At 47.3% G+C, this 72,089-nt stretch overlaps 1 pseudogene; it reads right to left on the bottom strand.

Annotated features, from left to right (window-relative positions):
- Positions 1-35,320: 35,320 nt before the first annotated feature.
- LOC141074997 (uncharacterized) lies at positions 35,321-56,999 on the bottom strand (annotated as a pseudogene).
- Between the last annotated feature and the right edge of the window lie 15,090 nt (positions 57,000-72,089).

The following is a 72,089-nucleotide window of genomic DNA, read 5'->3' as shown; positions in this document are numbered from 1 at the left end:
CATGACACTTCCCACTTCAAGGCTCTAGTATGGAATTGGGCCCAAAGGACTGCCGGAATACAAGACATTAGTGAACTTAGAAGGGACATTGCACTTCTATGGGACCTGGTGGAAAACTTCAAGGCTCTCGAACCTGGAGTTGGATGTCCTCTATTTTAATGTCCGGTAGTCGACACTCCTGTACCTCAGAATCCAGCAAAAGCCCCAGGAATTTCTGTATCCTTAGGGACTCTAAACCTAACTTCCTAAGGTTTAACAGCCACCTCAATTGCTCCAAAGTGGATATTATTCCTTCTAGCTGTGTCGTGCATTGATGGACCAAATTGCCTTCTACTAGAAAATCATCCAGATAGGGGACAATTAAGACTACTTTTTCCCATAGATGGGCCATGACCTCCGCAACCACCTTGGTAAAGACCTGAGGGGTGATAGCGAGGCCAAATGGGAGGGCCCTAAACTGGAAGTGTCTAATTGTACCCCCCAGGACCACTGCAATTCTGAGGAACTGCTGATTTATCTGCATGTATAAGTACATATTAGTAAGAATCCTTCAGATCCAATACCGCCATGAACTTTATTGCTGATCTTATAGACGCCATCTTAATAGGGCATACTACTAGGAACTTGTTCACACCTTTTAAATTGTTTATGGTCCTAAAGGAAGTGTCCGGTTTTAATCAGAATGAGAGGGGAATAAAATCCCCTGCACTTTTCTGATAAGGGAGCCTCCACCATGACAGCCTTCTGCAACAGCTCCAGGACTTCTGTTTCCACCGTGGAGGATCAAGAGGAAATTACCATAAACCTGTTCCGTGGGATTGAAAGAAACTCTATCCTTAGCCCATATTTTATTAGGCCATGAATCCAAGTCACTTCTCAATATCGTTCCAAGTAGTGAATGATATGGCGCGCTCACCAGGAGGCGGGGCTTCGGTCCCGACGTCACTCCCTCCGGTACGGCGCTCCCTCGGGGGCTCCCGTCGGGTGCGCATGCCCAGCTTTCGTCCCCGGAGCTCCTCCTCCATGTCATGTTTGCGCTTGCACGCTCCTGTCAGTCCTATCTCCGGGTCGGTCCTCTATGGTAGTGGAGGACCTGACCCGGAAGCTGTAGTGGTCATGTGCTTTCTGGCTAGGATCTGACCCGGAACCTGTCATGGTCATGTGCTATATCAGGCTACCTTCCCCTATGGGAGGTGCCTGATTATTGTGGTGCTTCCTGGCTGGGACGTCTGTGTCTCTGCCAGGCTGTTCGCTGTACTCAGGTCCTCTGTTCCGCCTTGTGTTCTTGGTGCTCCAGGGCACCCTTTCTGAACTTCCATTCCGCTTTGTCTTTGCTCAGTCGTGCCCTCGCATCCACTCGGATCTTGTGCTCTGTCTCTTGCTCCGCTGTGCCTCTGGGCACTCTCTCTGTCCCTATACTCTAATACTCCTCCTGGCACGACTGCTGCTCCATTCTGTACTCTGTCGTGCTCCTTGCACACGTCTTGCTTGGTTTACCTCCGGACGTATTACTCGCCACACACCACACATGCTCACGTGTACCTGTTTCACACTATCCTGTAGTTAGCGCACTTCCATGTACACACCAGGTGTTCCTAGTATCCAGTACCGTACCTCAGTCATACCCACCCGTGTCTCCTGTGAGCTGTCCCTCTCGGTGCCGGCTACCGTGGTACTCGAACCCCTGGGCCTGCTCCTAACGGTCCCTGTATAGGGGTCGGTTCCACGTGGCAGCTCGCCCAGGGCCCCTCAGTGCCACGGTCCAGAGGGTCCACTCCTGGAGTTTCCGGCTCCAGACCATCCACTCTAACAGTGATGAAGGCCAAAAGCCCCCTCTTCCCACCCACCTGAACCAGAAGTCATTGGGATGTTTCTTTGTGGTCTTGAGAGGAGTTTTCAAACATGAAAGCCCTACCTTTCCTCCTCCTGTCATCCCACTTAATCCGGTCTATGTATGACTTTCCATGGACAAATCTTAATTTACCTAAGGAACGTCTGTAGGATGAGACCGAAAGGCTAGGGAACCTTTTCTTGTCATCACTCGCCTTCTCTGGAAGTTCCTCCAAGGCTGGGCTGAACAGGTATTCCCCCACACATGGGATGGCACACAGTTTTGATCTGGCCTGGATGTCCCCAAGCCAGCTGTTCAACCATAATGCCCTTTGGGCAGCATTAGAGAGAGCTGCGACCTTTGCTGCTAATCATACAGAGTCCACTGTGGCGTCCACAAGAAAGCTGGGGCTCCTTGCATCATCAATATAGTGGCTAGTATACTGTCTCTAGAGACCTTATCCTTTAGCTGATCTCGCCAGACCATTAAGAACCTGACAGTACAGGTAGCTGCTACCGCTGGCCTTAGAGATTCTGCTGACATCTCCCAAGTGCTTGTAATAAAGCCACCTGCCTTTTTATCAAGCATGTCTTTTAAATTTTCCTTTTCGTCAAAAAGCAAAAACCTCCTTGAAGCTTTAGCCACTGCTGCATCCAATTTTGGGGCTTTATTCCAAGTTGATGAGGAAGGTTCATCAAAGGGACATCTCCTTTCAAACTCCTGGAAAGGGAGCCTATCCTCTCAGGTCTTTTCCGACCACTCCCTATGTATCAGGGCACGGATCCTTTCAGTCAAGGAAAGTGATCTTCGTCTCCTCGGGTCCAGTCCCCCAAACATAATGTCCTAAATTGACCTCTCTATCTTGGACTCTACTATCCCCATGGTATTCCTAACTGCTTTAATAAGCTTGTCCACCCAGCCTACTGGAAAGTAGGAACGACTTGACCCGTCATCTGAAGAGGAGGAAGCCGATACAGAGGACACTGACAAATCACCATCACTGTCTGAACCACTATATACGTTTGACTCAGGGGACGTAGCTTTTCTCTTCTTCCCCATATGGGCCAATTCCTGGGAAATGGATCTCATGGACTCCTTAACCTCTGCCCTGATAATATTTCTTAAATTAGTAGCAAAGATAAGGGTTTCCTCTGCTACAGTCTGCTGAATACATGCTCAATACATACAGGCACAGTCTCTTCTGGCAAGAGTCAGGCTATAGGGTGCTGCAAAGCACACATTTATTATGCTTAGACTTTGCTGTACACTTCTTTCCCTGGCAGAAAATTGGGAGAAAAAAAGACTACATCACCGACTGAACTTTCATGATGTACACTTATCATTGTGGAGCAATCAAATGGTATCATATTATTAGGGTATGTGCACACGTTGCTGATTTTACCGCGGATCCGCAGCGGTTTTAGCCCTGCGGGTCCGCAGCAGAATCTGCTGCGTTGTACAGTACCATTATAGTCGATGTAAAAAAAAAAAACGTTGCACATGCTGCAGATTTTTCTGCACGTTTTCGCTGCGGATTCATATCCGCAGCATGTCACTTCTTTTGGCATTTCTGCAACGTTTCTGTACCCATTGATTTGCACAGAGTCAGTGAAATCCGCAGCTAAATCGCAGATGGAAATAACATCTGCAGTTTTGCTGCGGATTGGGGTGTCAAAAACGTTGCAGAAGGAAGTGATGTCAGGCGGGAGGAAGAGGAAGAGGAAGAAGTATGTGTGTGGGCGGAGTGTAGTGTCCAGTCGTCATATTGCCTGCAGCATCATGAAGGGCTACCGTTGCATGGGGATCCGATGTCGGGTGTCTGATCGATTTGGTATGTATGTCAGTATGTATGTGTTTGTGTCTGTGTGTTTCAGTCTGTGCGCATCAGTCCCAATGCGACAATAGTGCATCAATTGTGCTCATTCGCCGGGCCTGCTACTCCCATCCGGCTATAGGATGGGAGAGTAGTCCCTGTGTCCAGCAAATGAGCACAATTGTAAAGTGTAAAACACGTAACACAAAACACATACACTAAACATACAATACATGTAACATACATGACAGACATTACATACAACATTCAATACATGTAACATACATGATTGACATGACATACAACATACAGCATATAGTATATACTCACCACATGCACCACAGCTTGTTCCCTGAAGCCATCGGTCCCCTAGGAAAAAAATTAAAAATAAACCAAATTTATACACCCTGTCCGCAGAAATCCCAAATCGATTGTCCCACGGCGATCTCTTCTGTCCTCCGGCGATACAGTACCAAGAGCGATGCTCCTGGCACTGTATTGCAGAGTTTCCCGATCTTCTGCAGCTCCGTGCTCTCGCTTGAGAGCTGCGTGGGAGTCAGTGAACTCCAGTAAACACTCTTGCGCATGCGCAGTATCACACTGCAGGAGCTTAGCTCCTTTCAGTGTGTTTCTGCGGCCGGGGAGAGCAGTCACATTTCCTGAATTGGCGCATCAGTTTTGAATTGGCGCATCTTAGAGATGCGCCTTTTCTGGGGTGGCTGGGGGCTTGTATTTGTAGCCGGGGGGGCCAATATCCATGACGCCTTTCTAGGCTATGAATATCAGCCCGCAGCTGTCTGTGTAGCCTTTCTGGCTATAAAATATAGGGGGACCCCATGCCATTTTTTTGGGGGGGTCCCCCTATTTTAATAGCCAGTAAAGGCTACGCAGACAGCTGCGGGCTGATATTCATAGCCTGGGAAGATCCATGGCTATTAACCCCTTCCCAGGCTACAAATATTAGCCCCCGGCCATCGGCTTTCCCACTCTGGCAATGAAATTTGTGCGGGGGCCCACGCAAATTTTTTCGCAAACTACTTTTGTTAAACAACCAAAAAAAGGGTTAATCAAAAAACAAAAAAAAATTACCACTGATATCAAATTTTATTATAAAAAATCACTTCTGTCACCACATTAGGTATAAATTGTAAAGGAAATTTTTTAACTATTTTGACAAAGTTTAAAACTGGGATTAGGGTTAGGGATTAGGATTAGGGTTGTGATTAGGGTTGGGATTAGGGTTGTGACTAGGGATAGGATTAGGGTTAGGGTTGGGATTAAGGTTGTGATTGGGATTTGGGTTGGGATTAAGGTTGTGATTAGTGTTAGGGTTGGGATTAGGGTTAGGGTTGTGATTGGGATTAGTGTTGGGATTAGGGTTGTGATTAGGGTTGTGATTGGGATTAGGGTTAAGGTTGGGATTAGGGTTAGGGTTGTGATTTGGATTAGGGTTGGGATTAGGGTTGTGATTAGGGTTAGGGTTGGGATTAGGGTTAGGGTTGAGATTAGGGTTAGGGTTGGGATTAGGGTTAGGGTTGGGTTAGGGATTGGGATTAGGGTTGGGATTAGGGTAGGGATTAGGGTTGGGATTAGGATTAGTGTTGGGATTGGGATTAGGGTTGGTATTAGGGTTGTGATTAGGGTTTGGATTAGCGTTAGGGTTATGATTAGGCCTGTGGTTAAGGTAGTGGTTCTATTTTAAAAATAAAAATAAATTTTTTGTGAATTTGGTGTTGGATATAGTATCTAATGTAATTACTGATTATACATTGTAGGTACGTGATTATCCAGCCATCTGGGACCCTGCTGACGAGACATATAAAGACCATTACTACAGGGACAACTGCTGGACCAAAATTTTTCGGCAGATGTAACTGGAATGGGATACATGCCCAAATGCCATCCAGGTTCAAATAGGTAATTATACTGTTATTAAAATTTTTAATATTATAGCTTATTAAAGATTTGATCAATAATATATTTTTTAATCTTCCTTTTTAGAGAAAGATGTGAAGCAGCGTTGGAAGTCAGTAAGGGACCGATTTCAAAAATTCATAAGAAGCTGTTCAAAAACCAGGCAAAACTTCCCAGTTTACGAGGAACTCAAGTTTCTGGTAACAAGCTGGACATTGCGGAGGTAATTTTTTACAGCCCCCCCAAAAAAATTGTAATTTCGTCTATCCGTGTCGGAATACAATTGGCTGCATATTGAAAATTGCGTCCTGTGGCAGCTGTCAATTGGCAGGGACCAGATGTTCCAGCATAGTGGAGGGGATTTGATAAAATCCCATCTACACTATGCGTAAAAAGATGGAGGTGGCAGACCTACATCACCAGACGTGGCACGTCTTTGGACACCCCAGCATGTCTATTTATGTTGCATTGGCGCTATGGCTCCACAAGATAACTATCACAGTATATTGATAGCATGTGGTGATTCCTCATGTTTTTAATTAAAACATGCGTTATCATCATGGGAAAATAAAAAGGGGGCAGTGCTTTTGGCTGAGTGGTCTTTTTGCTGAGTCCAAAGCGTTGCTTTGATGCAGCATGGACCCATACCATAATAATTTATTGATTTTTTTTTTTACAGCACTCAAGGGAACATCATGCCTCCTGACCCTACCGGTGAAGAAGAGTCTCAAGATGGAGCAAGTTCCTCTGGAGCTGGTGGCATCTGTTCACCATGTCTTGAACCAGCTTCTGCTGGTGCCACATGTTCAGCAGCTGCTAGACCATCTTCAGCAGCTGCTGCAACATCTGGTTCAGAACCTGAGGTTCGAAAACGAGCTGCCTATCCGGTCTCAGTAGAGCCAGCCACAAAAAAAAAGAAGAAACATGACGATAAAACCTTCAAGATGGCAACCAATACTCTGGAGTTGATCCAAAAATCAACTTCAGAGGATCAGTTTGATTTCTTTGCGCTGCAAATTGCCAGCAAGACTCGCTTACTGGCACCGGATAGGCAGTCACTGTTCATGAGTATGGTGCAGATGACACTAACTGCTCTGGAGGACCCTGCTCCAATTTATACTTACAAGCAAATTTGGATGGGGCTTTTTGGACTCTTCAGGCCCAGACAACAAGCACGAGCCCCTGAATACCAAAGTCGCCCACCCATAAGCTATTTCCAGCAGTTGCATTCCGCAACAACTGAAAAGGTGGGACCGTCAGTCTCTGATTCCAATCCAGGCTATCCTTATTACCCTGAGTACCAGAACTTACATTGAAGTACCAGTTTAGTTCATCACCTTGTTGGTTTTACAGAACATGGACTTGTGTCCAGAATGTTATTTTTTCACATTGAAACAAAAAATGACAATGTTTATCATTAAAAGTTTATTGTTTAACAAAATAAAGTTCTATTTTAAATTTTTTTTTCGTTGTCTTTAATATGCATTATAATAAGGTGGATATACAAGGGATATATATTGAGTACATGAGTGCATGACTATGGGATAAAGGATATGTATGATGGGTATATGGACATGGTACTATGGGATAGAGGATATGTATGATGGTATTATGGGCACGGGACTATGGGATAGAGCAGTGATGACAAACCTTTCTGAGACCAAGTGCCCAAACTGCAACTTAAAACCCAATTATTTATGACGAAGTGCCAACACGTGCCAAATGCCCCATCATGATCCCCATCATGTAGAAATATGCCCCATCATGATCCCCTTCATGCAGAAATATGCCCCATCATGATCCCCTTCATGCAGAAATATGCCCCATCATGATCCCCTTCATGTAGAAATATGCACCATCATGATCCCCATCATGTAGAAATATGCCCCATCATGATGCCCTTCATGCAGAAATAGGCACCATCATGATCCCCTTCATGTAAAAATATGCCCCATCATGATCCCATTCATGCAGAAATATGCCCCATCATGATCCCATTCATGCAGAAATATGCCCCATCATGATCCCCTTCATGTAGAAATATGCCCCATCATGATCCCATTCATGCAGAAATATGCCCCATCATGATCCCATTCATGCAGAAATATGCCCCATCATGATCCCCTTCATGTAGAAATCCCATCATAATCCCTTCATGCAAAAATATGCCCCATCATGATCCCCTTCATGTAGAAAATTGCCCCATCATGATCCCATTCAATCAGAAATATGCCCCATCATGATCCCATTCATGCAGAAATATGCCCCATCATGATCCCCTTCATGCAGAAATATGCCCCATCATGATCACCTTCATGTAGACATATGCCCCATCATGATCCCCTTCATGTAGAAATGTAGAAATTGCCCATTCCACCACCTCAATCATTTCCTCCTCCCCATCACCCCATCATTGGCCCTCTCCCCATCACTCCAATCATTGCCTTCTCCATCACCCCCATCATTCCCCTCTCTCCATCACTACCATCATTGCCTTCTCCATCACCCCATCACTCCCATCATTCCCCTCTCCCCATCACTCAAATCATTCCCCTCCCCCCATCACTGGCCCCCTCCCCATCACTCCCATCATTATCCCTCTCCCCATCACTCCCATAGTTCCCCTCTCCCCATCACTCCCATCATTCCTCTCTCTCCATCACTCCCATTATTGGCCCTCTCCCCATCATTAGCCCTCTCCGCCATCACTCCCATCATTCCCCTCTCCCCATCACTCCCATCATTGGCCCTCTCCCCCATCCCTCCCATCATTCCCCTCTCCCCATCATTGACCACACACACACACCAGCGGCCACACTCAACACACACACACCAGCGGCCACACACACACACACCAGCAGCCACACACACACTCCAGCGGCCACACACACCACAGAGGCCACACTCACCTCTCCGCATGATGGCAGCTTCCTTCCTCTCACTTCCTCTCACACATTGAGTGGCGTGGCCGCGGCTGGATGACATCATCATTCAACTCCGCGGCCGCGCCACTCAATAAGTGAGAGGAAGTGAGAGAAAGGAGGATGCTGCAGCTCTGGAGCAGTGAGGTGAGGCCGTGTGCCAGCTGAGAGGACTCTGCGTGCCCGCTCTGGCACGCGTGCCATAGGTGCGCCATCACTGGGATAGAGGATATGTTTGATAGTTATATGGCCACGGGATTGTTGTAAGGAGAGCACTCATGATTATTTATTTGTACAAACCCAACGTAGTTAATCCAAAACATAACACACATGAAAATAACCAAAAAAAGGTTTTATTACATACAAAAACAGAATACAAACTTTAAAAAAACATTATTTGAAAAAAATTGATTGAGCTGGCCTTCTTTTGGGTTGTTCCATCTTCTTACATCCTTCACTGCTGTTCATGCTGCCCAACACCAGCACAGGAGTTTTGCCAGTGCACGGCACCTTCTGGACTCATAAAATAGTCAGTAAAGGTTCTCTCTCACGCACACCCAAGTTGGATGGCCTTCCCAGACCCACGTTGCGCAATGGATTGAAATGTGGCTGCTGTTACTCCACATCTACCTCGGAGCTGTACACACGAGCATAGTTATGGAGTACACAGCATGCCTTAATCACAGCGTCAACAGTGTCTGTATCCAACTGGTTCGCTGTGTGAAAGATCCTCCACTGACTAGTCATGATCCCGAAGTTGCAATACACATATCTGCATGCACGACTTAGCCGGTAATTAAAAATCCTCCGACGGGCATTCAGTCCTCTTCGTGGGTATGGGCGCAGCAGAGTGGTAATTAAGGGAAACGCCTCATCCGATACCATCACAACGGGCAGTGGATGTGTGGAACCCGGCAAAGTTCTTGGGGCTGGGAGCATTCCGCAATCTCGAGGAATTTGCTGACCAATCTGTGATGTTCGCAACACCTGAGAATTCCCAGTACTGCTGTGGTGCCCCTGAGGGTCCGGTCGCCACAGAGGTACTGCACCTCATCCAGAGGTGTGGTATCCCACCCTCAGGTAAGGAGGGATCACCACCCAGGACTCCTAACACAGCACTCAACACACACTAGCTAGTCAGGGCACGTGGGCGTACCCTTCGGGAGGATGGCCTCATCCCAGACTGGCTAGGAAAGGGTGTGGGGGGTTAGTGTAGAAGGTAGGTAGAGTGGGAGGAGCTTAGGTAGTGGAGTGATAGTTAGGCATCCAATCAGAGTGAGAAAGTTGACAGTTGGTGGGAGGAGCTAGTTCTGAGGTAAAGACATCCTTCCAGAAACTAGTCAGTCTGTGACAGGATAGCGGAGGAGCAGGACTGACGCAGTGAGAGTCTCAGTCAGTGAGAGAATCATCCAGAGGAAAGCTCCTAAGAGAAGAGAAGGGGTCCTTGGGGCACGGATCGTGCGTTTAGCCAACCGTGGGATCCGCATCCTGAAAGGGAGGACCAGGCCGCAGTGAGGAAGCCGGCCCCTGAGACTAGTGGAGTACTATAAGGCTCAGCTAGAAAGCTGGAGGCCGAGGTAACTTTAAGTGCCTCGGCCACAACCGTACACATTCCTGGCAAAGGTGGCTGTAGCGGATCCCGGGGCCTGACCCTCGTCGCTCGGTGAGATCCGTGGCTGCCGACTTGGGGACACTGTGTGCGAAGGCGCAGGGCAGGAGAGAGAGAGGAGTGAACAGCGCAGAGAGACGGCCTATAAAGGTTAACACAAAGAGGAGTCCTGAAAAGGTGAACCCAATCTACCTGGGAGTTGGCTGGTCCCCTCACCCGGAGGAGACAGTACCAAGCGGGTCTTCAAGTAGCAAGAAACTTGTGAGTAAAGACCTTGAAACTGCACCCAACTGTGTCCTTTGTCTTTTTACATCTCGCCTGCCATACACCGCACTCAACATCACCATCACCGGCTCAACTGCCCTGGGACACAGCTCTACCTGTGGAGAGCTTTAGCATCCCCGCTGCCCTAACACTGTCCCAGAGGATCTGCAGAGCAGCGTCGGCTTAACACCCGCATTGCCGAATACCACAGGTGGCGTCACGAATCCCCTTTTCCTAATTCATTTTCCTACCATCTTCCCCTTACATCTGAACTTCCATCATTTACATTGGACCCCCAGGGCAACGGACCAGGTCATCATCACCACCGTGACACACTTCCCCTGTGAAAGAGCCTGAAAGGCCCGGTACCGAGTTCCCCTGGCCCTGCGGGGCGTACCATTTTGCGTCACGACGAACAGGATCATAGAGCTTAGCAAAGCTGGGTACTTGGAGCTCGGCAAAGATGGGTGCCTAGAGCCTAGCAAAGCTGAGTACTGTGTGCCAGAGACTGCAACATAGTGAGTGCCAGAAGCCTTAATGCATAGTGTGCCGGAAATTTACTATACTGTGTAAAAGAGATTTTGTAGTGTAACACCCCTTTAGGGCTACCACTGTACCCTGGGTGTTATGGAGGGTCTCACCTCTTTCATACGCAGTGCCTCCACCCGAATCTTGATTGGAGCTCTGTCTGTCATGATCCAGGACGGGGTTTTGCTTTGGCCCGTCCTGGTCAGACAGGGGGTCCCTATTGTTCTGAAAAATGTCTTGTTACTGTGTCTGTGTCGTCCGTAGGTCTGAACGGTATTCCGGAGTGCCCAAAAGACTATACAGACGTTTTCTCCGAAAAGGAGGCCGAGGTTTTACCACCACACCGCCCATTTGATTGTGCCATTGACCTGGTTCCAGGTGCTAAATTACCCAAAGCCCGTTTGTATAACCTTTCAGGTCCAGAACGGGCTGCAATGAAGGAATATATTTCCGAGAGTCTCCGTAAGGGACACATTCGTCCTTCTGTTTCTCCCGTGGCGGCGGGGTTCTTTTTTGTAAAAAAAAAGATGATGGTTTACACCCATGCCTCGATTTTCATGAGTTAAATAAGATAACTGTGAGGAATACGTATCCCCTTCCACTTATTCCTGATTTATACAACCAGTTGTCCGGAGCTAAGTGGTTTTCGAAACTAGATCTACGGGGAGCGTATAACCTTATCAGTGTCCGGGACAGAGATGAGTGGAAAACTGCTTTTCTCACTACTGAGGGGTTGTTTGAAAATTTGGTCATGCCTTTCGGCCTGACCAATGCTCCAGCAGTTTTTCAAAATTTCATAAATCACGTGTTCTCTGATTTTATTGGACGTTTTATGGTGGTATATTTGGATGACATACTGATCTACTCTCCTGATAAACAGGCTCACATTGGTCATGTTCGGGCAGTTCTCCAAAGGCTCCTGGAGAACTGTCTCTGCTAAACTTGAAAAATGTTTCTTTTTTGTTCAAGAACTGTCTTTTCTAGGGGTTCATTGTGTCTGCTGAAGGGTGTCGCATGGATCCTAATAAGGTGCAGGCCATTGTCGAGTGGGTTCAACCTTGTGATTTGAAGGCTCTACAGTGTTTCCTAGGGTTCGCCAATTATTATCGTAAATTTATAAGGGGTGTGATAAAACACTCCGGGATCGCCTTTGCTGGGGTCAAAGGTCACGTGCGTTCAGCATGAAACTCAGACGCACAGCCGAGGTCCGGGTACAACTGACACTGGGTCAGGTTTATTAAAGATGAAAGCAATGCATAAAGGAAAAAAAACATAAAACAAATCCTTGCCTGTCTGGCACTAACTAAACAAGGTACAACCTAACTACCAACTGGGGGGCTTCTCCCGTCCAGCCAAACCACAGTTACAGTGGGCACTGCTTTCATTCACATGTGTCTCTCACACAGACAGGCTCTCTGTGTCCCCAGGCTGAGACACACAACCACCTGGCATCCTTTTATATCTGCCTCCCATTATTCATTAGTAACCAGGTGATATACTGACCAGACTAGGCCATATAGGAAAAGTATCTGGGCGAGATATACCTGCCCTCATCCACTATTCCCACATGATTCTCACATATCCCCCCCTCTGCTCAGACCACTCCGGTCGAGCAATGACACCTGCCAAACAGTGTACTCGGGGCAGGGCATCTGCATTCCCCATCTGTACCCCTGGGCGGTGCTCCACCGTAAAAGTGTAGGCCTGCAGGGCAAGGAACCACCGGGTCACCCGGCTATTCCGTTCCTTGTGCAAGTGTATCCACTTGAGAGGGGCATGGTCAGTGATCAGCCTGAACTTTCGGCCCCCCAGGTAATATTTGAGGGCCTCTAGAGCCCACTTAATGGCTAGGCACTCTTTTTCTACGACTGCATACTTTTGCTCATGTTTATTCAGCTTCCTGCTGAGATAGAGGACTGGGTGTTCCACTCCGTCCCTCACTTGTGACAGTACGGCCCCGATACCGGTATCCGAGGCATCCGTTTGTACCACAAACTCGCTGCAGAAGTCCGGAGTCACCAGTACGGGTTGAGAGCAAAGTGCCCGTTTTAGGCTATGGAAGGCTTCTTCAGCCGCTAAATTCCATTTAATCATGACGGAGTCTTTCCCTTTGGTAAGATCCGTCAGGGGGGTAGCGATGGCTGCAAAATTGGGTATGAACCGGCGATAATAGCCGGCGATCCCCAGAAAGGCTTGCACCTGCTTCTTCTTGACAGGTTGCGGCCAGTCCTGAACCGCTTGAATCTTATCGACCTGGGGTTTAACAACACCCCTCCCAATTACGTACCCTAAATACCGGGCTTCTTCTAGCCCGATGTGACATTTCTTGGGGTTCGCGGTTAGACCTGCTTCCCACAGGTTGTCAATCACAGCTTGTACTTTCTGGAGATGAGTCTCCCAGTCCAAGCTGTGAATGACAATGTCATCCAAATCGGCCAAAGCGTATTGCCTATGTGGCCTCAGGAGTTGATCCATCAGTCTCTGGAAGGTCGCCGGTGCTCTGTGCAGTCCAAACGGCATATACACATACTGAAATAAACCTTCCGGCGTAGCAAATGCCGTCTTTTCTCTGGCAGCCTCCGCCAGAGGGATCTGCCAATACCCCTTTGTTAGGTCTAGGGTCGTAATATACTGGGCTTTTCCTAACCGATCTATTAACTCGTCAACCCGGGGCATAGGGAAGGCATCAAATTTTGAGACCGCATTCAGTTTCCTGAAGTCATTGCAGAACCGGATGGTGCCGTCCGGTTTAGGAATTAACACAATCGGGCTGGACCACGCACTGTGCGATTCCTCAATGACACCTAACTCTAAAATTGCCTTCACTTCTTGGGAAACGGCTTCACTGCGCGCTTCTGGAATTCTGTAGGGTTTCACGTGAACTGTGACACCAGGTTCCGTTACGATGTCATATTTCATTAGCGTAGTCTGCCCGGGTTTTTCTGAGAAAAACTTTTGGTTGTGAAGTAGAAACTGCCTGACCTCAGTCTTTTGCCGCTCCGAGAGAGTCTCTGCAACCCGTACCTCCGGTACGGTATGCGAGCAGACGGGACGGGCCAGCTCCGCTGACAAGGCAAACCGATCTTTCCAGGGTTTTATCAGATTTACATGATAAACCTGTTCAGGTTTCCGTTTACCTGCCTGGTATACTTTATAGATTACTTCACCAACTCTCCTTAATCTCAAAGGGGCCCTGCCACTTTGCTAGGAACTTACTGTCCACCGTGGGGACCAGGATCAACACCCTATCTCCGGGTGCAAACGTACGGATCTTGGCGCCCCTATCATAGATTCTTTTTTGGGCTCCTTGAGCCTGCATCATGTGTTCTTTGACGATAGGCATAACAGCCGCAATACGGTCCTGCATTTGGGATACGTGATCTATCACCGTTTTAAACGGAGTGACCTGACCCTCCCAGGATTCTTTGGCGACGTCTAACAGTCCGCGAGGACGTCGGGCGTACAATAACTCGAAAGGCGAGAACCCCGTGGAAGACTGGGGCACTTCCCTGATGGCAAAAAGCAAATACGGAAGTAAATAGTCCCAGTTCTTCCCTTCCTTGTCTATCGCCTTTCTCAGCATCTGCTTTAGAGTTTTATTGAACCGTTCGACCAACCCGTCTGTATGAGGGTGATACACGGATGTGCGTAACGGTTCGATTTGTAACAATCGGCAGAGCTCCTTCATTACCCTGGACATAAAGGGAGTCCCCTGGTCGGTGAGTATCTGTTTTGGTATACCGACCCGACTAAACACATGCACCAGTTCCTTGGCAATCGTCTTGGTGGCCGTGTTACGCAAAGGGATGGCCTCCGGGTAACGAGTGGCATAATCCAAGAGGACCAGGATATGTTGGTGTCCACGTGCAGACCGTGGAAGGGGCCCAACTAAATCCATCCCAATCCTCTCAAACGGGACCTCAATAATAGGTAGGGGTACCAAAGGGCTACAGAACCGGGGCTTAGGCGCAGAGGCTTGGCAGTCAGGACAAGACTCACAATATACACGAATATCGTGATGCATGCCTGGCCAAACAAAACAGTGTAATATCCTTTCGGTGGTTTTCTGGACTCCCAGGTGACCTCCCATCACATGTCCGTGGGCCAGGTCCAGCACCTGCTGCTGGTAGAGTTTTGGCACGACTAATAGTTGCACCATGTCTTCCCCCTTTTTCTCTATCTGATATAGTAAATCATTCTCCAGGACCATGTAAGGATATGCCAGCCTATAGCCAGGTTCTATGGGTACCCCATTTATCACTTTTACATTTGTCCTAGCCTGAGAAAGGGTAGGATCCTTTATTTGCTCGCTTTGGAAGTCATCTGTCACGTCGCCATCAGACACAGGGACTGCTGTTTCTGCTTCGGCCACTGGGAGGCACCAGACTGTCATGTCGCCGTCAGATACAGGGACTGCTGTTCCGGTCTCAACCACTGGGAGGCGCCGGGCGGTCACGTCACCGTCAGACTCAGGGATGGCTGTTCCTGCCTCGGCCACTAGGAGGCGCCGTGGTTTCCCCGTGGGTGGTGGTGACAGAGAAGGAGCTCCTGCGCAGGCATCTGGTGGGTGCAGGCTCCACTCCTCTGTCAGTCATGAAAGGGCTGAGGCATCACCATCTGGCCTGGTCCTGGGGGCGGTCCGAATGGCATCATCAGACTGTGAGCCTGTGAGGGATAGCCTGATCCTTCAAATACCTTGGGGCCTATCTTGCAGGCCGCCAGATATAGTCTTGGTTTCCCCTGTGTGCTAGTTGTTATTTGCGATCTTTGTTTCTGACCTTTGCCTGGATTTCTGACTCTGCTACTGCCTAACGATTCTGTACCTCTGCCGTCCTCCTGGTTTATGACTCTGACCTTGGCCTGAATTTGACTCTGCTATTGCCTGCCGTTTTTGTACCTTTGCTGCCCGCCTGGTTAAGACTCGGATTCCTGACTTCGCTTTTGGTCCCGTTTTTTACCCCTCTCTGGCGACCGTCCTGCTCTGGCCCGCTGCTCATATTCAGACAGCGCCTCCTGGGCTCTGCTGTAAATCCAGATCCCTGTATAGGGGTAAAGGGTATCGGGGTTGCTCGGGGTGCTGTCTTACTGCAGCCCAGACTTGCAGGCGGACGTCACATTATATCTGGCCCAAAAAATTGTTTTTATATATATCGCATATATATAAAAGCATTATCCCTGAACTTTTTTTTTTTTCCTCCCCTCTCCTGCCTGAGCTGATTAATTGGCTAAAGCACCTGTTACCTGCTGCAGTGCACAGCCTGGAGCAGCACTTTCATCCTCCTACACAAGCATGCTGCAGTCTGGAGACTTCAAGGAAAACGTCGGACGTCAGAGATCCACAGTGCTGGCACATCGGCCCCTGGGCAGCTCTGGTCAAACCTGCCCGGGGGCTCAGGCATTGCCCGCAAATGCGGCTAAAGTTTTGTTACCTGTCTCTTTCTCTTTTTGTAAGAAATCTCTGTGCTTGAAAGCTTATGTGGATAGTGGCTCTGAGGGAAATTTAATGGATTCTTTGGTTGCCAGGAATCTGGGTGTACCTTTACTGAGGCTGAATGCCCCTATTAAAACCACTGCCATCCATGGCACATCTATTGTCCAGGGTGGAGTGGAATTCGTTACTCCAGGAATTGCTATGTCAGTGGGGGCATTACATACTGAACATATCTCATTTTTTGTGGTTGATGATTTATCAGTCGCAGTTGTTTTAGGTATGCCGTGGTTACATAAGCACAATCCTGTCATTGACTGGCGGCTTGCTGATATTGTGCGCTGGAGTCCACACTGTCAGGATAACTGCATATCGCTAGCAGTGAACCAGGTTAATGTTACAACCCCCGTCATACCTTATGCCTTCAGGGACTATGAGGATGTCTTCTCTAAAGAGGAATCTGAGAAATTACCCCCTCATAGAGAATATGATTGCCCTATAGACTTGATTCCGGATGCCCGTCTCCCAAAGGAGAGAATATTTAATCTCTCCAGTCCAGAGCGTCAGGCCATGAATGACTACATAGCAGAAAGTTTACCAAAAGGTTTTATTAGACAGTCCACTTCACCAGTTGGGGCCGGGTTCTTTTTTGTGGAAAAGAAAGATGGAGGTCTCAGACCCTGCATTGATTACCAGGAATTAAACGCAATCACTATAAAGAACCAGTATCCGCTTCCACTCATCCCTGATCTTTTTAATCAGCTAATGGGAGCCCGTTGGTTTACTAAACTTGACCTCCAGGGGGCATATAATCTGGTCCGCATAAGAGACGGCGATAAGTGGAAAACCGCGTTTAACACCCCCTTTGGCCACTTTGAGTACCTCGTAATGCCGTTCGGACTCAGCAACGCACCTGCCGTGTTTCAACATTTTGTAAATGATATTTTCAGAGACATTTGTGGGGTGTATGTAGTCGTGTATTTGGATGACATTTTGATTTACTTCGCTGACCCTGTGACACACGCTCAACACGTCTGTTCTGAGGAGGTACAGTTTTTAGGATGCATGGTCTCAGACAAAGATTTCCGCATGGATCCTGCCAAGATCCAACCCATTAACCCCTTCCTGACATCCGACGTACTATCCCGTCCATGGGACCCGGGCCCTATGCCCATGGACGGGATAGTACGTCTACCGCGATCAGCGGCGCCCACGTGGTGAGCGCCGCTGATCGCGGCCGGGTGTCAGCTGATTATCAAAACTGACACCCGGCACAATGTGTCATGGGCGGTCACGGACCGCCCTGACACGTTAACCCCTTGCACACCGCGATCAAACATGATCGCGGTGTACCGGGAGTTAAAGGGAAGCATCGGCAGGGAGGGGACTCCCTCCGTGCTTCCCTGAGCCCCCCACGGCAGCGCAATGTGCAGCGCTGCTGCCGGGGGCTCCTTTCCTGCAGGCCCCCGAATCCAAGATGGCGACAGGGGCCTTCAGGGGCCTGCAGGAAGCTGGCTTCCTCAGTGCCTGCAAAGCGCAGGCATGAGGAAGCCTTCTGCAGTGCCTGTGACAGATTGCTGATCTGTCACAGTGATCTGTGATGTGACAGATCAGCGATGTCCCACCTGGGACTATTTAATAAAGTAAAAAAAAAAAAAGTGTTAAAATAAATTTTAAAAAATCGCCAAATAAATTAGAAAAAAAAATAAAATATTCCCCCAAATAAATCCATTTTTTAGAAATAATAAAAAAAAAACAATAAAAGTACACATATTAGGTATCGCCGCGTCCGTAACGACCCGCCCTATAAAACTGTCCCATTAGTTAACCCCTTTAGCGAACCCCTTAAAAAATAAAAAACGAAGCAAAAAATAATGATTTATTATCATACCGCCAAACAAAAAGTGTAATAACGCGCGATCAAAAAGACGCATATAAATGTCCATGGTACCGCTGAAAACGTCATCTTGTCCCACAAAAAACGAGCCATGACACAGCATCATCCGCAAAAAAATAAAAAAGTTATAGCTCGCAGAATAAAGCGATGCAAAAATAATTATTTTTTATATAAAATAGTTTTCATTGCATAAAACCGACAAAACATAAAAAAAAGACCTAAATGCGGTATCGCAGTAACCGTACTGACCCGAAGAATAAAAACGCTTTATCAATTTTATCGCACGCGGAACGGTGTAAACGCACCCCCCCCAAAAGAAATTCATGAAACGCTGGTTTTTGTTCATTCTGCGTCCCAAAAATCGGAATAAAAAGCGATCAAAAAATGTCACGTGCCCGAAAATGGTACCAATAAAAACGTCAACTCGTCCCGCAAAAAATAAGACCTCACATGACTCGGTGGGTCAAAATACGGAAAAATTAGAGCTCTCAATATGTGGTGATGCAAAAACTATTTTTACAATAAAAAGCGTCTTTTAGCGTGTGACAGCCGCCAAACATAAAAACCGCCATAAATGGTAAATCAAACCCCCCGTTATCATCCCCTTAGTTAGGGAAAAATAATAAAATAAAAAAAATGTATTTATTTCCATTTTTCCATTAGGGCTAGGGTTAGGGCTAGGGTTAGGGCTGAGATTAGGGTTAGGGGTGTGTTGGGGTTCGGGTTGGAGTTAGAATTGGGGGTTTCCACTGTTTGGGCACATCAGGGGCTCTCCAAATGCAACATGGCATCTGATCTCAATTCCAGCCATTTCTGAGTTGAAAAAGTCAAATGGTGATCCTTCCCTTCCAAGCTCTGCCATGCGCCCAAACAGTGTTTTACCCCCACATGTAGGGTATCAGCCTACTCAGGTCAAATTGCAAAACAATTTTTGGGGTCCAATTTCTCCTGTTACCCTTAGGAAAATAAAAAATTGGGGGCAAAAATATCATTTTTGTGGAAAAAAATTATTTTTTTATTTTCACGCCCGAGCGTTAAAAACTTCTGTGAAGCATTTGGGGGTTCAAAGTGCTCACCACACATCTAGATAAGTTCCGTGGGGGGCCTAGTGTCGAAAATGGGGTCACTTGTGGGGAGTTTCAATAGTTTAGGTATATCAGAGGCTCTCCAAACGCACATGACACCCGCAGACCATTCCATCAAAGTCTGCATTCCAAAATGTCACTGCTTCCCTTCCGACCCCCGACGTGTGTCCATACAGTAGTTTTCTCCCACATATGGGGTGTCAGCGTACTCATGACAAATTGGACAACAACTTTTGGGGTCCAATTTCTCCTGTTACCCTTGGGAAAATAAAAAAATTGGGGACAAATTGATCATGTTTTTGGAAAAAATACGATTTTTTTATTTTCATGCCCGGGCATTATAAACTTCTGTGAAGCCTTTGGGGGTTCAAAGTGCTCACCTCACATCTAGATAAGTTCCTTAGGGGGTCTAGTTTTCAAAATGGGGTCATTTGTGGGGGGTTTCCACTGTTTAGGTACATTAGGGGCTCTCCAAAGGCAACATGACACCCGCAGACCATTCCTTCAAAGTCTGCATTCCAAAACGTCACTACTTCCCTTCCGAGCCCTGACGTGTGTCCATACAGTAGTTTTCTCCCACATATGGGGTGTCAGCGTACTCAGGAAAAATTGGACAACAACTTTTGGGGTTCAATTTCTCCTGTTACCCTTGGGAAAATAAAAAAATTGGGTACTAATTGATCATGTTTGTGGAAAAAATACGATTTTTTTTATTTTCATGCCCTGGCATTATAAACTTCTGTGAAGCCTTTGGGGGTTCAAAGTGCTCACCTCACATCTAGATAAGTTCCTTAGGGGGTCTAGTTTTCAAAATGGGGTCATTTGTGGGGGGTTTCCACTGTTTAGGTATATTAGGGGCTCTCCAAAGGCAACATGACACCCGCAGACCATTCCATCAAAGTCTGCATTCCAAAACGTCACTACTTCCCTTCCGAGCCCCGACGTGTGTCCATACAGTAGTTTTCTCCCACATATGGGGTATCAGCATACTCAGGACAAATTGGACAATAACTTTTGGGGTCCAATTTCTCCTGGTACCCTTGGGAAAATAAAAAAATGGTGACTAAAATATCATGTTTGTGGAAAAAATACAAATTTTTTATTTTCACGCCCGGGCGTTATAAACTTCTGTGAAGCACTGGGGGGTTCAAAGTGCTCACCACACATCTAGATAAGTTCCTTGGGGCATCTAGTTTACAAAATGGTGTCATTTGTGGGGGGTTTCCACTGTTTAGGTACATCAGGGGTTTTCCAATCGCGACATGGTGTCCGATCTCAATTCCAGCCAAAAACGTCAAATGGCGCTGCTTCCCTTCCGAGCTCTGCCATGCGCCCAAATAGTGGTTTACCCCCACATGTGGGGTATCAGCGTACTCAGGACAAATTGCACAATAACTTTTAGGGTCCTGTTACCCTTGGAAAAATAAGAATTGAGGGTGAAAAGATCATTTTCGTGGAAAAAATATGATTTTTTAATTGTACGGCTTTATGTTATAAACTTCTGTGAAGCCCTTGGGGGTTCAAAGTTCTCACCACACATCTAGATAAGTTCCTTAGGGGTCTAGTTTCCAAAATGGTGTCATTTGTGGGGGGTTTCCACTGTTTTGGTACATCAGGGGTTTTTCCAATCGCGACATGATGTCCGATCTCAATTCCAGCCAAAAACGTCAAATGGCGCTGCTTCCCTTCCGAACTCTGCCATGCGCCCAAATAGTGGTTTACCCCCACATGTGGGGTATCAGCGTACTCAGGACAAATTGCACAATAACTTTTAGGGTCCTGTTACCCTTGGGAAAATAAAAATTGGGGTGAAAAGATCATTTTTGTGGAAAAAATATGATTTTTTAAATGTACCGCTGTACGTTATAAACTTCTGTAAAGCCCTTGTGGGTTCAAAGTTCTCACCGCATATCTAGATAAGTTCCTTGGGGGGGTCTAGTTTCCAAAATAGGGTCACTTGTAGGGGGTTTCCACTGTTTAGGTACATCAGGGACTCTCCAAACGTGACATGGCGTCCGATCTGAATTCCAGACAATTTTGCATTGAAAAAGTCAAACGACACTCCTTCCATTCTGAGCTCTGCCATGCGCCGAAACAGTCGTTCCCCCCACATATCAGGTATCAGCGTACTCAGGACAAATTGCACAATAACTTTTGCAGTCCAATTTCTCCTGTTACCCTTGGTAAAATAAAAAAAATTGAACCTGAAGTATTTTTTTTGTGAAAAAAAGTTAGATGTTCATTTTTTTTTAAATATTCAAAAAAATTCCTGTGACGCACCTAAAGGGTTAATAAACTTCTTGAATGAGGTTTTGAGCACCTTAAGGGGTGCAGTTTTTAGAATGGTGTCACTTTTGGGTATTTTCTATCATATAGACCCCTCAAAGTGACCTCAAATGTGATGTGGTCCTAAAAATAAAATGGTGTTGTAAAAATGAGAAATCGCTGGTCAACTTTTAACCCTTATAACTTCCTAGCAAAAAAAAATTTTGGTTCCAAAATTGTGCTGATGTAAAGTAAACATGTAGGAAATGTTAGTTATCAAGTTTTTTGTGTGCAGTATCTCTGTGATTTAAGGGCATAAAAATTCAAAGTTGGAAAATTGCGAAATTTTCAAAATTTTCGCCAAATTTCCGTTTTTCTCACAAATAAACGCAAGTTATTTGAATGAAATTTTACCACTAACATGAAGTACAATATGTCACGAAAAAAACAATGTCAGAATCACCGGGATCCATGGAAGCGTTCCAGAGTTATGACCTCATAAAGGTACAGTGGTCAGAATTGTAAAAATTGGCCCGGTCATGAACGTGCAAACCACCCTTGGGGGTGAAGGGGTTAAAGCATGGGTACAACACCAAATCACTAAAAGCACTGCAGCGATTCTTAGGGTTTGCCAATAACTACCGCAAATTTATCAAGGGTTTCTCAGAGATTGCCAAGCCACTCACAGATTTGACCCGGAAGGGGGCAGATGTGGCTAATTGGAAACCTAAGGCACTTCAGGCATTTTCTTCTTTAAAAGAGTGTTTTTTTGGCTAACCCGGTATTAATCCAGCCTGACCTAGACCAGCTGTTTGTGGTAGAGGTGGATGCCTCTGAGGTTGGAGTGGGGGCAGTGCTTTCACAAGGCACGACAGCCCTTACGCAACTTCGTCCATGTGCTTTCTTTTCCCGAAAGTTCTCTCCTATGGAGAGAAACTATGATGTAGGGAATCGGGAATTGTTGGCCATAAAATGGGCCTTCGAGGAATGGCGTCACTTCCTCGAAGGTGCTATACATAAAATTACAGTGATCACAGATCACAAGAACTTGACCTTCCTGGAGTCAGCCAAAAGGCTGAATTCTAGACAGGCAAGGTGGGCCTTGTTTTTCTCGAGATTCGACTTTGTAATCACCTTTCGTCCAGGTACTAAAAACGTAAGGGCTGATGCCCTCTCTCGCAGTTTTTGCCCCTCATAAGCCGAGGACTCTGAACCAGTTCCTATACTGGCCAATGGGATTGTTGTTTCGGCTGTGTATTTGGACCTTCTGGAAGTGATAAGTGGTTCCCCAGAACAAGCCCCTGACATGACGCCTCCTCAAAAATTGTTCGTTCCCGCCACGTTTCGCCTGCAAGTTCTGAAAGAGTCGCACGACTCCGTTCTGGCAGGCCATCCTGGTGTCAATAATACCACCAGACTGGTGACTAGGAATTTTTGGTGGCCAACGGTGGTTAAGGATTGTAAAGATTATGTGTCAGCTTGTGAAATCTGTGCCCATGCCAAGTCCCCCCATAATCGCCCTGCCAGCTGGCTCCAGTCCTTGCCCATTCCTGAGAGTCCATGGACCCACATCTCCATGGACTTAATTACTGACCTGCCGCCCTCAGAAGGGAATACGTGTATCTGGGTCGTGGTGAATAGGTTCAGTAAGCAATGTCATCTTGTTCCCCTGTCAGGTTTACCTAATTCTGAAACTTTGAGTAAGCTCTTCATAGTTCATGTTTTACGATTGCAAGGCGCTCCGGTAAATATTGTGTCTGACAGGGGTACTCAGTTTGTTTCCAAGTTCTGGAGGGCATTCTGCAAACGCATAGGTGTTGAATTGTCTTTCTCCTCTGCCTATCACCCTGAGACTAATAGTCAAACGGAACGCACCAACCAGGCCCTGGAGCAGTATCTCCGCTGTTACGTATCAGAGCATCAATCCGACAGGGTGGAACATCTGCCATTAGCTGAGTTCGCCCTGAACAACCAATACCAGGAGTCCATCAAAACTACCCCTTTTTACTGCAATCTCGGACTGCACCCACGCTTTGGTTCATTTTCGGCCACGTTGTCCGAGCTTCCAGGGGTAGAAAAATCTATACATCGGTTAAAGACTATCTGGTCGGAAGTAAACACTAACTTGAAGGGGTCCCAGGTTAGACAAGCTTTGGCTGCAAATAGACGGCGATCCAAGGGACCGCACCTGGGAGTTGGGGACAAGGTCTGGCTTTCCACCAAGAATATCAAGCTTAAAGTGCTGTCTGCCAAACTGAGTCCCAGATTCATTGGTCCATATGAAATATTGGAAGTGATTAACCTGGTAGCTTTTCGTTTAAAACTCCCTCAGTCTTTTAAATTGCCTAATGTTTTCCACAAATCTCTCCTCAAGTTGTATCGCTCTCCAATCCATCCTGTCCAGTCCCCTCCTCCTCCAGTTTTGGTCAGGGGCACCTTGGAATACGAAGTTCAGGGTGTTCTTGACTCCCGCTTACTGAGAGGTACCGTTCAGTACCTGGTGCACTGGAGGGGCTACGGCCCAGAGGAGAGGTCCTGGGTTCCCGCAAGTGACATCCACGCCAAAGGTCTGATTAGAAAATTTCACCTCCTTCACCCTAGCAAACCTGGTTTTGAGGGTCCGGAGGCCCCTCTTAGAAGGGGGGGTACTGTCACGTCGCCGTCAGACACAGGGACTGCTGTTTCTGCTTCGACCACTGGGAGGCGCCGGGCGGTCACGTCACCGTCAGACTCGGGGATGGCTGTTCCTGCCTCGGCCACTAGGAGGCACCGTGGTTTCCCCGTTGGTGGTGGTGACAGAGAAGGGGCTCCTGCGCAGGCATCTGGTGGGCGCAGGCTCCGCTCCTCTGTCAGTCATGAAAAGGTTGAGGCATCACCATCTGGCCTGGTCCTGGGGGCAGTCCGAATGGCGTCATCAGACTGTGAGCCTGTGAGGGATAGCCTGATCCTTCAAATACCTTGGGGCCTATCTTGCAGGCCGCCAGATATAGTCTTAGTTTCCCCTGTGTGCTAGTTGTTATTTGCTATCTTTGATTCTGACCTTTGCCTGGATTTCTGACTCTGCTACTGCCTAACGATTCTGTACCTCTGCCGTCCTCCTGGTTTATGACTCTGACCTTGGCCTGAATTTGACTCTGCTATTGCCTGCCGTTTTTGTACCTTTGCTGCCCGCCTGGTTAAGACTCGGATTCCTGACTTCGCTTTTGGTCCCGTTTTTTACCCCTCTCTGGCGACTGTCCTGCTCTGGCCCGCTGCTCATATTCAGACAGCGCCTCCTGGGCTCTGCTGTAAATCCAGATCCCTGTATAGGGGTAAAGGGTATTGGGGTTGCTCGGGGTGCTGTCTTACTGCAGCCCAGACTTGCAGGCGGACGTCACATCATCTTTCTGAACTTCCAAATCCGGCAAACGGGGAGGTGGACGGCTGTCGGCCTCCTCCTCTTCCCTGGTCTCCTCCGTATCACCCGCCATGATCGAAAACGGGAACTGCAGGTCATTTCCAGCAGACTCTTCCCCCGAGTCTTCCGGGGGGACCTCTTCCAGGGGTTCGGGACCCACGCGCGCCCTGGGAGAAGAATCATGTACACTATTACCCGGGGGGCATCAACTGATTCTCCCACAATTGCCAGAAGTGGGGAAAATCCCGGCCCAAGATAACATCATGCAATAATGCAGGGACGAGTCCCACTTTATGTTGCACAGACCCATAGGAAGTAGTAATGCATATGACCGTGGTGAGGTACGAACAGGTGTCTCCATGCACACACGTTACAGAAAATTTGTCTGATGGTCCAGTCGGGGCTGACACCAGACTGGCCTTCACCAGAGTCACCACTCTTCCCGAGTCTAACAATGCCACCACATTTTTGCCATCAACAGTTAAATCACACAAGTGTTTTTCCACATCCTTTTGACCGGCATTCACACTCACTACCCGTGCAACCATAGACATGCGGTTTTTAGAGTCTGTGACGTCGCACTGCATGGGTTCAGTAGTGACCGGACAGTTCGCAGCAATGTGGCCCATCTCTTGGCAGCGGAAACACCTAACGGGCCCCTTGCTTAGACCATAGTTCGTTACTCTTGGCCTCGCATGGCGGGCAGTCCCGGTTTCCTCCCCCACTGTCTTAGGGATTTTTCCTTCTCCCCTACTCCCTGGAACAGTCTTACCGGTTCCACGTGGAGATGATGAAGAACGAGGAGGGGTAGCGTCGCCTCGGAGTCCTTCCACCACGGAGTAATGTTCAACCCGATCCACCAGTTGATCTGCCGTCGTAGGATTTCCATGGCTTACCCACTTCCTCAGGGCTGGCGGTAGAGCTCTCAGGTACTTGTCCATGATGACTCTCTGGATTATCTCTGGCGCTGTCAGCACCTCGGGTTGTAGCCACTTCTTCGTCACGTGGCTCAGGTCGAACATCTGTGACCGCGGTGGTTTATCCGGCTGATAAGTCCATTGATGCACTCTCTGTGCACGGACAGCGGTCGTCACTCCCAGCCGAGCCAAGATCTCGGCTTTCAGTTTGTCAAAGTCCTGCGCGGCTTCAGGTTCTAAGTCATAATAAGCCTTTTGGGCCTCACCGGAAAGAAACAGGGCAATCAGGCCGGCCCATCGGGCCTTCGGCCATTTTTCTCGCACCGCCGTCCGTTCAAACGTGGTCAGGTATGCCTCAACGTCATCTTCGGTCGTCATCTTCTGCCAGTACCGACTCACGTGAATCACTCTCGACTCGGCTTCCAGGTTAACCTCAGGTAAGCTTGCCAGGCGCTGCGCCACCTGCTGGAGAAGCGAACGATCGGTAGCTGTCATGTCCACCAACTCCTTCAGCTGGGCCATCATCACCTGATTAGCTTCTTGCTGGATGGTGGTGGACTGTACCAGCGCTTTCACCACATCCTCCATGTTCATGCTTCCAACGTGATGCCCGCGTTCCCCACCACAATGTGATAAAACACTCCGGGATCGCCTTTTCTGGGGTCAAAGGTCACGTGAGTTCAGCATGAAACTCAGGGGCACAACCGGGGTCCGGGTATAACTGACACTGAGTCAGGTTTATTAAAGGTGAAAGCAATGCATAAAGGAAAAAAACATAAAACAAATCCTTGCCTGTCCACTACCTAAACAAGGTACAACCTAATTACCATCTGGGGGGCTTCTCCCGTCCAGCCAAACCACAGTTACAGTGGGCACTGCTTTCATTCACGTGTGTCTCTCACACAGACAGGCTCTCTGTTTCCCCAGGCAGAGACACTCACACAACCACCTGGCATCCCTTTATATCCGCCTCCCATTATTCATTAGTAACCAGGTGATATACTGACCAGACTAGGCCACATAGGAAAGGTATCTGGGCGAGATATACCTGCCCTCATCCACTATTCCCATATGATTCTCACAGTGGGTTCTCACAGGTGGTTAAACCCCTCATAGACATGACTCAAAAGGGGGCTGATATCAAGAATTGGTCAGCCGCAGCGGTAGCGGCGTTTCAGTTTTTGAAAAAATGTTTCATGTCTGCCCCGGTTCTTGTTCAACTGGACTCGTCTGAACCATTTATTGTTGAGGTGGACGCCTCAGAGGTGGGGGTGGGGGCGGTATTGTCCCAGGGACCCGCCACTTTGACCAATTTGAGACCTTGAGCCTTTTTGTCTAAGAAATTCTCCCCTGCGGAGAGAAACTATGATGTTGGGAATCGAGAACTTCTGACCGTGAAGTTGGCTTTTGAAGAATGGAGGCATTTTTTGGAGGGGGCTGTCCATCCTATAACCGTGATTACGGACCACAAAAACCTAGCTTACATTGAGTCAGCTAAAAGGTTCACTCCCAGACAGGCTAGATGGTCACTTTTTTTTCCCGATTCAACTTCTCGATCACTTTTCCGTTCCAAAAATATCAGAGCTGATGCCTTGTCACGCAGTCTAGATCCGGTGTCCCCCCCGGAACCTCCATCCTCCATTCTTCAGCCTGGGGTGGTGGTGGCAGGTGTTTCTAACATGTTGGGAAGCCCAGTCTCTTGCACCTCCGGCTAAGCTGGTGGATAAACTCTTCGTGCCAGCTCAGTTTCGTCTCAAGGTCCTCCGGGAGTTCCATGACTCAGTTCTGGGTGGACATCCAGGGATCTCGGCTACCTGGAAGGCCATTGCTAGAGTATTCTGGTGGTCTTCGTTAGCCTCTGATGTTGGGGAATATGTGTCTGCATGTGATGTTTGTGCCCGTGCAAAAACCCCCCATAACCGGCCGGCCGGCGAATTGGTACCACTGCCAATTCCTGAGAGTCCATGGACCCATTTGTCCATGGATTTCATCACCAACCATCCCCCCTCAAAGGGTAATACTGTCGTTTGGGTTGTGGTGGACAGGTTTAGTAAGCAGGCACATTTTGTACCTTTGGCAGCTTTACCTAATGCGGAAACATTGTCCAGATTGTTTGTTGAGCATGTGGTACGATTGCATGGGGTACCCTTGAATGTGGTGTCTGATAGAGGAGTACAATTTGTTTCCAGATTTTGGAGGGCTTTTTGTAAGAGGTTGGGTATTGGTCTTTCCTTTTCATCCTCTTATCATCCAGAGACTAATGGGCAGACCGTGCCGACCAATCAGTCTCTGGAGCAAATTCTGCGTTGCTTGACCTCAGCCCGACAGGATGATTGGTGTTCTGTGTTACCGTTCGCTGAGTTTGCATTTAACAGCCGCATTAACCAGTCTACGGGTACATCTCCCTTTTTCTGCAATTATGAGTTTCATCCTCATTTTGGAGAATTTTCTCGTTTGAATTCTGGGTGTCCTGGGGCGGATGAGACGATTTGGCGGTTGGGGGAGGTATGGCGGGAGGTCCAAAGTAACATTACAAAGGCTCAGGATAAATTTAAATTTTTTGCAGACAAGAAATGATCCGCGGGACCGGTGTTTCAGGTTGGGGATAAGGTATGGTTATCCACCAAGAATATAAGGCTCAAGGTCCCCTCGGTGAAGCTTGGATCCAAGTTTATAGGTCCCTATGAAATTACCGAAGCAGTTAACCCGGTGGCTTTTCGGTTGCGTCTCCCGCCATCTCTGCGGATCCCGAATGTTTTCCATAGGGCCCTTTTGAAACCTGTGAGGTCTGGTGGGGAAGGATCATCAGCTTCCCCGCCACCGGTTTTGGTAGACGGGCAGTCTGAGTATGAAATGGAATGAATTGTCGACTCCAGGTTGGTCCGTCATGCCCTCCAATATCTGGTACATTGGAAAGGCTACGGTCCTGAGGAACGCTTGTGTGTTCCTGCTCGATCGGTTCATGCGGATCGGTTGGTTCGGGCCTTTCACGCCAAATACCCTGAGAGACCTGGGGGTCCGGTGGCCCCCCATTGAGTAGAGGGTACTGTCATGATCCAGGACGGGGTTTTGCTTTGGCCCATCCTGGTCAGACAGGGTGTTAATTGTTTCTGCCTCTCTCTGGCAGAGGGCGGCTATTTAATGCTCACTGGACCTAGGTCCGGTGTCAGTTATACTCCTGCCCTCGGCTGAGTTAAGTGACCTCTTGTATACGTGTGCCTTGTGCCTGATAACTTGTTGCTTGTTTGGTTGTGATCCGATTCTGTCCCTGTTACGAGTTCTGCCTGACCCTCTTGTGCTGCACCACCCTCTCGTGTATGACTCTCTGCTTGTGACTCGACTGCTCTCTGCTCATCCCTTTGGTACCGCACCGTCCTCTTGTGTATGACCTTTGGCTTCGTCTGACCTCCCGTCTTCCTATTCCTTCTGTACCTCGTTTGCCCGTACCGTGTATGACCTCCGGTTTGCCCGACTCTGAGTGATCTACCATCTCAGTAAGCAGGTCGCTAAGCCCCGCCCCCTTGCGGTCACATGACCATAGGTCCTGTGCCTACTTACTAAAACTACAGAGTTCAGGTCCTGTGCATCAGTACTTTCCAGCTGTTCCTGTCCCCGAGGCCCCTACATTACGGATGAGTCCCTGCGCAGCGAAGGCTGTACGCCGGCGCTGTTAGGATCCTGACACTGTCTCTGGGCTGCAGAAGAACAGTTATCTTCTGCCAGGGGCTGATTCGGGAAACCCCTGCCACAGCTCAGTACACACTCAGGAAGCAGGAGTAAAACAGTTTAACAAATTTATTGCTATAAAGCAGAATTGAGGTGGGTTTAAAGGAATAAACATACAATGCAATTAACTGTGCTCTATAAAAGTCATATACACATCACCGTCTAATTAAACTCCAACCCTGCAAATATAACGTGGCAAAGTCCCCCTCTTCTGTATTTACTCAGTCCAAACGTTGGGGCCCAGTTTCCGCGGATGTTGGCATGCAAAGTAACAATCGTGGGTGCACTTAGATGAACATTGATGTCAATAGTTTATGTTACCTTGTACTCACTGTAAATAGCGCTGATAGAACCACAAGTCTCATAAGGGCACTCACTGTGTCTCTAATGACTGGAGGATTCTTTGGACTCCAGCTGGAAGCTGCAGGATTTAGACCTTTATCTGATGGGAGTGCCAGCCGGACTCTCTGGATCTTTGCTCTCTCCAGCAACACAGGTATCTCTGCGGGGTCCCCCACACTCTGCAACTTAGGGGAATCAAGATCCACACCGCTCTGTCTCTCATAACCAGCAGCAGCCACATTTTTTCTCCTCTCACCATTTACTTTCACTTTCTCCCCAGCATCCTCCCCCAAGTCCCTCCTCCTCCCTTCTATCATCTCACTGGAACAAGGATCCCTGGGAGTTGTAGTCTTCTGCCACTCAGGAGAAAAACGATTAGTGTCTGTAGGTCCCTGTTTAACAGCCACTGCAAAACTCTTCTTACAGTGTGTAAGCTCCAGCATGCCAGTAGATGCTCTGACAGTTCCCTGTGCAGGTGTTACAGTAGTATTGCTAAAAGGATTATCTGTATTGAGTAATAGTGAATTTGTAAGGCTGTTAAATCATCGCCTCACTGTGCCATTGGTTACTGCATCACTGTTACTGAGTGCTGGTTAAATAGCTGCTTCACAGGTTGTGTGGGCTTATCAAATTACAGCCAGCTGAGAGGAATGAGCTGCGGTTGGCGGGGCCAGAGAGTGAGTGCAAAGATGATGCCCGCCCACCACCAACATCAGCATGTGATGCAAAGGTGTCTGTCAGGAGGAAAGACCCACCTCCTGTATTACTTTGATAGGCATAAAGAGCTGAGGAAAGCCAGCCCCCGGAAAATGTCAGGGGTGAGCAGGAAGAACACAGGAGAAAGAACAATAAACATGGCAGCAGCAGGGTATGCAGAAGGAGGCAATAGCCTGAGAGCAGAGAATAAAACCATCTATGCAGAGGAGCTGAGTAGCCAGCTCCAGGATCTGTGTCTAACCATGGTAGGAGGATGGGAGTCAGAGCAGGTCAAACCACCAAATACAGCAGCTGCGGCTGACCCAGTCATCGGGTCTGAGGATACACTGATAGGTCCCCTTCCTGTCCCCGCAGCCCCTACACCTGGATGGGCACATTATAATATAGTATTTGATCGGGCTACCCAAACCTCAGTGGTACACCCAGAACAGCTACTAATCACTGGTGTAGTTCTCCATACAGAACTGTCCCAGCCAGGGAGTAGTGAATGTAAGAAGTCAGAGGAAAAAAAAAATGTGAATGTATATAGTTGCAAAGTTTACCTGGTTAGGTATGTTTATTAATATTTCTTGATTTTTGCAAAAGTTCACCTGGTTAGGTGTCTTTATTAACGCTTCTTAAAAGTTTACAGAGACAATTGGGTCACTGAACTATGGGTGATCAAATCTATTAATGTAAATAGTTAGCACTTCTTAAGGTGCTCCATCTTGATTTTACATCAGGCCTCTAAATGTGCCTTAATAGGCCACAGAAGAAAAACCCGTTTGGCGTGGCTGAAAACGTGGTCCAAAGTAAAGGTCAACTATGCCTTGTAGCCCGCCCAAGGCCTACGTTGGGGTTTACAGATGGGTCCCCCCATCGCACCAAAGGATGAACTGAACTTTGATAGAATAATGTTCTATGCAAATGCGTTACCCAAATGTTTACATTTGAATGTTGAATCTTTGACGTGTAATACGAATATTTTTATTGAAAAGATGGTATTTTATTAACTTGAATCTACAAGGTATCTATTTAAAGAAGAATAGTTATTTGCAACATTTAAGAAAGTGTGCCTCCCATAAAGGGAAGTTGCGTTATTGAATTTACCTGTTGACATGCATGTTCAAAATGTTGTATGTTTCTGATAAAATCTGTTTTTGCTCTGTTCCAGCCCGCAGACGTGCTGTGTTTAACGAAGGGGGTATGTGGCGCCCCTGAGGGTTCGGTCACCACAGAGGTACTGCATCTCATCCAGAGGTGTATCCCACCCTCAGGTAAGGAGGAATCACCACCCAGGACTCCTAACACTGCACTCAACACACACATTAGCTGGTCAGGGCACCTGGGCGTACCCTTCGGGAGGATGGCCTCATCCCAGACTGGCTAGGAAAGGGTGTGGGGGTTAGTGTAGAAGGTAGGTAGAGTGGGAGGAGCTTAGGTAGTGGAGTGATAGTTAGGCATCCAATCAGAGTGAGAAAGGTGACAGTTGGTGGGAGGAGCTAGTTCTGAGGTAAAGACATCCTTCCAGAAACTAGTCAGTCAGTGACAGGATAGCGGAGGAGCAGGACTGACACAGTGAGAGTCTCAGTCAGTGAGAGAATCATCCAGAGGGAAGCTCCTAAGAGAAGGGGTCCTTGGGGCACGGATCATGAGTTAAGTCAACCGTGGGACCCGCATGCATTCTGAAAGGGAGGACCAGGTCGCAGTGAGGAAGCCGGCCCCTCAGACTAGTGGAGTACTATAAGGCTCAGATAGAAAGCTGGAGGCCGAGGTAACTTTAAGTGCCTCGGCCACAACCGTACACATTCCTGGCAAAGGTGGCTGTAGAGGATTCCAGGGCCTGACCCTCGTCGCTCGGTGAGATCTGTGGCTGCCAGTGTCATGATCCAGGACGGGATTTCGCTTTGACCCGTCCTGGTTAGACTATGGGTTAATTGTGCTGCCTCTCTCTGGCAGCAGGAGGCTATTTAGTGCTCACTGGACCTGGGTCCGGTGTCAGTTATACTCCTGCCCTCGGCTGAGTTAAGTGACCTCTTGTATACGTGTGCCTTGTGCCTGATATCTTGCTTGCTTGTTCGGTTGTGATCTGGTTCTGTCCCTGTTACGAGTTCTGCCTGACCCTCTTGTACTGCGCTACCTCTCGTGTATGACTCTCTGCTTGTGACACGATTTCTCTCTGCTCGTCCCCTTGGTACCACGTCGCCCTCTTGTGTATGGCCTTTGGCTCTGTCTGACTACCCGTCTGTTTGTCCCTCCTGTACCACGTTTGCCCGTACTGCTGTGACCTCTGTTTTGCCTGACTCTGAGTTGTTGTATGGTGCCCTGTCCTATCTGAATACAGGACGCTAAGCCCCGCCCCCTTGCAGTCACATGACCATAGGTCCCGTGCAGACTATTCAGTTTCAGTGTCCGCAGGTCCTATGCCTCTTTACTTTCCAGCGCTGACTGGACCCTGGCACTATTAGCCTGAAGCACGCATGGTCACCTCTGCTGCCCGTCTCTACAGGTAACTTTCAGCACTGCTTCTGTACTCAGGACACGCGCACTGGCTCTATGAGCAAGTGCAGTGCGGTGTCTCTGACAGCCAGCTTGGGGACACTGTGTGCGAAGGCGCAGGGCAGGAGAGAGAGGAGTGAACAGCGCAGAGAGATGGCCTAGAAAGGTTAACACAAAGAGGAGTCCTGAAAAGGTGAACCCAATCTACCTGGGAGTTGGCTGGACCCCTCACCCGAAGGAGACAGTACCAAGCGGGTCATCAAGTGACAAGAAACTTGTGAGTAAAGACCTTGAAACTGCACCCAACTGTGTCCTTTGTCTTTTTACATCTCGCCTGCCATACACCGCACTCAACATCACCATCACCGGCTCAACTGCCCTGGGACACAGCTCTACCTGTGGAGAGCTTTACCATCCCTGCTGCCCTAACTCCATCCCAGAGGATCTGCAGAGCAGCGTCGGCTTAACACCCGCATTGCCGAATACCACAGGTGGCGTCACGAATCCCCTTTTCCTAATTCATTTTCCTACCATCTTCCCCTTACATCTGAACATCCATCATTTACACTGGACCCCCAGGGCCACGGACCGGGTCATCATCACCACCGTGACACACTTCCCCTGTGAAAGAGCCTGAAAGGCCCGGTACCGAGTACCCCCAGCCCCGCTGGGCGCTCCACTGCCATAGGCACCAACGTCAATGACAACAATTTTGTAATGTGCATCAGCCACCGCCATCAGGACCACAGAAATATACTTCTTATAATTAAAGAAGCGTGATCCTGATCGTGATGGCTTCTGCACTCTTACATGTTTACCATCAACTGCACCTATGCAGTTTGGGAAATTGGCCACAGACTGAAAGCCTGCTGCGACCTGCAGCCAAGTCTCCTCGGTTGGGGAAGGCATCACCATGGGCTGCAACTTCTGCCAGATCACGTTACATGTGCACCTCACAATTTGAGAGATGGTGGATTTACCAACTCTAAATTGGAGGTGTAGTGATGTATAGCTCTCCCCGTGGCCAGAAATCTGCAAAGGAAAAGAAAAGATTATTAGAAGTGTCCCACAAAAATCTAAGGGAACCTGTCAGCATTTATGGCCGCTATAAGATATGACCACTGACTTTCAGCTCTTACCTGAAGCATTCTATAATGGTGTCGCTAACACCCTGGTCTGACACGAAAGCTGTAAATAAACACAAGAGTAAAAAAATTAGATACAACTGCGTGGGGCGGTAACATCAGATGGGAGTTGCAGGTCCTTGTCCTGGCACTCTCATCTTTTTGCACCACCGCCGCACTCCAGTTTGACTCAACGCTCTACTGCTCAGCCGTACTTATCTGGACTGTTGAGGGCAGAACAAATTCCCTCAGTGAGCAAGCACCAGGAAAGGTCTGAGAGGACCAGCGCATGCACACCTCTGGACTTTGGTCTATCCTCATCACGACACAAAAGTATGCCTGTGCAGTAGAGCGAAGAAGCAAGCAGGAGAGTGGCATCGCATTAACCGGAGAGGGGGGTAATTATAGAATGCTGTACATAAGCCCCGAAAGACAGTGGTGGCATCTTATAGCAGCAAAAAATGCTGACAGGTTCCAGGTGGGTACATGATAATATTTACAGTAAAGTAAAAGACTGTACCAAAGATATCATTGTCAATGTGTCTGTGCATGTGCGGCACATATGTGGCAACCGGGTGCCGCCCATGTGCTGCATCATTCCCACACGGATGGCTATCAGGGAAAAAGCACTACAGTAAGCGCAGTTACACGGTGGCAGGTGATGAAGACGAATCCCATTCTTCCTTGATTGCGCTGAAATCATGCAGAACAGGGGAGAATGATGGCAGCATCTTCATCACCTGCCGCCAGGGAACAGCGCTTCCTGTAGCGCTTCTTCACCAATGCCAATGTGTGTCACACAGAGGACATCAATAGGTGTTCTCCGTGTGCACGCGTTTGTGCCACTTTGTGAACCGTGCAACTGTTAAAAATCTGATATGTCAGCGTGTTTTGCCCACGGACACACGGCCCGCGAAAACATGTAGACATGTGCATAGACCCATTTATTTGAGTGGGTCTATGTGTGTCAGTGTCTCCGGTACGTGAGAAAACTGTCACTACACGTACCGGAGACACTGACGTTTGAAAGAGGCCTAATGACATAAAAACAAAAAATTAGTTACTTATCGCAAGGTGATGAGCAGCCTTTCCTCAGCAGTGATGGCCTTCATCATGACTGTATCCACCATTGTCAGATGGGGTGCCAATATGTCAAGAAGTCTGTCAAATCCTGTGATCGATGTTCTACAGAAGGACATGAATTTTTCTGGAAAGCTGAAAAATGGACATAAAAAAATGGTTAGTTAATGATTAGATTTTTTCGGACACGTGTTGAGTAGAAAAATATCTTTAAAGATTTTGCAACTTACCTCCTCAAATTGTTGTAAAGCACATAAAAGTGCCCCTTCTCCGTGCGCTCTGCTAAGAGTGGGTGCACCCACATTCTTCTAGCTCGCTTTTTCTTTCTGCGCTGCTGCTGGACCTAAAAAAAAATATTGTTTTACTTCACAACACAGTGAAAAAACAAAGAAATGTCAAGAATTTTATGAATCCCAACACTAAAGGCCCTTTTACATTTAGCGATGCACCAGCGATCCAACCAGCGATCCGACCCGGTCAGGATCGCTGGTGCATCGCTAAATGATCGCTAGTGAGCTTTCATACAGAAAGATCTCACAGCGATGCAGCAGCGACGCAGCACACGATACTTACCATTCACACACAGCGATCCTGCGTCCTCCCGCCCGCCTCCACGCGTCGCTGGACGTCACAGCAGGAAGTCTCAGCAGGAAGCGCCCGACGAGAAATGGAGCCAGACATTCTCGCGCGATCAGCGATGAGCAGCAGGGGAGCCGGTTGTTGGTAAGTATCACACATAGCGATATCGCTAGCAATATCGCTATAACGTCACAAAACCAGTGACGTTTTAGCGATATTGCTAGCGATATTGCTTAGTGTAAAACCCCCTTAACCCTAATCCCAAACATAAACCTAATCCCAACCCTAAAACTAATCCCAAGCATTAATATAATCCCAAGCCTAATCCCAACCATAAACATAATCACAACCCTAATCACAACCATAAACATAATCACAAGCCTTATCAGAATGCTGTTATGAATGGGTCACAGAGGAGGAAAACAAGACCAAGCCAAGTCACAGAAAACCAGAGAGGTTGGAAACTACGCAGATTGCAGACCCCTGACCCTAGCCACACAACTAACAGCAGCGTGGAGCGTACCTACAATGATTCTAGACGCCTCGTCACAGCCGGAGGACTAAATTAGCCTAAAGCAAGAAAAGGGGAAATCTAAAACTGCCCCAGAGCAGACCCCAAAGGAACAGACAGCCCCTACACATGTATTGACAGTGAGACAAGATGAAAACATGAGCACAGGTAGGAAAATAGGCTGAGCAAACGATGGGGCCCACACTAGCTAGAAAGGACAGGAAAGGAAAGATACTGTCTGCAATCATGCCAAAAAACCCTGCAAAAATGTCCAACACTTCTAATAGCAAAAAATACCCTGAAGTCACTAGACTTCTCCCACTATATCAGCACTCTGGCATATTCTGAGAACAGAGCAAAAAGAGGCCAATCTAATAAAGGACAAAAAGCAAACTGGCACATACAGTGACATAAGAGTGGAAATTCAGCACAGTGGCTGACCACACAAAAAACTGAATAGACCAAACCAAATCTAATGTGAACATTAGCAAAGACAACTTAGCTTGAGATGGCAGGAACTGAGCTGAAAACTAAGACCTCAGGAGGCAGGAAAAAATCACCAGCATGGGAATAGGGAGTCGGCTGTCTTAAATTCAGTCTGAGACTCCAGATGTCCACCCCTCTTCCTCATTATCAGGTGGCAGGTCTCTGTTAATTAGATCAGCTTCACTACCTTCTGCCACCACCAGACGGAGCCCGGAAAGAGAACTCACAACTCCTCTGTCAGCACAACCAGCTCCCTCACCAGAAACCAGAGGCAGACCAGAAAATGAGTTCACAACAGAACGCTAGTCCCAACCATAAACATAATCACAACCCTAATCACAACCATAAGCATAATCACAAGCCTTTATCAGAACGCTAATCCCAACCATAAACATAATCACAACCCTAATTCAACCATAAACATAATCCCAAACCTAATCACAACCATAAACATAATCACAACCCTAATCCAAACCATAAGCATAATCCCAATCCTAATCACAACCCTAATCCCAACCATAAACATAATCCCAACCCTAATCCCAACCCGAAATATAATCCCAACCGTAATCACAACCCTAATCCCAACCATAAACATAATCACAACCCTAATCCCAACCATAAACATAATCACAAGCCTTATCAGAACGCTAATCCCAACGATATACATAATCACAACCCTAATCCAAACCATAAACATAATCACAACCCTAATCACAACCCTAATCCCAACCCGAAACATAATCCCAACCCTAATCCCAACCCGAAATATAATCCCAACCGTAATCACAACCCTAATCCCAACCATAAACATAATCACAACCCTAATCCCAACCATAAACATAATCACAAGCCTTATCAGAACGCTAATCCCAACGATATACATAATCACAACCCTAATCCAAACCATAAACATAATCACAACCCTAATCACAACCCTAATCCCAACCCGAAACATAATCCCAACCCTAATCCCAACCATAAACATAATCCCAACCCTAATCCAAACCCGAAACATAATCCCAACCCTAATCACAACCCTAATCCCAACAATAAACATAATCCCAACCCTAATCTCAACACTCCCTAATCAAATGTAGCTTACCTGCTCTCTGTGGCAATTGATGATTTGCAGCAGAAACCCCAGCAACATAATTCTGTATGGTCTGCGGAGCCGTAAGTGCTGCGCACTCTGCTCTTCGGGCAACTGGGCGCTCTGTTGCTCAGTGATCCTGCCACTCATGATTGCTTTGGTAGAGCAAAATGGAGAATCACAGAAGAGGGGGTTGGACAAGGAAATGACATCATTTTTTTTCCCTCTGTCAAGTCTGTCCAACTTTATATGTGTTCACAGTTGTAAAAAACGCAGACAAATCCGCAGGAAAATTCGCAATAAAAAGCACACCTAAAACGCACAAAAAACACACCTTCGTTTTCTGCCAAGAGCTGCGTTTCAGGTGCGGAAAAATCTGCGGGAGAATCCGCAACATGTGCACATACCCTTAGGGGACACATCTCAGCCTAAAAAACATCTCTGGAGGCTGATGACTCATCCATTCTGCTGGAGTTCCTCTGACTGAATCTCCCTGCAGAATCCCATCTTTCACTGACATGGCCACCTCCAGCACTGCTACAGGGTCGTCACCGGTTTACTTGCTGCTGGGGCTTCCCACTGAGCTGCTGCTGCTCCGGTGACTCCATCTTCTTAGAGATGATCATGAGCTTGTAAAAGTAGATTGAGAGAATTTGTTTGGGTCCCCGCTTATTCAGCAAGCTATAGTGCTTACCGAATAAGCTACAGTCGGAAGCGCGCTAGCTGATCGGCCCCGCAGCTGCATGTGTTTCGGCTGTGTCACAGCACATGCATGGAGAGCCTGTGTGTTGGGCTCTCCATGAATGTGCTGTGACACAGCCGCGACACATGCAGCTGTGGCCCCGATCAGCTGGCGCGCTCCATGTATCCAGGTTCCCGCTGTAGCTTATAAGAATTGAATTAGAATAAGTGGGGACTCAAACAAATTCGCTCAACTCTACTAGTAAGCACCGGCCCTGTCCTGGTCATTTTTTAAATCTTAGGCCACACCCCCGATCTGGTACTCCCAGATTTCGAGGTCAGCAAATTCATCCCATGTGGCTTGTGGGATTAGTGACGAGGCGCACACTGTGGGGTCTTGGTGTATAGGACCCATTATCTTTTTGCATACCACAAAACCTTGTAAAACTCACCAATGTAAATTCTTGGCAGCTTCCATTTCATTATTTTAAGTGTATCCTGTTCAGTTACCCTTCTGAGTAACTGGCACATGCATCTACAGAAAGTGGAAAAAGCTATAGCGTAAGTATTTCCTGTTTTTTATCACTGCTATGGTCGTCTTTTGGCACACGTGTCTGCTCTTCAGCGGCGCACACTAGGCGGGGCGGCTTTCGCAGTGAAAGTCCATAGGGAATTAAAACACAGACTCCACAGACAATGAGAAAGTCATTTCTCGTCCACAAACCCCTCCGTGAGCCAGCTCTGGACACTGGGGGAAAAGACGTCAATTGTAAAAACTTACACTACAGTACACAAGCTCATCTTTAACCATGCATTAACAGTATACAAAGTAATGTTCCCAAGAATGATATTCCAATTAAAAGTCCAGAAAAACAATATAAGAGGATGTCCAATAAAAAAAATATTAAGATGTTTAAAATTGAAACACATACAAGTCATGACTAGAGATCTGTATGAAGGGGGTAGCAGACTGGCTCATTTCAATAGCTAAGCCAGTGATAGTGCAGAGTCGTTCATCAGCAAAATTATATTAACCGATCATACACAAGAAGAAACAGTCTGAGATGTCTCTTCATAGCTCACACAGAGCATCACCACTGCAGTCAGTCAGCTGGCATCGGGCTGCAGGGCAGAGGAACTGGTAGGTATTTTTTTACTTAATTTTAGGACCCCTTGGGACCATTTTATAGGTAAAAAATAAGCTAGTACACATCCCCTTTAGCTATTCCGTGACTGGCAGTGAACATTGTTTACTATCTCAATCACTCATTTGTCTTTTGAATTACCAACACATATTGTACATAATTGCATACTTGTCTCCATTTTAAGCTTCCATTATCAGTAACTATGTTTTCCAGATCATTGTCAACACAATTTAAGCATTGTTAGATAATGTATTTTATGATTTTGTTCTGCCTGATCCTTTGGCTTCTCCTTGACTGCAGCCATTGCAGCTTGCACACAGTGAAAAACCAAGGCTATGCTTTCACTTACATAACACATTAAAGCTTTGGGACTTCAATACTTTTGCTTCTGTCTTTTATTTCTGTTTTATCAGGGGCTTATAGGAAAACAAATCTAATTCTCTAAGCAAACCTTTTGGCAGAAATTATGGAACCATCTCACCAGCAGAATGTTCACCCAAATTCTTTACTTTGTCATACATAATAAATATTATGTAAAATGATGCTTTCTTGATAACTGAAATTGAGCTGACAGATGTCAGGGAAGCTACCTCCTAAGCCATCTATATGGGCTTGAAGTACATAGGAAGCTGAATAAAACGATATCTTGATATCTGCGATCCGATGTCTTATTACAGAGAAAACTACATTTTTCTTATATGTAAATGAGCTGTTCCAGGCTATGAGGAGGTCACTGATCTCCCTGAGAATCTGCCTCCAGAGATTATTGTAAATAAAGGTGTGCATTACCAGGGTGAACCAAGTAATTCCTGACACTTTTCTCTCATAATTACACACAGCTCTGCAGGGAGATCATAGCTAATACAGTACAAGAGAGCTAACACTGTACAGCAGAACTAACACAGTACAGCAGAGCTAACAGTACAGAAGTGAACTTTATCTTATATGTGAGGCAGTGACCGGAGTCATATGTGAGAGTCACTATGTGTTTCCCCAGGATGCGCTCAGAAGCGAATTAGATCCTCTGGAGTGCCTTGTGGTCACAGCTGGATGCCTGTGAGTCACAAGACAGAATAAAAGCAAGTTTGAACCTGGTCAAGTTATTTTTGACCAAGCAGCTTGTTCAGGAAAACCCGGTATGGGCTTTTCTTTTTGAAACAGACAGCAGGAAGGTAGCGGGGTCCGGTCCGTTTCCTCCAGCCCAGATCTTATAAGTGGCCCATGGCTGCAGAGTGGAGTGAAGGAAAAAAAAAACCTGCAGGAAGAGTTTGGGTGTGTCAGTTTTGGTCTTGTAAGCAGACAGAGCAGTTGGCCTGCAGAGCACTCCCTGTGTGAGGCAACACAGGGCCAAGTGGAGCCAAAAGGTCTGGCACCCCCTGGGTACATGGCAGTGAGGTCACTCTCAGCAACCAGTCCCGAACTGTCTTTTGTTTTCCCGGCTGTGATCTGGAGGTTACAGCGTGCTGTACACTGTGCGAGTTTTTGGACATTAAACACATTTTGTTTTGAACGTGCTTGGGTCACTGCCTCATCACTGCACAGCGTGGACACCACTGCATTACATATGGTGGAGAATGCGGGCAGTGTGAACTGAGGCATACTCCACAGAGTTCTGGATGTCAATAACTAAGCCAGCAACGTTGCAGCTCAAGCCTGCTGACAAAATGGAGGAACTTTTAAAGCAGTTGGTCCTTGCTCAGCAACAGCAGGAGCAGCAGTTTCAGCAACAGCGGCAGACGAATAATCTGTTAATACAGCAGATCATGGCTTTGTGAGCCGCAGCCCCACCAGCAACCACGTTCCAGTCAGAGGCCCGGTACAAGGTCCGGTCCGCGCTGAGGAAGATATCACCCGAGGACGACATGGAGGCCTTCCTCACCATCTTCGAACACACAGCGGGATATCTCGGAAGGAGAGTGACAACCTACCCGTGCCTCCTAAATTAGCCCCACGGTTCCCTCGTGTCACAGTTGTTAAGTGTTGGCGATGCCAAGGGCCGGGACATGTGGTTGCCAACTGCCCCCTAACAGCAGAACCCATGGACTGCGGGTATACACACCGTGTGTCGATGTATGCTCAGCCAGTCTGCACTACCACTACAAGCCCTGCCGGTACAGAATCTCAGCTGTGCCAGGCACTAGTTACTGGGTACCAGACGGACGCTCTCTTGGACTCGGGGAGCTTGGTGACCCTGGTGGATGGGTCCCCGGTTGCTGGGGACAATCCTAATGGACGGAAGGTGGGGGTGGTGTGCATACATGGGGACATCCGAGAGTACCCGACCACTGAGGTTATGTTTCCACCCCGTGTGAAGAGATAAACCATGCGGTGGGAGTGGTAAAGACTCTTCCATATGAGACTGTATTGGGAAGAGACTTACCCCTGTTCTGGTCCCTGTGGGAGACCAGGATTAATCCTCCCAGGATAACTGGTATTCCGAGCGCAGAACCCAATGATCCAAAGTCTGGGATACCTGCCATAGGGGTCACCAAAATAGGGACAGAGTGTAAGCCTGATAGGTTTCACCTAGAGGTATTGGCAGAAGTTGAGGAGACCCCACCGATCCTTGAGCTGGAGGTGTCACCTGGTAAGTTCGGGACAGCCCAGCTCCAGGATCCCACTCTGACCCGGGCCAGGGAAAGAGTACTCGAGGTGAATAGGGTGGCTCAACGACCGGGTGCGGAGAAGGAGTTTCCCCGCATTACGAACAACCAGGAGTTACTATACAGAGTTGATAAAATCAGGGATGAGGTGGTAGAACAACTGGTAGTGCCCCAATCGTATCGTTGGGCGGTGCTCAACATGGCTCACACTCACATGCTGGGAGGGCATTTGGGGGCCAAAAATACGCTAGAGCGTATATTGCACCTTTTTTTGGCCTGATGTCTACTGTCTACGCTGAGGTCAAAAGGTACTGCGAAACATGTCCGGAGTGCCAACTAACCTCACCCACCACAAACTACCGGAGTCCATTGGTGCCTCTGCCCATTATGGAAGTACCTTTTGAGTGGATTGCGATGGATCTGGTTGGACCAATAGTAAAATCCGCCCGGGGCCACCAGCACATATTAGTAGTCATAGACTACGCCACCCGGTACCCAGAGGCGATACCACTCCGCCACACTTCAGCTAAACTAATAGCATGTGAACTGTTCGCCATGTTCTATCACCTTGGGCTACCCAAGGAGATCCTTACAGATCAAGAAACTCCTTTTATGTCTAAGGTGACAAGGGAGCTATGTAAGCTGCTCCAAATTAAACAGCTACGTACGTCAGTGTACCATACACCAGCCGACTGGTTGGTGGAAAGGTTTAATAAGACCCTCAAAGCCATGCTCAAAAAGGTGGTCGCCAAGGATGGGAGGGATTGGGACATGTTACTGCCTATCTAACGTTCGTCATCCGCGAGGTACCGCAGGCGTCCACGGGGTTTTCCCCATTTGAGCTATTGTATGGCAGGCACCCGAGTGGACTGCTGGATGTAGCTAAAAAGATGTGGAAACAGGAGCCCATTCGCCATAAGAGTGTCATCGATCGGATTGCGGCCGTGCGGCCCATAGTAAAGGAGCATCTGTTGGATGCCCAGGCCGCTCAAAGTCGCAAGTATAATAAAAGGGCCATCCCAGAGAGTAAGCTCAAGGCCAAGTGGCAAGGGCTTATGAGATACAGGGAAAAGTGGGGGAAGTGAATTATAAAGTGTACAAAAGGAAACCCAAGCAACTATACCATGTAAACCTGTTAAAGACCTAGAAGGACTGAGAATGTTTGGGCACGGAAGCGACTCCGGTCATACCAATGAGGGTTTCTCTGGCAATGGCCAAGGATACAGCCGGGTGTGAGGTAAAAGTAAATGATGCCCCTGTAGGTACGTGTGCCGACTGGGGGGGTGGTCCTTTTTTCGCCACAAACAGACTGGAGACAGAAACCAATGTACATTCAACAGGTCCTCTTTATTGGCCGTCCTCCCGACGACCACAGTAGCATGACAGCTTCCGTGCACACAGGCCCGGGTACCTTTCACCTTCTTCTCTTTCCTTAAAGTGACGTCCCTTGTGGTTCTATCGCTGTGGCTGCCCTAGGTCTACTACCACAGCGCTTCGCCTGTCCGAGACCATCAATCTGGTACCCCCTGGCTTCCTCTGTCCTGCGGCTCCTCTGTCAGGGCCACCCCCCTGACTGTTTCTCCTTCCAGTCCATCCCGGAGTTCTTCCTCTCTCATTCTCTTCCTCCTTCAGTCTCCTCCTCTGCTGAAATCCTCCTCCTGGACTGGCTTCCTTCTGGAACTCTCTCTCCTTTTTTATTCCCCTCTCGAGTCCCCGTAACTCTGCCCACCATGACTATGCGGTTTCCTAGCCTTAAGCTGCTGTTAAGCCCTTTTCTCACTGCTCTCTATCTCCATCTTGTGGCCAAACTTTAGTACTGCACCGTCTCCTTTTCCTGCTGTCCTTTGTCTCCCCCTAGTAGCCAGGACCCAGTACTTCACCATCTTTCACTATCTCTATCTGTCTCCTCATATGTCTATACAAATTCACGTCACGTATATCTGCTGCATATCTTAAATTCACTTTCCTGCTTCAGACAAGTCCATAGGTCAGTCCACTTACCTATACCCTCACAAAACAGCAGCAACGGGAGGCTCGAGCTTTGGTGCATGAGATTACGGATGTATTCTCAGAGCTGCCGGGGCGAACCCTGGTGATTCAGCATGACATTGTCACCGAGCCCCAGGTAAGGGGACAGATGAAACCATACCAAGGGCCAGAAGCCTGGAGACAAGCAATAGCAGCTGAAGTGAAGCAAATGCTTCAATTGGAAGTCATTGAAGAGTCCCAGAGTGAGTAGGCTAGCCTCATTGTGTTAATACCTAAACCGGATGGGTTGTTACGCTTCTGTAATGACTTCAGGGAGTTAAATGCGGTGTCAAAATTTGACCTCTATCCAATGCCTCTGGTGGACGAGCTAATTGAAAGACTGGGGAAAGCCCAGTACTTCACCAAGCACGATCTCACCAAAGGATACTGCAGGTCCCCGTGACAGAATCGGCTAAAGAGAAGATCGCATTTATCACACCAGAGGGTCTATTTCACTATGTCATCTTGCCCTTTGGGTTACATGGGGCTCCGGCCACATTCCAGAGGCTGATGGACATAGTGTTAGAACCGCATCAAAAATACGCATCGGCCTATTTAGATGACATAGTCATCCTTAGTACCAACTGGGAGGCCCACCTGTCCCAGGTACAAGCTGTGTTAGAGTCGCTCAGAATCGCGGGGTTAACAGCAATCCCAAAGAAATGCACGATAGGTCTCAGGGAAGCTCGGTACTTAGATTACGTGATCGGACGCGGGGTGATCAAACTCCAATTAAACAAGATTGAGGCCATCCAGAACTGGCCAAAGCCCTTAAGTATCAAACAGGTGAGGGCATTTCTTGGCATCATTGGATACTACCGCCTGTTTATACCCAATTTTGCAGGGAAATCAGCACCCCTAACGGACCTGTTAAAAGGTAAGAAAACAGTGACGGTCCGATGGAATCCTCAAGCGGAGTTCCTGAAGTCAGCGTTATGTGGACAGCCAGTCATCATCAGCCCCGACTTCAAGAAGACCTTTATTGTACAAACTGATGCCTCAGAGGTAGGCCTAGGAGCAGTACTGTCGTAAAAGGTGGACAGGGATGAGTATCCAGTCACCTACTTGAGCAGGAAACTGACCGCAAAAGAGAATAATTATGGCGTAGTGGAGAAGGAGTGCTTGGCGATTAAATGGGCCTTGGAGTCCCTATGCTACTATTTGCTCGGGCGTCAGTTTAGTTTGGTAACGGACCATCCACCCCTCGTCTGGATGAGAAACGCAAGAGAGGAATGCCCGAGTCACCAGATGGTTCCTGTTCCTACAAAACTTTAGTTTTTCAGTGGAACATCGGGTGGGGAAATCACAGAAGAATGCGGATGCCCTTTCACGGGCCCCTTGTATGGTGACAAATGTTCAACCCCACAAGTTTGAATAGTGGGGGGATTATGTGAGGCAGTGACCGGAGCCATATGTATGGGTCGCTATGTTTCCCCCAGGATGCGCTCAGAAGCGTATTAGTTCTGCTGGAGTGCCTTGTGGCCACAGCAGGGTGCCTGTGAGTCACAGGGCAGAATAAAAGTAAGTTTGAATCCGGTCAAGTTATTTTTGACCAAGGAGCTTGATCAGGAAACCCTGGTATGGGCTTTTATTTTTGAAACAGACTGCAGGAAGGTAGTGGGGTCCGGCCGATACCACCAGCCCAGATCTTATAAGTGGCCCATGGCCACAGAGTGGAGTGAAGAAAAAATACCCGCAGGAAGAGTTTGGGTATGTCAGTTTTGGTCTTGCAAGCAGACAGAGCAGTTGGTCTGCAGAGCATTTCCTGCGTGAGGCAACACAGGGCCAAGCAGAGCCAAAAGATCTGGCACCCCCTGCATACACGGCAGTGCGGACGCTCACGGGAACCAGTCCCAGACTGTCTTTTGTTTTCCTGGCTGCGATCCGGAGGATACACGTGCTGTGCACTGTGTGACATTAAACACGTTTAGTTTTGAACTTGCTTGGGTCGCTGCCTCATCACTGCACAGCGTGGACACCGCTGCATTACACATTCCAAACATTTGCAGCAGCACTTGTCCTCTCATTGTTGGCAGCTCTGCTGCAGAGCTGTGCCTGATTAAAACACCATTTTAAAAATACCTGTTACGCTCAAATTTAATTAATAAATCCTTAATAAAGATTATTTTTTAACATCTTTTAAAACATTTTAAATATTCTTTACTAATAGACCAGTCCACTCTGGGTTTTGTGTGATTCTTACTAATGTTTTTCCCTGTGGACTGGCTGCACCATGATAAAAAGGTGACCAGCTCCAAGGAAGAGGTTTACTCTGACGAAGGATACTCTCGGTTTCTCCAAAATGCGTTGTTATTTTGCCTCTGGGCCACTGTACTAACCAACCACAAAGCCTTGCATGTGGTAGCCAGGAATGCTGACAGTCAGGGGATGCTTGGTGCTTTTTCACTACATGCACACAGGACTGTGTGAATGTGGGAAGGAGGGCCCCCATATAGTGTTCGGGCCGGAACCAGGGGGACTGCCATCAGGGTTATTGAAGGAATCACATCAGGAGGATTACAAAGGGAGACATGCGACTGAAGTTGTCAGGGCGACAGGGGGCAGGTCTAGGGTAAAAGGAGCAGGGGACGCGCGGCAGTGGCAGTTGGGAGAGAGTGATAGTAAAGGCAGGACGCAGGGTGACTTGCAGGGGCACCGAGAGGAGCCTGTGAGGAGAAAGCTGTTGACTTACCGACGAGAGAGACGTGAGAGACTGTTCCGAGAGACTGCTCCCTGGCCCCGTTCTGAAAGAATCATCCCTGCTGCCCCCCGCCTTGGTGAGAGAGGAGCTTTACCTCAGGTTGTGGCCGTGACTACCCGTTACCCGGCCACAGAGGCCTGGGCACTTCCCCCCAGCCTTGCCCCATCACGCCGATCCGGCCGTCACCGGCCTGAAGAAACGCCACCTCGTCACAGGCGAGATAAAAGGCCCGCTACCCCGGCTTTGGGAGAGACTCCTTGATAAAGGACGGCTACAGGTCATCAGGAGAACTGCGTCATCACCGCGCGCCACCTTCATCGCTTTCTTCAGGGCCTGTTGCGCCCCAACGGCATCGCTTTCTTCAGGGCCTGTTGCGCCTCAACGGCTTCGCTTTCTCCATGGCCTGTTGCGCCCCAACGGCATCGCTTTCTTCAGGGCCTGTTGCGCCCCACCGGCATCGCTTTCTTCAGGGCCTGTTGCGCCCCACCGGCATCGCTGTCTTCAGGGCTTGTTGCGCCCCACCGTCATCGCTTTCTTCAGGGCCTGTTGAGCCCCATTCCCACCCGGGGTAGTGAGACTTCAGGACAGCCGCCCCAGCGACCTCTACGCGGCCACGCTACCGAAACCAGCAGTCCCTGGAAGGCTAAGTGGCATTATATTTGGTTAAGATTGTTGAGTCCCTGCGTGGACTGTTTGTGTTATTCTTAATTCTTGTTTTGTTCAGCCAAGCCCAGCGGCTAAAGTTATATAAAAGTAATTTCGTAAACCACCATTCGTCTAGTGTCTTGTCACTCAACCCTACATGCACACACCTACCAGGCCTACTGGAATGGATTGAAAGCCTACACCAGCATCCCCAGTGTTACTGGCATCCTGCATCTTTTTCTTGCTCCTAACCACCCTTTCCAGGAGCGTCACAGGAATCCATGCACTTAAGGGGGTTTTACACTAAGCGATATCGCTAGCAATATCGCTAAAACGTCACTGGTTTTGTGACGTTATAGCTATATTGCTAGCGATATCGCTATGTGTGATACTTACCAGCGACCGGCTCCCCCGCTGTCCATCGCTGATCGCGCGAGATCGGGCGGCTCCATTTCTCGTCGGGCGCTTCCTGCTGAGACTTCCTGCTGTGTGAGACGAGCGACGCTGGAGGCGGGCGGGAGGACGCAGGATCGCTGTGTGTGAATGGTAAGTATCGTGCGCTGCGTCGCTGCTGCATCGCTGTGAGATCTTCCTGTGTGGAAGCTCACTAGCGATCATTTAGCGATGCACCAGCGATCCTGACCGGGTCGTATCGCTGGTCGGATCGCTGGTGCATCGCTAAATGTAAAAGGGCCTTTACACATAGTAGTGGCAGGACCGCCTCCTCTAACACTGGTGAAGTGAGCACCACCATTTATTTCATTGTACTCTCTCCAGTTGATCATATTACTGAGAATCCTGTAGTGAATGTTACAAATACACAGCCCTATTTTCAGACTAACTCATTTTTATTACAATCCCCTGCCTATAGTCAGCAGTATTATCTCCATTTTCTTAATTGGGTTATTTTTGCCAGGATAGAGCAGAGAACCCGATTCTTTACCTGCAGTTCCTGTAGCCAACTTCTTGTTTGGTGCGAGCGCTTACCACAACTATTCTACTCATAACTGATTAGAAAAACATGTCTCCTCTTTTACAGGAATTGTGTCATACCTGTCCGATTTGTGTGTGGTAAACTGAGCTACAATTGAATGAAGATATGTGCCGTGGTGTCTGGGAGAAAGCAGCTGTGTTTTTATAATGTACATAACCACTTCCATAAATGTAATGTACGTGCTGGTCAAATGTCTGGTACTGGTGTATAGAACGGGTTCAAGAGCAGAGCCTGCTCCATACGTGGGAGAAGCTAGCGTCATACAGCTGACAGCCACAATCAGAGCTAACGCCAAGCATGGTGTTTTAACCCCCTAGGTGCTGCCATTAATAGTAACCTCAGAATAAATGTGGTTAGATGGGTTGGGCCCCCATGTCTCATTATCAGTCCCCCACAGCGATATTGCTTGATGAGTGCTCTAAATTTCATACATTATGGTAAACTAAATGATGACACTCACAACTTCAACTCATCTCATAAAAAAACATCATATGACTATGTTAACATGCAATAAAAGCAGGAAAAAAAAGATGGCAACATGAGCAAGGTCAACATAGCACTATATACAAGGATGCGCACAGGCCAAGCTACATGTAGACAGCTGGCTGCTGTACACAATAACATGATGTTTACACACTGCAATTTTGTTACAAACTTAGCTATGAAAGTCCCACAAACAAATGCATGTAAATAATGTTTTTTTGTATTTTTTAAAGTCATTACTTATTTTATAATGCAAAAGTCAGTGACAAAATCTCTATGCAACACTTGATCACATCTGTGCTTGAAGTTCTGCCGCAGGTTCAGTCCAATTCATTGGAAGAAATAGAGCAGCATGCTGCACCACTTTTTCTGGTAAAATGACGAGTCCATTACAGCCAGTGAAACCCATCGGGTGTTTGTGTCATGTAACGGATCCATCACGTAGACAGTTGACTTATGTGCCACAAAATCTTACATAGTATTTTCTGAACACAGCCAAGGACTCCTATTGACCTGACCATTACCAAACACCTATATGTCTGTATATTTCTGTACGACCTTGTGATCACATGATCGCTACGTCTCTGCTGGCATAGCAGACGCCAGCGATATCTGTTGCTTCCTGCCTCATATATCATCCATTCTAATGGCCTCCTGATGAAACAAATGGATGGGGAAATGCGTTAAGGCAGTACTGACCTTTATGATAGGTCCACTTTTATTAATGATGACCCCTTTTAATTTGCTATTATGCCTATTTTTTATGTGCATCTGGGATCTTTTGACTTGCTATATTTATTAACCATTATAGCTTTCCTTTAGTTGCCTTATCTCGCCTGTTTTCCCCACTCGTCATTACTGCCTATAACAGGGCTAGTAGGGAAAGACAGGGAGAGCCGCCAATGTGTGGGGGCGCCACATCTCATAACCTAATAGGGTACCAACCTCCACTGTCAGGCAGAATCAGCTTAGGTTACTAAAAAAGGGACTTAGAGTTATTTAAAGGTCTACTATCAAATCTATTATCTGTATATCAGTATTAGCAATTACGGTACCTACATTAGAGGGAATATAACCTGTACTATCAATTCCCTGTTCCCATAGTATCCCTTCCTTGCTAAGCTATTACGCCTGCACTATATATCCACCTTGGACAAAGTCCATTATAGTCTATATATTGAGAATTATTTTTATTATTCAACTCTATTTATTCTCCTGTCTTTTCCTGCTTGCATACAACAGGAACAGCAAGTTAACACAGGAGAGTCGCCAACGAGTGGGGCACCACATCTCGTATCTTTTATGGTGCCAACCTCCACGGTTAGGTGGTATCAGCATAGGATACTAGTAAGAGACTTCTAGGTATTTATAGGCTGATATATATTATACTCTGTATACTAATATAAAAGCATCTATTTATATGGATTTATCCATGCTAATTTTTTCATCTGATATATTTGCTTTTGTCATTGCCTATTACACTGGGTTTTGGTGTTTTTTTAGAATTTATTAAGTAGAAAATTATTTTAAAGGACTATATGTTCACAAGTGTAAAAATGCTTTCCTTTGGTTGACAACAAGTACTTCCCACAAAATCTGCTGGGTCCTACCAGTCCCAGAAATGCTTCATCACTGTCACCGAACTGAGTGGATTTTCTCCTGTAACTATGGCACCTACAGATATCCCAGTTAGGCCGGAGTCACAATAGCGAGAAATACAGATGAGTGCTATGCGAGAAAAAAATCGCATAGCACTTGGACCAATGTTAATCTATGGGGCAGCTCCCATCATCCGATTTTTTTCTCGGCCGTTTTATACGTGCGAGCGAAATCGCAGCGTGCTGCGCTTGTCAGCGTTTCTCGGCCGAGACTCGCCAATGCAAGTCTATGGGTGCGAGAAAAAATCGGATTACACACGGACTATGCGTGTGCCTTGTGAGGAATACGGAAGACTTCTCCAGGTGACAGGAAATTCAATCATTCATTATCAGGAAGTTTTGGCATGCAAATTACCCTGGCACACTCGAGACCAAAACAGGAAGAACGCCTACACAGAGTGTAGCATCATGTCCAGACATATCAATGTCGAGATGCTGATAGTTCTGGTCCAGGAGAGGCCAGAACTTGGGGACCAACACGACGCACATTATGCTGATCGCGCAACGAAGGAGGCAGCAATCTGTGCCCACATGTTCCCCGATTTTGAGGAGCGACCTCGTGAAGTCCAGCAAGAAATTAGTAAGTACAATCATAAAAAATGTTCTATAAAGTTTAACATGAGGTAACAAATGACCACAACCGCATGATATGTGATGTGTTTAGTAATATGTGTCATATTTCTGACTATACACATGCTAAGAGTAGCAGCCCACATTACACTGAATCCTACATGTTGTGAGCCACACAATGCGTTTGATATATATATATTTTTTTTTTTTTATTTGCAGCGACTGATGTCACTAGACGCTGGCAAAGTTGCCAGGACCAGTACTGGCGGGAACGGCAGCATTTTGGGTGGAGTGGCAATGCAGTCCCCAAGAAGCGGAAATATATGTATTTTGACCGCCTCAATTTTCTTGTACCGGTGATGGATCTCAAACCGTAAGTGCATGCATGACCCCACATCTTTTACACATGATCTAACTGGAATATTTAAACGTTTCTAAATTCAAATTTTTTATTAACAACAGGATGGAGTGAAACCTTACAGAAAGGGAGACAGCAGCGTCTTCTGCCACACAGGAGGCTAATCCTGAGGATGATGAAGGGGCCCACAGCAGCAGTCCAACCATACCTCTGGATACCTCACCCCAGCCTTTGGCAATACCACGGCGTGGCCGGCGCAGAAGGGTGCATTCCACCACTGGCACAGCGAGGCAAGTTGACACAGGGGTGTGGGACTATTTGTCCAGGGCAGCACATGATGATGGAGAGGAAGCGTACTCATGCAGTTTGGCATGCTACTTGCGGCCCATTCCGCGTTCGGTGAGGCTGCAGGCCAGAGGTGCCATCCAACTCCTCATCAATGCGTGCACACCCCCAAACAACCCAACTCTTGTCTTTGTTTTTCTGGAAAGATGGCAAATGTCATCAAGCAACCTTCTGCCACTTCAAGATATTCCAGAAGAGCAGGCAGGAACAGTTGCTGCAGCACCTCTGCCACATATGTCAACCCAAACACAGGCCACTCAAACACAACATCAACCACAACCTGGACACATGTATGAGTATCCAGCACCTGCCCATTATGGCCACTTGAGCAGACCCACTGTTGAAGGCTGGTCTCCACATGTGTCTGCTCGACATGGCCATATTGAGGTTATGACCAAATGGGTCACTCCTTTACCCAAGAGTTAATGCAGCAATACCCTCCACCCCACTATTATGGTCAACAACAAGATCGAGGCTTGGTCCATAATCCGCCCTACCCATCTGCCATACCACAGGCTGACAATCAGGTTAGGCAACCGCCTAGGCCTAGTTTGGCATATGCTGGCCACCCGCCATCACCACCACTAACCTACCAAAATCTGTAATGTTTATATTTTGACTGTCCTGTAATGTTTTTTTTTTTAAACTTTGCAATGTCCTTTAATACTTAATTATTGGCCCTGGTTAGTAGGCCTAAGCTGCCATATGATGTTAATATGGTGTATTTATTTTTCCAAAAAATAATTTTTGGAGTAAAAAAAAATTATAAACATATGAGTGTGATGTGTTGTTAGGACGACATACATTATGTGATTTGTAGCAATGTCTATACATATGTTGGTGCAAAAAAAACCACACTTCAAACACTAACATTACTATATTTATCATGGAACAAAAGGAAAAAACACTACATAGAAACAGCATTGTCTTGCCAGGGAGTAGATCCCTCTGGTGAAACAAAATAATTGGTTAAGATATCACACACTTTGAGCCCAGAGGGCTGACGAAGTGGATGAAGGACATGTGTAGTAGACAAGTCAGTATTTGCATACTCCACTTCATCACCACCATTGGATGGACATTCATGGTATCTGGTGAAGTTGTGAGTACCACACACGCTTTTATCATAACAATCACATTGCCTTCACCAAGTTGAATAGAGGACTGCAGGACCCGCCATTTAGCACAGAGAATGCCAAAGGCACACCCCACAAGAAGTCGGGCACGGGAAAGACGAAAATTTAAGATCTGGCGCCGGTGGTCCAGGACTCTCCGTGGATAGGGCCTCATGAGGTTGCATGATAACTGAAAGGCCTCATCTGCAACCGTCATGTAAGGCACTGCTTCAATAGTAGCCCCTGGTAGGTGACTTGGGTGTGGGAGGTCCAACTCATTATTGCGCAGCCGCCGACTCATAATAAAAGAATTGAAGACTCTGGAGTCTCCAGTTCTTCTATAGGCCCCAATATCTACAATTATAAACCTGTAGCGAAAGTCAACCAGGGACAACAACACTACAGAAAAATATTGTTTATAATTATAGAATTGGGACCCTGAGTTCGGCGGCTTACGCACACGGATGTGCTTCCCATCCAGGGCTCCAATACAGTGTGGAAAGTGTCCTGAAAACCACGGGCTATACTCAACCTGTCTTCCATTTTGGGCTCAGGCATGACCACTTGATGTAGTCTGGACCAGATTTCTCAGCACGTAGACCAGACAATGCCTGAGATGGTTGATTTTCCGATTAAAAATTCTAAATGCAGAGCCGCATATGAAAGGCCAGCGGAAAGGAAGCTAAAAGTAAACAGAAAAAAAAAATTATAAGCCATGCCAAAAAATACCAGTTTAATAATTGCTCCAAGTTAGACTCTCTAAATAATAAACCATGCATTAACAACATTAAATTTAAATGCAATGGCTTTGGGCTTTATTATACAAGCATATATTGTACATGTCTAAATGTGGTATTTGACATACATACCAAAAAAGGAAATAAATAAGGTATAAGGGCATGAAAAAACTAGGCTGTTTTAAACATCATCAACATAGAGGTTTAACACATACAGTAACGTAAGGATAAGGCGCTCCTCTGCAGAAATACATTTGCACATCCTGGTGTCCTTAAAGGTGGTCCCAGGGCGCACAATCTCCAGCAAAATATCAAATGTGGCAAGGCTCATCCAACAATATTGAAAGATCTTGTCCAGATGGCTGCGCAGAGATACATAGAGACGGTGGAAATGGCCTTTAGTGAGTCGTCGCCTCAAAAGTGGAGGGACCCACATTCGTCTCCGCCTCCTTGGATCCACAATCACTGGGTATGGCTCCCCAAAGCGTCGGGACAAAACCCAATTGTAAAGCACACGCTCAGTGGTGTTAAAAGTGAGTCTGTCTGACATGTTTGTCACAAAGCAGAACTAACACAACCCAAGCACGGACTCTATTGCAAAGTTTGGAGGCTCCCACCTGTTGTAGAGCCAATAAATAGGGTTCTTGATGATGATTTAAATTACTTTCAGGCCTAAAAACCTTTATATGTCCATTTTGAAAGCCGCCGAGAAAATCTCGCCATACGGATGCCATACGGATGTCACACGGATGCTTACATGCCAGAAAATCGCATTCTTACATTGCTAACGGATGACATATGAATCACTGTTCATGAAACATTTGTGCGATTCTCGCCCGTGAAAAACGGACCGATTTTTTATACGTTGTGTGTGACTCCGGCCTTAGGCCACTTTTACACTTTCAGTATTTGGTCAGTATTTTGCCCCAGTATTTGTAAGCCAAATCCAGGAATGGGTGATAAAAGCAGAAATGGTGACCTGTTTCTATCATACTTTTCCTCTGATTGGCCCACTCCTGGTTTTGGCTTACAAATACTGAGGTAAAATACTGACCAAATACTGATAATGTGACCGTAGCCTTACAATGTAAAAAAAAAAAATCAATAAAATAGAAAAACAAAATGTCCTCATAGATCTAGGATAATCTCTTGGGGGAAAAAGATGAGGTAAATAAAAAAAATATCAATTATATATAATAAATAAAAAGCAATAAAACTCCCAAAAAAATTTGCAAAAAAGAGATCCATATGTGTATGCTTTTTATTATATACAGTACATGCAAGAAAAAAAAAAACTATACATACTACACAGTAACCTAGAAAATTAATTCAACAGGTTATTTGGTGTGAGGGCTCACGCCCACTTGCGATCAAATCGGATAAAAAAATCGTATTGAATTCGGACCAATGTTAATCTATGATTGTGTGCTCCTCTGCGTTTTTTCCAGCTTGGATCAGATCACGATAGGGCTGGAAAAAAATCGCAGCACGCTGCGACTGTAATCAGAAATCGGATTGCACCCCGCTATACAAGTCAATGGGAGTGCTGTGTGATTTTTACACACCGGTGTCCTTTAACCCCTTTACTCCCACGTTAATCAACTGGCCAATTTTTACAATTCTGACCACTGTGCCTTTATGAGGCAATAACTCTGGAACGCTTTCATGGATCTTGGTGGTTCTGACAAAGTTTTCTCGTGACATATTGTACTTCATGTTAGTGGTGAAATTTCATTCATATAACTTGTGTTTATTTGTGAAAAAAAACAGAAATTTGGCAAAAATTTGGAACATTTTGCAATTTTCCAACTTTGAATTTTTATGCCCCTAAATCACAAAGATACACAATCACAAAAAGCTTAATAAATAACATTTCCCACAAGTTTACTTTACATCAGCACAATTTGGGAACCAAAATTTTTTTTAGTTAGGAAGTTATAAGGGTTAAAAGTTGACCAGCGATTTCTCATTTTTACAACACCATTTTATTTTTCGGGACCACATCACATTTGAAGTGGTATGCATTGCTGAATTCCACCCCTCTCTCCCATGCTCCTGAATGCCCCATGTGAACTGCATTGTATTTTTATATGGTATGCATTGCTGAATTGCACCCCTCTCTCCCATGCTCCTGAATGTCACATGTGGACTGCATTGTATTTTTATATGGTATGCATTGCTAACCCATCTTCTTGTATCCATAATTGTACTCCATTATTATTATCTCTGCCACACATCTAAGTCGTCTGTATAACCCCTTCCCCCTTTTATGACCTTTGCTTAACTCTGTGCATTTGGCCTGGGCAGTCACACCCCACTTCCACTCACAGCTGATTGTGTTTAGCTGCACATATATTCAGCACCAAGGGTCTGCTCCAGATGTAGTCGGCTCCATCTACTTCAAAATCCATATTTCAAAGTACATATTTCTAAGTACTCTGAATTAGACTAGAATTCTAGAGTGCATTTGGCCGCTCATGACCCCTACAGTATTGTCATCATCACCATCTGACCGAGATGTTCTTCTGTTCCCACAGGTATGCATTGCTGAATTCCACCCCTCTCTCCCATACTCCTGAATGCCCCATGTGAACTGCATTGCATTTTTATATGGTATGCATTGCTGTATTCCACCCCTCTCTCCCATGCTGCTGAATGCCCCATGTGAATTGCATTGTATTTTTATATGGTATGCATTGCTTACCCATATTCTTGTATCCATAATTGTACTCCATTCTTGTTATCTCTGCCACACATCTAAGTGGTCTGTATAACCCCTTCCCCCTTTTATGACCTTTGCTTAACTCTGTGCATTTGGCCTGGGCAGTCACACCCCACTTTCACTCACAGCTAATTGTGTTTAGCTGCACATATATTCACCACCATGGGTGTGCTCCAGACGTAGTTGGCTCCATCTACTTCAAAATCCATATTTCAAAGTACACATTTCTAAATACTCTGAATTATACTAGAATTCTAGAATGCATTTGGCCACTCATGACCCCTACAGTAATGTCATCATCACCATCTGACCGAGATGTTCTTCTGTTCCCACAGGTATGCATTGCTGAATTCCAAATCTCTCCCATGCTACTGAATGCCCCATGAGAAATGCATTGAAGTTTTATATGGTATGCATTGCTAAATTCCACCCCTCTGTACTATGCTCCTGAATGCCCCATGTGGACTGCATTGTATTTTTATATGGTAGGCATTGCTTACCCATCTTCTTGTATCAATAATTGTACTCCATTCTTGCTATCTCTGCCACACATCTAAGTGGTCTGTATAACCCCTTCCCCTTTTATGACCTTTGCTTAACTCTGTGCATTTGGCCTGGGCAGTCACACCCCACTTTCACTCACAGCTGATTGTGTTTAGCTGCACAAATATTCAGCACCATGGGTCTGCTCCAGACGTAGTCGGCTCCATCTACTTCAACATCCATATTTCAAAGTACATATTTCTAAATACTCTGAATTAGACTAGAATTTTAGAATGCATTTGGCCACTCATTACCCCTACAGTATTGTCATCATCGCCATCTGACCGAGATGTTCTTCTGTTCCCACAGGTATGCTTTGCTGAATTCCACCTCTCTCTCCCATGCTACAGAATGCCCCATGTGAACTGCATTGTATTTTTATATGGTATGCATTGCTGAATTCCACCCCTCTCTCCCATGCTCCAGAATGCCTCATGGGAACAGCATTGTATTTTTATATGGCATGCATTGCTTACCCATCTTCTTGTATCCATAATTGTACTCCATTCTTGTTATCTCTGCCACACCTCTAAGTGTTCTGTATAACCCGTTCCCCCTTTTTTTACCTTTGCTTAACTCGGTGCATTTGGCCTGGGCAGTCGCACCCCACTTTCACTCACAGCTGATTGTGTTTAGCTGCACATATATTCAGCACCATGGGTCAGCTCCAGACGTAGACGGCTCCATCTACTTCAAAATCCATATTTCAAAGTACATATTTCTAAGTACTCTGAATTAGACAATTAGACTAGAATTCTAGAATGCATTTGGCCACTCATGACCCCTACAGTATTGTCATCATCACCATCTGACCGAGATGTTCTTCTGTTCCCACAGGTATGCATTGCTGAATTCCACCTCTCTCTCCCATGCTCTTGAATGCCCCATGTGAACTGCATTGTATTTTTTTATGGTATGCATTGTTGAATTCCACCCCTCTCTCCCATGCTCCTGAATGCCCCATGTGAACTGCATTGTATTTTTATATGGTATGCATTGCTTACCATCGTGTTCGCCATGTCTGTCATGTCCGCCATGTCTGTTTTGCCTCATGACCACTGGAGCGGTGTGCACGCGCATCTCATGTCTGCTATCCTGCATGTTCCCTCATGACTGGTGGCCTGCAAGATGCCTGCGTTTCTGCTCTGCCTTCTGTGATCATCTCTGCATGTCTGAAACCCCTGATCATGTGACCCTTCCTAGGTTCCAGCATTGTCTGGTTCTGCAATCATCTCTGCATGTCTGAAACCCCTGATCATGTGACCGCTCTCTGTGATCCTTGAGGATCTGAACTGGAAGTTCTCCCCTGGTCCTGACCCTGAAGTGGAGGTGCTAATGCCCTATATCAGACAGCCCCTCCCTATGCTCAGGGCCTAAGTATTGTGTTGCTTCCCTGCATGGCTGCTTGGTCTGCTGGGTCGCTCCCTCTATTCTGTGCCCCTGCACTTTGCTCTGTCGTGCGTCTCTGCACACGCTCCGTGCATGTACTCCGTCTCTTTTCCCGTGCCTTGTCTAGTGTTTGTCCTTCGTGCCATGTTTTGTTTCTGCTCTGCTTTGCCTTGTAGTCCTTCCTTGCTCTGTTTCCATTCTGTGCTTCAGTCTAGCTTCAGTTCCTTGTTTCGTACCTTGCCTCCCTCTGCCTGGTTCCTCCCTATGGTCTCTGTCTTTGCTTGCTCTGCCTCACTCTCGCCTTTGGTGCTCTGTAGTGCTCCCTGGCACACGCACCATTTCTCCTCTCTTACTTTTGGAGCTCTTTTCCATGTCTAGTCCCAAGGCTCTGCCTTGGCCCGGCTCTGGGCTTCGGCCTACGCTCCGCTGCTAGACTCTTTCCTATTGTGCTCTCTTGCAAGTCTCTAGGCTAGTCCCATGGCTCTGCCTTGGCCCGGCTCTGGGCTTCGGCCTACGCTCCGCTGCTAGCTCTGTTCTGCTCTGACCTGATTCCGTGTTTCTGCCTATGCTTCCGTTCCTGGTTCCGTACTCTGCCTAAGCTCTGTCTTGTTTCTCGCCTTGCCTTGTTGCTCTGTGTGCCCTTTGCATGCGCCTGGCCTCCCTAGCCTCCTGTTTGTGCCTCAGCCGTGCCCGCCTGTTATGAATGAGTCACCGTAGGAGGCAAAAACAGAAATGCTAGCTAAGTCGAGAAAACCAGAGAAGTTGGCAGCTATCGGATTGCAGACCCCTGAACCTATCAACACAACTAGCAGTAGCCGTGGGGGGTTCCTACGATGCCCTAGACCCCTCGATCACAGCCGGAGGACTATATAGCCTAAAGACAGAAAGGGAAATCTAAACTGCCCCAGAGCAGACCCCAAAGCAAAAGGCAGCCCCCAAAATATAATGACGGTGAAGCAAGAAGAAAGAACACTAACACAGACAGAAAAAAAGACTGAGCAAAGACGGGGCCCAAGCTAACTAGATAGGAAAGGACAGGAAGGCTGCTGTCTGCAATCCGTGAAAAACCCTATGAAAATAAGAGCCAACAGACTGACAGTGAAAAAGGCCCTGGAGACGCTAGGCTTCAAAAAGACTATGTCAGTACTCAGGAATATTCTGAAGACAGAGCAACAGGCAAAAAGAGATTCAGCTCACCCCAGCAGGGAATGGCAGAATCCAGAAAAGCAAGGCAAACAAAAGCAAAACACAAATGCTAAAAGGCAAAGCAGAAAACTTAGCTTTAGAAGAGCAGGAATCAGACTGGTCTCCTAGAAGTCCACAGAGAAATCACCCGCAGGGGAGAAGGGCGTCGGCAGCCTTATATCCAGTCTGTGACTCCACTCAGCCAGTCATCATCATTATGCTCAGGTGCCTGATAATCAGGCACATCACCTTCCTTTACCAGAATAGGGAGTTCACCAGCCCTCAGAGACGAAGGGGAAAATGAACTCACAACAGTACCTCCCCCTTGAGGAGGGGTCACCGAACCCTCAACCACGCCACCAGGGCGATCAGGGTGAGCCCGATGAAAGGCACGCACCAATCTATTGGCATGAATATCAGAGGCAGAGACCCAGGAATTATCCTCCTGACCATAACCCTTCCACTTAACCAAATACTGGAGTCTCCGTCTAGCCAGACGGGAATCCAGTATTTTCTCTACCTCATATTCCATGTTACCTTCAACCAATACAGGGTCCGGAGGTGCCATCCCAGGAACAACTGGTTCAACAAACCTCTTCAACAAGGACTTATGGAACACATTATGGATCTTAAATGTGACAGGAAGAGCCAAACGAAAAGAGACCGGATTAATAATCTTCAAAATCTTGCAAGGTCCAATAAATCTAGGCTTAAACTTAGGAGAAGCCACCTTCATAGCAATATTTTTTGATGATAACCACACCATATAACCAATCTTAAACTGGGGACCAATGGTCCTATGTCGATTGGAAAACCGCTGGGCCTTTTCCTGGGAGAGAGATAACTTATCCACCACTTGGTCCCAGATCTGGTGCATTCTCTCCACCACAGTGTCAACACCTGGGCAGGCAGAAGGCTCCACCTGCCCTGAAGAAAATCGAGGATGAAACCCAAAGTTACAAAAAAAAGGTGACATCAAAGTGGCAGAACTAGCTCTATTATTTAAAGAAAATTCGGCCAAGGGCAAAAATGAAACCCAATCATCCTGATCAGCAGAAATAAAACATCTAAAATACGACTCCAAGGTCTGGTTTGTTCTCTCTGTCTGCCCATTGGTCTGAGGGTGAAAAGCAGAGGAGAAGGACAACTGAATTCCCAGCTTGGAACAGAAAGTCCTCCTAAATCTAGACACAAACTGAACTCCTCTGTCAGGAATCCCGTGCAAGCGAACCACCTGTTGCAAAAACAGGGGCACCAACTCAGAGGAAGACGGCAACTTAGGGAGTGGTACAAGATGAACCATCTTAGAGAACCTATCACAAATCACCCAAATAACAGTCATTCTTTGAGAGACCGGCATATCAGAGATGAAATCCATTGAAATATGGGTCCATGGCCTCCTGGGGACCGGCAAAGGCATCAACAACCCACTAGAGCGAGAACAAGATTTAGACCGGGAGCAAGTCCCACAGGACTGCACAAAATTCCTGACATCATGAGACAAGGTGGGCCACCAAAAGGAGAGACTCACCAGATCTCTAGTACCAAAAATACCTGGATGACCAGCCAATGCAGAGCAATGAACTTCAGACATCACTCTCTTCTTCCACTGGTCAGGAATATACAACTTTCCACTGGGACAACGCTCAGGTTTGTCCTCCTGGAACTCTTGCAGAGCAAGTCTCAAATCGGGCGAGATGGCAGAAAGAACTACCCCTTCGCCTAAGATGGTAGCAGGCTTGGTCACCACAGGAGAATCAGCAAAGAATCTCCTAGAGAGGGCGTCTGCCTTGACATTCTTAGTTCCAGGAAGAAAAGAGACCACAAAATCAAAACGTGTAAAAAACAAGGCCCACCTAGCCTGTCTAGGGTTCAAGCGTTTAGCCGACTCTAGGTAAATCAAATTCTTGTGGTCAGTGAGGACCACAACTTGATGTTTAGCTCCCTCCAACCAGTGTCTCCACTCCTCAAATGCCCATTTCATGACCAACAGTTCCCGATTCCCCACATCATAGTTACGTTCAGATGGAGAGAACTTTCGGGAAAAGAAAGCACAGGGATTCATTTTAGATGTTAGAGGATCCTTTTGGGACAAAACAGCTCCTGCATCAATCTCAGAAGCATCCACCTCTACCTGGAACGGGAGCGAGACATCAGGTTGCCGCAAAACCGGGGCGGAGGTAAATCTTCGCTTCAGCTCCTGAAAGGAAGCAACAGCCTCCGGAGACCAATTCAACACATCAGCACCCTTCTTAGTCAGATCAGTCAATGGCTTGGCAATACTAGAAAATTTTGCTATAAATTTCCGATAAAAATTAGCAAAACCCAAAAACTTCTGGAGGGCCTTCAAAGAAGTGGGCTGAACCCAATCGTAAATGGACTGTACCTTGGCCGGGTCCATTTCAATAGTTGACGGAGACAAAATAAATCCCAAAAATGAAATCCTCTGTACTCCAAAAAGGCATTTCGATCCTTTGACATACAGGGAATTCTCCCTCAAGATCCGGAACACAGTCCGAATATGTCCCACATGAGAATCCCAATCCTTGGAGAAGATCAAAATATCATCCAGATAGATAATCAAAAATTTATCGACAAAGTCTCGGAAAATATCGTTCATGAAGCACTGGAAGACAGAAGGGGCATTAGTGAGCCCAAAAGGCATCACCAGGTACTCAAAATGTCCCTCCGGAGTATTAAACACCGTCTTCCATTCATCCCCATGCTTAATGCGGATAAGATTATACGCCCCCCTGAGGTCAAGCTTGGTAAACCAGCAAGCACCTCTAACTCTAGAGAATAGATCCGAAATCAGGGGTAACGGATACTGATATTTAATAGTAATTTTGTTGAGGGCACGATAATCAATGCAAGGCCTTAAAGAACCATCCTTTTTGGCCACAAAAAAAAAAAACCTGCACCTAAGGGTGAAGAGGATGGTCTAATATAACCCTTCTCCAACGCCTCCTTAATATAGGATCGCATAGCCTCGTGCTCGGGTACAGATAAATTGAAGAGCCGACCCTTGGGAAATTTACACCCCGGGCTCAGTTCAATTGCACAGTCATAACTCCTATGAGGAGGCAAAGATGCAGACTCATTCTCACTAAATACATCATAAAAGTCCGCCAAATAGTCAGGAACATCATGCGACTGAGGAGAGGTGGAAAAAACCGGAGCCTCACTAAAGGCACACCGACAACCCCAACTCACCACAGACACAGATTTCCAATCCAAAACTGGATTATGAATTTGCAACCAGGGAAACCCCAGAACAACGGCATCATGCAGACCATGCAACACCAAAAATCTGCAATTTTCTTGATGGTCTGGGGCGACCCGCATGACCACCTGGGTCCAAAACTGAGGTTTATTTTTCGCCAAAGGGGTAGCATCAATCCCCCTCAAAGTTTTAGGCGTCTGCAGAGGTGTCATCGGAAATCCACAACGTTTAGCAAAATCTAAGTCCATTAGGTTTAGCGCTGCTCCCGAATCCACAAAAGCCTTGGCGGAAAATGTGGAAAGGGAGCAGATCAGAGTAATTGCCAGAAGAAACTTAGGTTGAACACCACCAACAGAAAACGTGTGTGCAAAGCGTTTCTCTCGTTTAGGACAAACAGAAATAATATGCGAGGCATCTCCACAGAAAAAACACAGCTTATTACGCCTTCTGAACTCCTGACGTTGCGCCCTAGACAAAACTCTATCACATTGCATAGGTTCAGACGTCTGTTCAACCGGTGGCAACACGTCTCGTGCAATCCTGCGTTCACGTAAACGCCGATCAACCTGAATGGCTAATGACATAGAATCGTCCAGACCAGAGGGAACAGGAAATCCCACCATAGTATCTTTTACGGCTTCTGACAAACGCTTCCGAAAGAGAGCAGCCAAGGCATTATCATTCCCGGTAGTAAGGACCGCCCACTTTCGGAACTTTTGACAGTACAACTCTGCAGAATCTCGACCCTGGTTCAATGCCAACAGGGTCTTTTCAGCCTGATCAATAGCATTAGGTTCGTTATACAACAACCCCAAGGCTTGAAAGAATGCGTTCACATTAGTCAGAATAGGATCATCTGGTTTCAAAGAAAACGCCCAATCCTGGGGATCGCCACGCAGCAAAGAGATGACAATTTTAACCTGCTGCGCGGAGCTCCCTGACGAGTTAGGCTTCAAGGCAAAAAATAATTTACAATTATTTTTGAAACTCAAAAATTTAGATCGATCCCCAAAAAATACATCAGGTGTAGGGATCTTTGGTTCAACAGCATGGGAATGAGCAAGGTAGGCGGAAATTCCCCGCACTTCCGCAGCGAGCTGCTCCACACGATTAGACAATTGCTTTATCTCCATTGAGAGAAAAAAAAATTCCCCCTACGGCCTCAGAGATATAGAGGAAAGAATATACACACTCTTTATTTTTTTTTTATTTTTTTTTTTTAAACACAATTCTTTCCTGCTATTGAGTACCCTAGGATCTGCGGTATGGCGGGTGATTCTGTTATGAATGAGTCACCGTAGGAGGCAAAAACAGAAATGCTAGCTAAGTCCAGAAAACCAGAGAAGTTGGCAGCTATCGGATTGCAGACCCCTGAACCTATCAACACAACTAGCAGTAGCCGTGGGGGGTTCCTACGATGCCCTAGACCCCTCGATCACAGCCGGAGGACTATATAGCCTAAAGACAGAAAGGGAAATCTAAACTGCCCCAGAGCAGACCCCAAAGCAAAAGGCAGCCCCCAAAATATAATGACGGTGAAGCAAGAAGAAAGAACACTAACACAGACAGAAAAAAAGACTGAGCAAAGACGGGGCCCAAGCTAACTAGATAGGAAAGGACAGGAAGGCTGCTGTCTGCAATCCGTGAAAAACCCTATGAAAATAAGAGCCAACAGACTGACAGTGAAAAAGGCCCTGAAGACGCTAGGCTTCAAAAAGACTATGTCAGTACTCAGGAATATTCTGAAGACAGAGCAACAGGCAAAAGGAGATTCAGCTCACCCCAGCAGGGAATGGCAAGAATCCAGAAAAGCAAGGCAAACAAAAGCAAAACACAAATGCTAAAAGGCAAAGCAGAAAACTTAGCTTTAGAAGAGCAGGAATCAGACTGGTCTCCTAGAAGTCCACAGAGAAATCACCCGCAGGGCAGAAGGGCGTCGGCAGCCTTATATCCAGTTCGTGACTCCACTCAGCCAGTCATCATCATTAGGCTCAGGTGCCTGATAATCAGGCTCATCACCTTCCTTTACCAGAATAGGGAGTTCACCAGCCCTCAGAGACGAAGGGGAAAATGAACTCACAACACCCGCCCTAGCCGTGCCTGCCTGCTTGTGCCTCAGCCGTGCTCGGTCAGTGACAGCTGTGTCGCCTGCCATGCCTCAGCCGGGTTCGCTGGAGTCTTGCCCGTCTGTCAGTGCCGCAGCCCGATCAGCTAGCCAGTGCCCCAGCTGTGCTCTCTGTGCTCCCTTGCACCTCATGCTGTTTCTGCACTGCACTCTACGTGCTCTCTAAAGCACGCGCAGGCCCTCGCCTGCTCCTTGGCATACCTCCCCGTGCTTCTATAAAAGTATGCGCAGGTCTTGTCATGTACCCTCTCGTGCCCTCTTGCACGCACAGGTCCTAGCCCTGTCCTTGAACCCTGACCCTGGCGTGCCTCTCTGCACACGCAGGACTCTGCCTCGCCTGACCCTGGTGTGCCTCTCTGCACGCGCAGGACTCTGCCTCGCCTGACCCTGGCGTGCCTCTCTGCACGCGCAGGACTCTGCCTCGCCTAACCCTGGCGTGCCTCTCTGCATGCGCAGGACTCTGCCTCGCCTAACCCTGGCGTGCCTCTCTGCACGCGCAGGACTCTGTCTTGCCTGACCCTGGCTTGTCCCTCTGCACGCGCAGGCCTCCGTCCTTGAGTCTGACCTTGGCGTGTTCCTTAACACGCATCGTGTTGCTAACTTGTCTTGTCTCCTTGCATGGAACCCTGGTTTGCCTGCCTGATGCCCGGAACCTGCCGATCGCTGCCAGAGATCGTAAGCCTGATGACTGCGGCCTGATGTCTGGAGCTGATGTCTGCAGCCTGATGCCCTGATCATGTCGATCGTTGCCAGATGTCCGGAGTCCGATGCCAGCGTGCCGTTGCCTACTATCTTGCACGTACCATGTCTTGGATCTTGGCGTGTCTCCTTGCACGCACTCTGCCTTTGACTCTGGCGTGTTTCCTAGCACGCACCTTGTCTTGCACTCTAGCGTGTCCTAGCACGCATCCTTCCTAGGAACTCTGGTGTGAACCCTAACACGTACCCTGCCCTGGACCCTGGTATGTTTTCTGCACGTGTTATGTCTGGAACATTTGGCGTGTCTTTGCACGCACCTTGCCGTGTTTCACTGTTTGTGCCCTGCACCTGATTCCCTGTTTATGCCTTGCACCCGAATAAAGTGTGTAACCACGTTTTGCAGAAGAAACCCTGTGACTTCGCTTTGTGTTTCGTATCCTGTCAGTTCTGTTGCCAGACACTCAATAGCGTCTTCCTGAGCCGGCCGTCTGGTCCAGCTGCTGTGGTGGCTCACCCCCTTGGTCTTTCCCCTGACATTACCTGTATAGGGGGTGGATTCTCACTAGGTCAGCTTGCCCTAGGTGGGTGGGTGCCACGGCCCAGAGGGTCCACTCTAAAAAGGAAAAAACGACTCAGCATAAGCTGACGCTCGTCACATACCCATCTTCTTGTATCCATAATTGTACTCCATTCTTGTTATCTCTGCCACACATCTAAGTGGTCTGTATAACCCCTTCCCCCTTTTATGACCTGTAGTGAAACCTCCACCAGGGGGAGCTGGTGAGGGAAGAGAGGTTATATACTAAGAGCAGCAACCCTGAGCAACAGCACAGGTGCCACAGGTAACAAGAGAGAATAGTCAGACGAACCGAGTCAGAAACTAACAGGAGCAGACGTACCAGAAGGAGCAGCAAAACACGAAGTCAAAATACCAAAGCCGAGAGTCAGAAAGCCAGAACATGAGCACGGGGTCCAAAACGTGAGACGAAATACGTGGTCGGGGTACAAGCCAGGGAGTCAGATGCCAGAGAGGGAACGTAACAGCAGAGACGAATACCAAGAGACGGGGTCAGAAATCAGTCCGGGTCATACACGTGAATATCAGTCAAAGGCAGGAGGATCACCAGGGTACAAGGGTCAGCGGCTCTAAACTGCAAGCTTGAGCTATCACTAACACTGGTCAGCAGGCTGTGAGGGATTTAAATAGCCCAGCTAGCTCCAGAATGAGGCTGAGGAGATTAACCCCCGCATGACCAGTCCGGAGTGAAGACAGCAGAAGATAAACTCCGGACTGGACCATGACATGACCTTTGCTTAACTCTGCATTTGGCCTGGGCAGTCACACCCCACTTTCAGTCACAGCTGATTGTGTTTAGCTGCACATATATTCAGCACCATGGGTCTGATCCAGACTTAGTCGGCTCCATCTACTTCAAAATCCATATTTCTAAGTACTTTGAATTAGACTAGATTTGGACTGGAATTGACTGTAAGGTAACGGACTATAACACCATAACAATGCTTCACCTTCTTTTTATTATCACCCCCATACTACTCTATTTCTCCCTAACTCCTGCAATCCCTCCACCCAGTAAGGAACTAGTCATTTCCCCCTCCATCCTTCCCAGCCATCTCAACTCTTCGTCACAACTTTTCCTCCACATGCAATCCTTTTTCTCCAGACACACACGGCCACATCATGTCCTATCCTGCTCCCACCTTCTAATGCTCTGTCTATTACTCCTCATTGCTGGCCATGTATCCCCAAATCCTGGCCCTCCTCAACACATCCCCACACTCATTTCTAACATCCTGTCACGATCCTCTACACTTTTTTGCAACCATGATAACCTCATACCTATTCATCCAGCCCCCACTCTCCCGGTCCCCCTACCTGGAGCACTATGGAATGCACGCTCTGTCTGCAACAAGCTATCATTTATCCATGACCTCTTTATCACCAACAAACTCTCCTTCCTTGCCATCACTGAAACCTGGCTCACTCCCTCTGACACAGCCTCTCCAACTTCGCTTTCCTATGGCAGATTCCATCTCTCTCACACCCCTCGCCCCAGCAACAAACGTGGTGGAGGAGTTGACTTGCTCCTCTCCGATACCTGCTCCTTTACCCCAATTCCATTGCCACCCTCCGCTACTCTTCCCTCGTTCGAGGTGTACTCCGTCCGCATCTATTCCCTCTCCAACCTCCAACTGGCTGTCATCTACCGCCCCCCAGAACTAGCCATCTCCACCTTTCTCGACCACTTCACCACCTGGCTACTCCATTTCCTTTCTGCTGACATCCCCACCTTCATCATGGGCGACTTCAACATTCCCATTGACACTTCCACCCCAGCTGCCTCTAAAATTCTATCGCTCACGACTTCCCTTGGCCTCACTCAATGGTCCTCTGGGGCCACTCACAAAAATGGTCACACGCTGGACCTTATCTTCACCCTTCTCTGTTCCCTCACTAATCTCAATAACTCACCCCTCCCCCTGTCTGACCACAACCTACTGACATTCTCTTCCCTCTCCTCTCCTACTGCGCAACCCCCGCTCCATAAACTCGCTCAACCTCGCAGGAATCTCAAACACCTCAATTTACAATCACTCTCTGAGTCCTTTCTCCCTCTTACAAACATAGCTTCCCTTCATGACACAGATGCTGCTGCCACTTTTTATAACACCACAATAACAGCAACACTTGATTCGGCTGCACCCCTCACGCAGAACAAAACTCGTACAATCAACAGGCAGCCCTGGCTGACCAGCCTGACCAAAGAACTGAGACGAGTTTCCAGGGCCGCTGAGCGGAGATGGAAGAGAACCCATTCTACTGAACACTTCAGTGCATACAAGCAGTCCCTTGCCAGCTTTAAGTCCACGCTCTCTGCTGCTAAACAAACTTACTTTGCACCTCTCATATCCTCCCTGTCTCACAACTCTAAACAACTCTTTAACACTTTCAATTCTCTACTCCATCCCACAGCACCTCCTCCCCCTCCTCTCATTTCTGCTGAAGACTTTGCCTCCTTCTTTAAGCAGAAGATAGACAAGATCAGACAAAACTTTGGCCCGCAGTCCCCAATGCCCCTCTTAGCGGCTCAGCCCTCTTCTGCAAAAGCCAGCTTCTCCACCATGACAGAAGATCAGCTCTCCACCCTTCTGTCAAGATCACACCTCACCACTTGTGCCCTTGACCCACTCTAACACACCTCTTCAACCTTTCACTTACAAATGGTGTCTTTTCCTCATCCTTCAAACATGCCTCAATCACACCCATCCTCAAAAAGCCCTCCCTTGATCCATCCTCTATGTCTAACTATCGCCTGATATTTCTTCTCCCTTACGCCTCAAAACTACTGGAACAGCATGTATATCTTGAACTGTCCTCCCACCTCTCCTCCTGTTCCCTCTTTGACCGGTTACAATCTGGCTTCTGACCGCATCACTCAACTGAGACTGCACTAACTAAAGTCAGTAACGACTTACTAAACGCCAAGAGCAAGCGACACTACTCTGTCCTCCTTCTCCTGGACCTGTCCTCTGCCTTCGACACCGTAGACCAGGGTTCCCCAACTCCAGTCCTCAAGGCCCACCAACAGGTCATGTTTTCAGGATTTCCTTAGTATTGCCCAGGTGATAATTGCATCACCTGTGCAATACAAGGGGAATCCTGAAAACATGACCTGTTGGTGGGCCTTGAGGACTGGAGTTGGGGAACCCTGCCATAGACCATTCCCTCCTGCTACAGACTCTCTCAACTCTTGGCATCACAGACTTGGCCCCATCCTGGATGTCATCATACCTAACAGACTGAACATTTAGTATCTCCCTCTCACACACCACCTCCTCACCTCGCCCCCTGTCTGTTGGTGTTCCTCAAGGCTCTAACTTCAACCCTAACCCCAACACACCCCTAACCCTAATCTCAGCCCTAACCCTATCCCTAAGGCTGCATTCACATGTTGCGCTTTTTTCACGATTTTGCGGCGGTTTTTACTGCGCGATTTTGCCACAAAAATGCAAAGAAACAGCATCCCATGCAATCCTGTGGGATTCCACAATGCTGTGCTAATGCTGCGGATTTTCCCGTGGCGGAATCGCATCGCAGAAAAATACGTAGCATGCTCATTATTTTGCGGAATCGCGGCGATTCCACCCACATAAGAATGCATTGTTCTGCTTACTTTCTGCATGTGGCTGTGCACACCATGCGAAAAGTAAGCAGAACATTTGCGGATGGTACCCACGGTCCAGAGGAGAGGAGACTGTCCTCCGGGCTGTGGGTACCATATCCTTGCCTTGTAAAAAATAGAATTAAAATAAAAAAATCGGGTTATATTCACCTTCCGATGTCCCACGCAGCGTCCCCAGGCTTCAGCGATACACGCGGCAGGTCTTGTTCCTAGTGATGCATTGCGATGACCTTTGCTGACGTCGCGTCTCGCGATTCTGTAGGGATCTCGCGAGACCGCAACATCATCAAAGGTCATTGCCGCAATGCATCACTGGGAACGAGACCTGCAGGAGCATCGCGGAGGCCTGGGGACGCTGCGTGGGACGTCGGAATGTGAATATAACCCGATTTTTTATTTTTTTAATTATTTTTAACATTAGATCTTTTTACTACTGATGCTGCATAGGCAGCCTCAATAGTAAAAAGTTGGTCAAACTAGTCAAACACTGTGTTTGACGAGTGTGACCAACCTGTCAATCAGTTCTCCTAGCGATGCTACAGATCGCTTGGAAAACGCTAGCATTCTGCAAGCTAATTATGCTTATGAATCGCTAGTTTTTCCACGGGAAAATTGCGGGAACTTAAAATGCGATTTTCCCGCGGAATGGAACTCCAGAATTCTCGCGGTAACTTCCGCGGGAATTCCGCTACGTGTGAACCCAGCCTAACCCTGAGGCCTCTTTCACACATCTGTCTTTCAGCAACAGTCAAAGTCCGCCGTTTTGCCAAAAAACGGATCCGCCATTTTTGTTGGCGGATCCGTTTTTTTCCCCATTGACTTGCATTAACGGCGGATCTTGATAGATGTTCATCCGTTGGATCCGTTTTTGTGCAGATCTGCTAAAATTTTAGCGTCCGCTGACATGGCAGGATGGACACTGCAACGTTTTTTCGGTTGCCTGGTCAACATATCTAGACTGCGCATGCCGGAATTGGCTTCGCCGGACAGTTAACCCTAAATTCTACCGGCGGGTGAAAAAACTCTCTCTCTCTCCTCACCCCGTAATCTCGTCCAGATCTCTTCTCATAGCCGTCTCGCGACCTCCTCCCGACCCCTGTCTCTTCTCGCGGCTCGTCCCGCGATCTCCTTCCGAACCCGGTCTCTTCTCGTGGCTCGTCCTGCGATCTCCTCCCGACCCCGCTACCACTGCGGTACTTTTGGATTTCCTGCGGTTCCTGTCATCGGCGGACCCCGTCAATGCAACGGTCCGCTGGCACCCGTTGGTGTCACGACGGACACGGATCCGTTCTCTGCCTTTTTGGCGGATGGCAACTGACGCCAATAACGTAAGTGTGAAACAGGCCTAAGGATGTGTGCACACGTTGCAGAATCTGCTGCGGATCCGCTGCGAATCCTTCGAGGTGGACGGCTGTTACTGATATAACTGTCCTCTCTGCCCAGGAAAAAATCTTCTTTGACAGGTCCTGGAGTCTCCGATACCTGGCTCCCCCTTGATGCCGCAGGAAGGACACAGCCGTCACATTGTCCGATAGAATCTTGACATGTTGGTTTTTCAGTCGGTCCTTATTTCTTCTTAGGAAAAAACACTGTGTGCACAACTGTGGTGGTGCCGAGGTAGGTTCCCAAAACATATATAGTATAATGAAAACCTGGCACTCAACTTAAATGCTTAAATGGAACAGTTTATTAGTAGTACCAAACAAAACGTTTCGGTCAGTGCAGACCTTCATCAGTTACTACAAGATGAAGAAAAAAAATAGAACAAAATAAAACAAATGAACAAATGAACAAACTAAGTGTAACCATAAATAAAGTATATACAAAAATACATTAATAAATAGATTCTGGTCATAGTAATATAAATGGAACATCCAACTCAGGGGCCAAAAATATATTCAGTAGTCAGATTAGAAGGAATAGCTGAAGATTA

Source organism: Dendrobates tinctorius, unplaced genomic scaffold (assembly GCF_039654945.1).
Source record: "Dendrobates tinctorius isolate UK_male_01 unplaced genomic scaffold, ASM3965494v1 ptg000015l, whole genome shotgun sequence".
NCBI lineage: Eukaryota > Metazoa > Chordata > Amphibia > Anura > Dendrobatidae > Dendrobates > Dendrobates tinctorius.
Note: the sequence above shows the minus strand (reverse complement) of the source record. Positions and strands in the feature narration are given on the sequence as shown.